General features: G+C 42.2%; 5 pseudogenes; 2 read left to right on the forward strand and 3 right to left on the reverse strand.

Annotated features, from left to right (window-relative positions):
• Positions 1 to 6897: 6897 nt before the first annotated feature.
• LOC133754374 (histone acetyltransferase KAT2B-like) lies at positions 6898 to 10805 on the reverse strand (annotated as a pseudogene).
• A 10811-nt stretch (positions 10806 to 21616) lies between these two features.
• Positions 21617 to 24514, forward strand: LOC133754381 (SERPINE1 mRNA-binding protein 1-like; annotated as a pseudogene).
• Positions 24515 to 26801: 2287 nt separating this feature from the next.
• Positions 26802 to 55674, reverse strand: LOC133754375 (serine/arginine-rich splicing factor 10-like; annotated as a pseudogene).
• A 1087-nt stretch (positions 55675 to 56761) lies between these two features.
• On the forward strand, positions 56762 to 58914 carry LOC133754376 (ubiquitin-conjugating enzyme E2 D3-like; annotated as a pseudogene).
• An 11380-nt stretch (positions 58915 to 70294) lies between these two features.
• Positions 70295 to 72089, reverse strand: part of LOC133754377 (remodeling and spacing factor 1-like) — a 10866-nt pseudogene continuing 9071 nt past the window's right edge.

Here is a 72089-nt window from a genome sequence, read left to right on the forward strand (position 1 = left end):
CGGATTCTGTCCCAGTTGCTCCTCTTCCAGTCCAGCTCTCTGCTGTGGCCTGGGAGTGCAGTGGAGGATGGCCCAAGTGCTTGGGCCCTGCACCCACATGAGAGACCAGGTGGAAGCACCTGGCTCCTGGCTTCAGATCGGCACAGTGCACCGGCTGTAGTGGCCATTTGAGGGGTGAACCAACGGAAGGAACACCTTTCTCTCTCTCTCTCAGTGTCTAACACTGCCTGTCCAAAACAAACAAACAAAAAACAACAGCATGGGTGCAGGTGCTGTGGTGTAGCAGGTTAATGCCCTGGCCTGAAGTGCCAGCATCCCATATGGGCAGTGGTTCCATTCCCAGCTGCTCCACTTCTGATCCGATCCAGCTCTCTGCTGTGGCCTGGGAAAGCAGTAAGAAGATGGCCCAAGTCCTTGGGCCCCTGCACCTGCGTGGGAGACCTGGATGAAGCTCCTGGCTCCTGGCTTTGCATAGGCTCAGCTCCAGCCATTGCAGCCAATTGGGGAGTGAACCATCAGATGGAAGACCTCTCTCTCTCCCTCTCTCTCTCTCTGCCTCTCTCTGTGTAGCTCTGACTTTCAAATAAATAAATAAATCTTTAAAAAAAAAACAGCATGGTACTGCCATAAAAACTGACACATAGATCACTGGAACAAAAGAGAATCCAGAAATTAATCCATCTACAGACAACTGATTTTTCACAAAAGTGCCCAGACTATACAGTGGAATAAGGATAATCTCTTCCATAAGTGGTGCTGACATAACTGGATGTATGCATGAGAAGCATGAAATTAGATACATACTTCTCACCATATACCAAAAAATCAACTCAGGATGTATTAGAGATCCAAGTTTAATGAAGTTGCTAGAAGAAAGAGAAGGGGAAACACTCCAAGATATTGGTATAGACCATGACTTCTTTTGTATAAGACCCCCAAAACAAGCAACAAAAAAATAAACTAAATAAATAGGATTATATTAAAAGCAGAAGTTTCCACAGAGCAAAGTAAATAATAGAGTGAAAAGACATACAACAGAGTGGGAAAATATTTGTGAACTACCTATTTGACAAAAGATATCCAGAATATACTAGCAACTCAATAAACCAAACAACAACAAAATCCAATCCAGCTAAGAAATGGACAACAGACCTCAAAAGTCCTCAAAAGCACAAATAAAAATGTCAACAAATACATGAAAAAATGCTCAGCATCACTAGCCTTCAAGGAAATGCAAATCAAAACCACAATGAAATATTCCCCCACCCCTGTCAGAATGGTTATTATCCAAAAGACAGAGTAACAAATGCTGCCCAGGATATGTTGTAAAGGGAGCACTTCTACACTGTTCATTGAATGCAAGCTATTGCAGCCACTATAAAAACAGTATTGAGATTTTTTTTTAAAAAACTAAAAATAGACTTGCAAAAATAATCTATCATTCCTATTACTGGATATATATAAAAAGACATGAAGATGTTGTATCAAAGAGTTACCTGAACCACCATGTTTATGACAGCACTGTCCATAATAACCAAAATATGGAATCAACAAGCATGTTCATTATCAGATGGATGAGATACTGCTGCTCTGGGGCACAACTATCTGGACAGGTTTTGTGTCTGCCTTAGCCCTCCAGTTACTGAGGCCAACTTGGTTCTGGGCAGAAATGGGAAAAATACTGCTCATGTCTTTGATGGGGATGTCACAGCAGGCCTAGAACCTGTCCTCACAGCTGCTGTGCACTTTGTGACTTGATTTGAATCAGACCATGACTGGCGAAAACTACCAACACAGGCACAACTCATGGCTTACCGTGGAAGCAACTTCTCTTCCAAAGCTGAGGCTGCCTTACTGGATAAGCATGGACAGATCCTCTTCCTCTAGAATGACTTCAATTCCAGGGCAGTCCTCATTTCATGCAAATAGACTCAGAACCAGGCTGTCCCCACAAGTCTCCAAACTCCCAGACTGCTTGAGGATGTCTCCAGGCTGAAATTAGGACCACATTTGGCACCGGAAAATTCCTTCCAAAACCTTAGATTAACATTACAAGCAGTAGCTCCACTTTGCAGAAGATTCCTAAGATTGCTCTAACAATGACCTCTGCTAGAGCATTTATGGTATGGGGCATCTCTGTATTCTGACCTTGTGCATAGAATTAGGACTCAACTGTTGGGGAAAGTGAGGCCATGCATTCTCTCACTGTTTCTCAAGCAGAAATTGAAGTCCTCTGGGGCACAGGGGGCTTTTAATTTGACATTGTAAATGGCAGTTGACTGATGGTTTTACTTTTATTGACCTTGGGTGTTGAGCAGCATAGATCCTCTAGGTGGAGCTCTCTGTCCTGAACTTAATGAACCCTCTCCCACACATCCCCGGGATAAGCCTCTGTAATGTGGGGTTGCTTTTGCTTTCTGGAAACTGGCTTCAAAAATTTTTAATACTTGAACTTGGTGACTCAATACATCATACAGCTTTATCTTTTCAGTGGAAAGTGTGTACCTGCTCCCCACTATTCTCAATGGCACCTTTGTTAGAGCCTAGGAGTTTTCTTGGCAACCCTGGTTCCCAGCTCTGTTGAGTGTATGTGCACAAACATTCACACACACACATCCACACACACTGTGGTTTGTGCCACCTCAGCAGTAGTCCACTGGAAGGCTTACAGGAGAACACAGGCTGTAATGGCTGGTGAACCTGCTACAAATGGGAGAGGCAGATGAATGGCAGTGTATGCAGAGGAGCAAGACAAACTGGCAGCTTTGCTTCTTGTCCTACCTGTGTAGGCCTGATTGTGTCCTCAGAGTAACTACTCTGCCCTGTCAGCATCCCCCAGAATTCATGCCTAGGCATGTCTTCCTACATGTCAGGGCAGTCAGTTTATTTTTTAAAAAAGGATTTATTTATTTGAAAGGCAGAGTTACAGAGTGGGAGAGGATTCTAGCATCACAAGTAGTGCCTTAACTTGCTGCAGCACCACACTGGTCCCCACCCAATTCTTTTTTTTTTTTAAGATTTATTTATTTATTTGAAAGTCAGAGTTACACAGAGAGAGGATATATATATGTGTGTGTGTGTGTGTGTGTATGTGAGAGAGAGAGAGAGAGATTTTCCATCTGATGGTTCACTCCCCAGTTGGCTGCAATGGCTGGAGCTGTGTTGATCCAAAGCCAGGAGTCAGGAGCTTCTTCCAGGTCTCCCTCATGGATGCAGGGGGCCAAGGACTTGGGACATCTTCTTACAGCTTTCCCAGGCCATAGCAGAGAGCTGGATCAGAAGTAGAGCATCCAGGTCTCTAACCAGTGCCTATATGGGATGCTGGCACTTCAGGCCAGGGCATTAACCCGCTGAGCCACAGCATTAGTCCCCCCCGTCTCCAATTCTTATCCAGCTCTCTGCACCTGGGAGAGCAGCAGAAGATGACCCAACTACTTGGGACCCTGTTACATATGTGTGAGGCTCAAATGGAGTTCCTTTCTACTGGCTTTGGCTTCATGCAGCCCCAATCATTGTGGTCATTTGAAAAGTGAATCAGTGGATGAAAGATCTCTGTATCTCTCTTTCTCTCCCTCTCCCTGTCATTCTGCTCTTCAAATAAAAAAAAATTAAACTGTAGGTTGATAATCTGTTCTCTGTCCTTGTTTTTCTACATGCTGCATTACTTCCCCCAACTGCAGTGGGCAACCTCAGACATTTTAGGAGGGGCAACAATGCCTTGGACAACTCTGTATCACTTCCTCCTGATCTCTAGGCCTAGAAGAGCGTGTTCTGATTGCAAATGTTGGGAAGTCAGCTGTTCAGAATCTGGGTGGATGATGAAAAATGGCTTTATTTATCTTGAAGGGGCCTCACTTTCCTTGCTCCCCAGGCCCGGGGAGGTCATTCAAGCTGAGTGTCAATGCAGTCTCTTCTCCATCTGTGGGAAGGCCTTCTAAACTTGAGCTGTAGGATTCTCATCACAATTTGGAGACAGTTAATTTATTGTAATCAGTTATTTAAGTCATCTTTAATTCCTCCAAATATCTCGCTTCTGAGTTCAGTGTCATGGGCAGGAGCTAAGCACACAAAGCACTCTCTGGTCCCCTCTGCTCTTCCCTCAAAATTAAGGTTCTAAGAACCCACTGGAGAACATCACATGTGACGGCAAGATATACTTGCTTGGTGATGATGTTTTTCATCTCCATTCCTTGTTTCTTATCAGATTATTTCCTAGAAATAGAATGTCTTAGTCTCTCTAAGCTAAGTCTCATGTTTAGTTTTAGCAATATGAATATATTTAGCACATTTAGTCTTCATAGTGACATAATTTTTATGAAACTCTTTTTTTAGCTTTTTAAAATATAATTTAAAACTATTTTGTACCAGTACAATATATTAATTCTACAAATGTAAAATTTTATCAGCTGTTAAAACATTTGTAAAACTATACATTCTACTTCAGCTTTATTGCACAATATCTATAAGAAAATATTAATTTTAAATTAGAAAAGATAAAAATGTTTTCAGTATAGAAAAGAATCTCATTTTAAAGACAATACTCTATAAGAATGTCTACCAAGAAAATAACAAACTTTCACAGGATACCAAGCTGGACAGATGCATTGGCAGATCTGATACAAAGCACTATTAAAACCAGTCCAAAATAACTTAATCCAAACTGTATCATCATTTTTCATAGAAATCTAGACACAACTGAAGGTAGTTTTTTATATTAAAAAAGATGAGGGGCCGGGGCTGTGGCACAGTGGGATTAACACCCTGGCCTGAAGCACCGGCATCCCATATGGGTGCCAGTTCTAGTCCCGACTGCTCCTCTTCCAAACCAGTTCTCTGCTATGGCCTGGGAAAGCAGTAGAAGATGGCCCAAGCCCTTGGGCCCCTGCACCCACATGGGAAACCCAGAAGAATCTCCTGGCTCCTGACTCCTGGCTTCAGATGGACACAGCTCCGGCCATTGCAGCCTTCTGGGGAGTGAACTAACAGACAGAAGACCTCTCTCTCTCTCTGCTTCTCCTCTCTGTGTAACTCTGACTTTCAAATAAATAAATAAATCTTTAAAAAAATTGAGGCATTTTTCCATGTGAGCATTCTGAATATCTCATTTGTATCAAAAACAACACTTTTTTTTTTTTTACGTCTAGACTTCATTTTTCTCTACATGGTATTTGATAGTACACGTGACTTTTATAATCAGAATTTTTTTAAAGCAAATATTATTTCATTTTGAAGGCATTTAGATTCCCATTTTTCAGTTAGATCTGTTTCCTGAATGTGTTCCTATTTGCTCATTAGCTATGAAGCAGGAAGTCTTTCAGCCTCTGTTTAATTTTCATCAAAGATGGCTTGTGAAAAGACGCATTGGTGATCTGGAAGGCATTCTTACACCGAAGCCTACATCAACAAAGACTCCTGTTTAAAAAAACAACACTTTTAATTTAACTTAATAGCCATTTGTAGGGTTTTTTTTCTTCACAGACTATCACTGGCAATGGTTTTTAATGACTATTGCTGATCATTTAAATTTATTTATGCTGATAGAAAAATTAAGATAAATACACTTTTTAAGCTCCATCCTTTACATAAACCAGTTAATAAATTTGCATCATAACAATTAGTGTAGAGACTATCAGGATGGCCTTTATTTCTATGATTGTATATTAGTTGATTTTCCCAGATTTGGGATAGCAGAAGTCCCACTTTTCTTTGTAGCATAATTAGAAAATAAATTGATGATAGGTTAATAAGATTGGCTGTATAGTGTAGTTTAGTGAGATGTTACCTTAGACCTATATAGCAATATAGGTATTAAAATACTGACAGAAAATCTTGGTTGGAATTTAGTTCACCACTGACAACAAACAAAATTGAGAGATAAAAAATAAAAAATCCTCATGTATACTTTATAAATGGTGTTCTGTATACCAAAGAAATAAATCTTTATTTTAGAAAAGGATTCACCATATTGATATATGTGTAAACTATAAATCTTTTCCTATTAAAATGCGTGGATTAAATCTTAAGTGTTTTCAAGTTTATGCCTTTGTGGCCTGGGAAATTACCTTTTGGTACTTATGGCTTGCATAAGCAAAGTCAAATATATATCAAACTTTTATGTAGAGAAAAGAATTATTAAAATAATGGTTATGAACTCACAAGTTTGTTGTAGGTAGACAGAATTATCAAAACTCCAGACATAGAACATTTGACATAGAACATTTTTATTTTATGGAATAGATTTTAATCCATTTAGTGCTATTAATGTAAATTTTCTATGGGATGTCCATTAGACAACCATAACAAGATGAATGGCCAAGGGTTTTCTCAAAACCTGTGTATGAGGAAATTGAACATATGAGGAAATTGCTTATAAAATGTTACATTATTTAAATTTTTTCTTAGAAATCAAAGCAGTTGCTTTTGCAAAGCTGCATTTTTCAGAACTGTTCAAAATATCTCATTTAAATGAGTGTTTTAAAAAATATATATAAGGTCTACAATGAGACTTCAAATGTATTTCACCTTTTATGGGTTTTTAAAAATCAGGTATCCTTTCTTTAAAGTTCTTCAGAATAAAAAATAAAAATAAATTCTCACATTCCATTAGAAAAATGTGGAAACATTCATGGTCTGAAATTTTCTAGACTCCCCAAATCTCCAGAAGATGTGCAATTTCCTCATATACAGGAATTATTTATATATATATATATATGTATATATATATGTTCTATGTCAATTTATATATATATATAAAGTTAAAATGAGGTTTTTTGTTTCTTTTTCAAAAGTGCTAATTATTACATGTCTCTTCAACACATTTTGTCCAATTCTTTGTCCAACTTAACCACCTTGCATTAGGCACACTGCTTGAATTTCTAAGAAGCAGAGGGGGAAACATCACTTGTCAATTAATCCAGCTTCCTTAATTTTACTGAAGAAGAATTTCTCTACAATATTGGCACATTTGCAGTGTTCACTCTCAGGGGGGTTGTACTCTTTAGAATTGGAAAAGACTCACTCTAAGTCTGCAATGAATAATTTCTTAGATATGTGGTACCAATTCTTGAGGCATTCACTCATGGTTTTCAGATCCATGGGAAACCTTATAACTTCATAATATCCCAGAGCTTCTGTTCTCTTCACCAGTTCCATGAAGGGCCAAGTGCTTTGATGGCTCTTCACCTGCTGAAGGATGTTCTTCAGCATGCTGTAAAGCTGGTCAGGGTTTTTGGGTTCCTTACTTTTATCCTTTCCACTTGGTTTCCAGCCTGTCTCTCTAATTCCAGGAATGCTTTCTATAGGAATTTGCCAAACTCTATCTTTAAAACATGAAAGTCCAGGGTAAACTTTCTGAACCTGGGCCTGCTTTCTATCAGCTTTTTTTAAAAAAATATTTTTATTTATTTATTTGAGAGGTAGAGTTACAGACAGTGAGAGGGAGAAACAGAGAGAAAGGTCTTCCGTCCATTGGTTCACTCTGCAATGGCTGCGACAGTCAGAGCTGTGCCAATCCAAAGCCAGGAGCCAGGTGTTTCTTCCCAGTGTCTCATGTGGGTGCAGGGGCCCAAGCACTTGGGCCATCTTTTACTGCTTTCCCAGGCCACAACAGAGAGCTGTATTGGAAGAGGACTAGAACCAGCACCCATATGGAATGCCGGTGCTGCAGGTAGAGAATTAACCTACTGCACCATAGTGCCAGCCCCATCTATCGGTTCTTAAATGATCTCTTTCTGCTTTTTAATTATGACAGAAAATTCTGCATATGGTATCTGAGAATTTAGCTCACATTCCATTAAAGTGGCTCCTTCCTAATCCTTAATATAGCCAACATGTTTGGCTTTAGGTATTTTAATTTCTTTGGAGAAACCGTATTTCTTAAAGTACCCAACTGCATATTCATTCGCATATGTGAAGAAGTTCAGGATGTAATGTTTTATATGATATTTTTTCAAATGATTCATCACATGTATTCCATAATCCTTGACTTGTTCATTTGAAGTTACAGCACAGAAAACAATCTCTGTGAATCCTTTGGGTTGGGAACATATGGAAACATATACCACCAATAACATGGCCATCTTTAATTCAAGTGAGGGTTTTGTGTTTCGGATCACAGACATGATATACTCTTTTGGCATTCGGGGCAGCTGATGGAAGAACACATTCTGCAGGCCTATCAGCCACATCAGGATCCTCTTGTTTGATTTTTGGTTCAGGGAATTGCCAACCAGGTGAAATTCAATCCTGTCCCTGTGCTCTTCCAGCCTTGCTGCCTCATCCCTGGCTGAATGGGCTGACAGAAAATTGGTCTCTGGTCCAAGCATTGCTACAGGGTCCATGATGGTGGACATCACCTCATGGATTAACTCCATCAGAATATCCCCCATTACTCAGGGTTTCTTGGCCTCCTCCAGAACATAAGAGTCATTCATTTTCCTCTTTTCTCCTGGGTTTGCCTCTAGCCCAGAAGAAGCTTTGCAGGCAGGACTGCTACTCCTGATCCCAGGGAAATGAGTGAGGATCAGAGTTTGTTTCGCAAGAAGCAGTTTGTCTTTTTCCTGTCTTGCTTGTTCCAGGAGTTGTTTCCTCATAACAGTGAAGACTGAGCAAAGCAATATTCTCCCAAACACGTGGGTGGTTTCATACTGAGGTAGACTGTCATAGAACTGTGGGACATTGTGGTAACACAGCCACCTTGTGTAGTTCTCTTCATATCCAGAAATATCAACATTGGGAAATCACAGTCTTCATTGAGATGGTGCCTCAAATGCCAATTGTTGATGTGGTTTAGGAACATTTTTGCCAACTCAACTATTGTTTGTCTTTCTTTTGATGGCAGGTGACTAACTTTATATTGTACAAAGGTATTCATAGCCTGTTCAATACTAGGCTTTTCAAATGAGGGTTTCTTCTCCAAGGAGCCTTCAACCACAGGCTTTCCTCTTTGTAAAATAAACTGTCTCAGGAGCTTAAATAGGTAGAAATAACCTTGCATGGTATCCGCATCTTTCTCCTTCTGGACACAAGTAAAGAGATGCTCCATATCCAACACTATTCTCAGGAATCTGTTCATTTCTTCCTCTGACACATTCTCCAGGTGAGAAAAATGAGCAGCTAGGGCATGGCTACCACCCTGACAGGATTCCATTAGACTGACGATTATTTGCTGCAGATGGGCTCTGAGGGGAGTGGGAGAGGGGTTGGGGTTTTTCCAGCCTGCTGTGGTCCAGCCTCGGAAGGTCCAGGAGATCCTGAAGGAGGGGAGGCATTAGCAAAGAAAGGAAATGAAGGGATGAGGTTTAGGTGGCAAGGGAAGGCATCATTTTGCCGTTCCTTCTTCTAGCTTTATCTTATACTCTTTTTACATGTACTTTTGATTAAGCCTTCTTTGTCCCAAGTCTCTCTTCTTTCTGGGAAAGAACACATCACAAGTGATCATCTATGCGTAACTTTCTCTATTAATCTTGTTTTGTTTCGTTTTCCTTTCATGGCCTCATCATAAGCTTTCCACTAATTTTTTCTCTATTCATAGTGGGTATGTTAGCTATATGAAACTTGCTTAACTTATCTAAAGGTGTTAGACAAAATGTCTAAGATTTTATATGTTAATAGATTTATTTTAAAGGGTTAAAACTGTATAGAGAAAGTTCTAATGATTATATCCTATTTTTCTAAAGGTAAACCACACCTCCAACAACTGTGTTTTTTATAAAACCTACTTCATTGCTTAATGTAAGTGTTCTTTGTTCCTTTGTTCTACATTTCCAAGCAGGGGCATAAGGTCTTAACCTTTGTAAGAATAAGGTCTTAACCTTTGTAAGAATAGTAGTGCTTGTTCATCCTTCCATTTGCTGTAATATTAACTACGTACCTCCCAATCTCATCATATACTCCTGTGTAAGGCAAAGGGGAGGTCTGTGGGAACAAGCACCTGCATGCTCTTTCTGTTCTATTTTCTCATAAAACTCATTACTCATGTTTCTAATAATATTTTACTCTATACAAATTTTAGGGGATTCTCCTCATTTCTCCAGTCACCTCCTGTAACTCATTTTTTTTTACAAGAAACAACAATTTTGCCTAGATTGATATCCATTATTCTCACACTCAAACCCAATGATTACATCATTATTAAGCCTAATAAAAACAACAGAGAAGATGGCTTCAATTCAGTCAGGGGCTTCCTGCTTTGCTGAGTTCTGCCTCCCGCAGCTGTGACTTGGTCATACAGCATGGGTGACATCGCCTCCGCCACCAGCCATTACATTTACAGGACTCCTCAGCCTTGCAGGAGGAGTACACTCCAAGCTTCTCCAGTTTCTTCGCCCGCGGAGCGGAATGCAGCTGTGCCTTTTTCTGGGCGATCTGAGCCGAGCCACGGCCTTCCGGTTCTTGGGCCGTGCCCGCCGCAGCCACAGCTGTAGCCGGACCTCAGGAGCCCGAGCCAGCGGCGGGGGCACCCGAGGAGCCCTACGGCGGCGCGGGCGGCGGCGCAGGGGCCTGCGGGAACAGCGGCCCGGGTCTGGCCCCGCCAGCCTCGGACAAGCCGCCCTCCTGCACGACAGAAGGTGCCGAGTGTCAGGCGCCGCCGCCAGGGTCTCCCGCTCGGGTTCTGGTCGTCAGGAGAGCGAGACCCTCCCCGCACGCCCGGCCGCCCCTTCGCCCACCCTTCTCCCTTCCTCCGTCCTCCGGAGCGCTGCCCGCCCGGCTCGCCCTGGCCTTGGCCCGCGCGCTGGTGGCGGTGCTGTTCCCCCAGGAGGGAGGGAACTAGCGGCTCCAATGCCAAGGCCGCTGTCGCCGCACATGCCCTCCCTCGGCTCTCCTTCCCCAGGCTCGAAATTCTTTTAACATGTTGAGCGCTCTATAATTCTGAGACATTGAGAGTTTTTATTCCTGAAGAAGACTCCACCTGGTCTGATATGAAATGCTATGAAAAAATCGAGATGGATGTAGGTTGTCAAAGAACAAAGGTTGTTTCTTCAAAATAGTGAAGCCATGTGTAACTATTTATGTGTGTGTTTGTGTGTGGCACATTACAGAGTCCTTGACTCATAGCCCTTTCATGAACAGTTCCCAAAAGGTGATTCTCTCTTAGTGTAAGGGTGACCTTAAGGGTCTTGATCGACCAGGAAGCCTGGACTGGCCATGTTGTCACTTTTCTGCCAAGCCTCTAGTTCCTCCTTCGCTGCTAGGTCTCCACAGTGCTCCATGTCTAAGCTGTAGTATTGTGATCCCAGGGACCATGGAATGAGGCCTCTGATCACTCACTAGGGTGTGATCACTCACTAGGATCATGATTCTTGAGTGCTACTTTCCTGTGGGCGAGATGGGGGAGCATGAAAGGTGGAGACAGGCGGGAAGACATGGCTAGCTTCACTAGTTGCAGCTTGGCAAGAGATCAAGATGAATGGAAATGGTTTCTTATCCCCAAAGGGTTTCTCAGAGACTTGGTGCCTGAACAGTTGCTGCAATCTGTCCCAGATTCTTCCAACAAAGAAGCCATCATAGAAATTCCTTCTCCATGTTAAGTTTCCTCATAGTGTGTCCAAGGAGACTAGTGAAAATGCCAGCTGTGTAGTCTGGGGCAGCTCAGTTGTCATGAAGACATTTGGATCCAGGGCTGTTTCTGTCTGGTATTGCATTACCACTCAGTCAGTCAATTTTCAGGTCCCACTGATCTTATTGAAAGGTTAAGAAAGGGCTTGAAGGACTGGTACTGTGGCACAGTGGGTTAAACTGATGCCTGCAATGTTGGCATCCCATATGGGTGCCAGTTTGAATGTTGGTTGCCCCACTGCTGGTCCAGCTCCCTGCTAACACACCTGGGAAAGCAGCAGAAGATGGCCCAAATCTTGGGCCCCTGCCACCCATGTGGAAGTTCTGGATGAAGCTGGTGCAGCCATTTGGGAAGTGAACCAGTAGAAGGAAGATCCCTTTCTGTCTCTCTGTCACCGCCTCCCCCCCCCATAATTCTGCCTTCCAAATAAATAATCTTTAAAAAAGAGGAAGAGGCTTGGGTTTTATGACATCTAACAAAATCATTGGCTGGATGTAGGGTTTCTCTGAATGTGGTGGAATGAGAAGGCCATGCCAAGATGGCCACTGGCAAGTGAGTGTCAGTTACTCAAGAATGATTTCAAAACCCACATGACAACAGAGCCTGCCTCACAACAGGCTGTGGTCGGTTAGGGCATAAACTGCCCCTTGACCAGATTGTCTGCCTTGGCTATATAAGCTACTTTACCAACTGAAATAAATGAGTCTGCAGGATGATCGCCTCTGGTCCACTTTCACCCAGCTCTCAGGGTCTGTGTGGTGACTCTGCCTCTTGCCCCCACTGTGCTTCTCCTCTCAGAACAAATCCACAGCAACATATGGCCCCCAATGTGACTGAGAGAGACAGCGTGTTGGACTTGGCGAGGTCCCCTCTTGATTTCGACAAGTAGGCCCTTCTGTGTTTTGTGTGCTGTTTGGTTCTGTGAGGGTGAGCACAGAACCCCCTCCTGTACCCCTTTCTTTGTCCTTGTCCTCGGTCTAAGTGACCCCAGGTTAGGCACACACTGCCCAGAAGCATAATGCCACTTCTCCGCTCCTCCTTTTACTTTTGGTTCATCTGGCAAATTTACATAATGGACTGATCATCCTAGAATTCAAAACCAAGTCATCTTCCCTCGCTTGAGAGAGGTGATGCTCTGGAGACACTGTGTGGGCATATGGCCTTGACCTAATGAATCAAGGAAGTCTCCCACTTAGCACAGGCCATACTTACGATCTGATACACCACTGTCTGTTCGTCTAACATAGGGAACCCCTTGCATAATGCCATCAGCAACTGAGGTGCTAGGATTTGTTTTGTTATGGCAGCAGTGTTGTGGGTGTCTTTCTTTTGGCTAGAATCAGTGTGGTGTGCCACTATTAAGCACTCAAACATGGGAAACATATCACCCTCTCAGAAACCCACACAGATTACCAAACATAATGAATCTGTGAGTGATAAGAGCCTGTCACTCCAGGCCTCATCCTCACAGGCAAGAGTTGACGACTTAAGGAGAGAACTCCCACAGTGAAAATGACATGACAGCAGACAATGCAATAATGCCTAGTCAGCAACCCCCCAAACATCCATGGGATGAACTTAGATGACCTCAAGGCAATAACCCATGCAAGGTCATCCCATCTGCACCTAGTGAGGATCCCCACATTTGTGGCAGTCCCCGGGCACCCCAGGCTCTCAGGGGAGCTGCTAGATCCCATCCCACCCACATGTTTTCCGTTAATGTAGGAGTGGACGCAGAATTCAGGCCTTGGATTGCAATACCCATAGATGACCTTATTATGCCAAAAAAGGCTTCTCAAGAGTAAGATTCTGACTCCCTGCTTTGAACAGGTGCTCATACAATGGGCAGCGAATCTTCAAACTCATTTTGACTGGGTTACACTGCTCAAAGCATATCTGTCAAGACCACAGTTCTTACAGTCAAAAGCCTCCTATGAGGAAGCGGCTGTAACCGTGGTGAGGAATAATGCTGCCTATGAAATAGCAGTAACCTTTGATATGCTTACAGGCAATGGTACCTACATATATTCTCATGAACAGGCCTGCATTGGAGTAGTTACCTATTTTGATCAGGTCAGAGATTTGGCACTTAGAGCCTTAAAAAATATAAATCCTCCTAATTATAGTCAGCTCTTTAGAAACCTAGTTCAAGGCCCAGGTGGATGGTTTCCCAATTTCCTTACCAGAGTCTTGGAAGCAGTAGAGAAAAGATTATTGCTTGGCCCCAATCAAGAAAATCTGGTCAAACAATTAGCTTGGGAAGGCGCTACCAGAGGCAAAAGCTGCAATTGCCCCAGTCCATAATGAAGACCTTTCTAAATGGATAGTAGCTATAAAGGAGGTAAACTCTGCTGATACACCCATACAAGCTATACAATCCCTAACTGCAGCCATTAACAGACTGAACACAAGGAAGTCTAATGACCCTCCAGTTTATTGGGGATGTCAGGAAACAGGACACCTACAGCAAAACTGCCCAAACACTGACAGACGGGGCAAGCCCAAAATGGTGTGGCCGAGATGTAAAAAAGGCTTTCATTGGACAAAAGATTGCAAGACCAAGCCTTTAAACACTCTCAGCGGGGCAGCCCTCAGCCCAGCAAATAAGAGGGAGTCCCACCATCATTAACTGGTTGATATCTTTAATCTGAGGCCAAAATGGACCCTATACTTAGATGACTTTGCCTTTGTGGGTTTAATTGATACAGGGGCAGATGCCACTGTCTTAAAAGCTAGGGACACAAGAAAAATGCAACTTTGGAAGATAGCGCCCAGGCCCGACCTCCAAGGTGTTGGAGGATTAAAATTGGCTGATCATGTCATCATGCCTATAATGTGGCAAGATAACAGCAGAGATACAGGAACCATCTTTGCACTAATTGCTGAGGTTACCATGACCTCATGGGGGAGAGATGTGCTGTCACAAATGCAAATGGTCCTTACTACAGATCACAAATCTCCACAAGCCAACCGCTTTAATGGAGAGCCTACAAGTAAGATTCACCCCCAATTCTAGCAGCCACTGCTCACCTCATACAAAAGCCAGGCCCAATCCCCATTAAATGGGAAAAAAACAGGAAACATCTGGGTAGAGAGAGCAGTGGCCAATATCACAACCCAAACTTGGCATCCTTACAGAATTGGTACAGGAACAATTGGAAAAGGGACACATAGTGCCTTCCACTAGCCCTCACAACACACCCATTTTTGTGATAGCAAAGAAACAGGGAAAATATAGGCTACTACAGGATTTGAGAGCCATCAACAAAATCATAAAAAAGATGGGAACATTCCAGGCTGGCATTCCCTATCCAGGGGCCATTCCTAACAGATTCCACATAGTTACCATTGATATCAAAGATTGCTTCTTTTCCATTCCCATCACAGAGCAGGATAAGCCCTACTTTGCCTTTACAGTATGGGAGCCCAATTTCTAGCTCCTCACAAAAAGATTTCAGTGGACAGTAATCCCACAAGGCATGAAAAGTTGCCCTGCCATTTGTCAAAGACACATTTCTCATGCAACCAGCACACCTAAAGATCAGTGGTTGGTCATACATTATGTGGATGATATGTTACTTGCTTATGAAAATGCAGCAACTCTGAAGGCCTGTCTAATTGAGACAATAAAAAATTTACAATTCCTGGGTTTGTCTATTGCCACAGAATAGGCACAACATTTTCCTCCTTTTCAATTCCTGGGTTATCAAATCTCCTCCCATATATCTCCAATGGGCCCAAATCTAAGTCAAGCATAAGTATTCTCTTAATGAACTTCAGCAACTATGTGGCCAACTCAATTGGTTGAAGCCCTTCCTTCCCTTAACACCTACAGAGCCTAGATCACTATTTGACTTACTAAGGGGGACAGCCCTTCCTCAAAAATCACATTGACATCAGCAGCCAAATCCACTATAGAAAAGATCAACACCCAGTTGTCAATTTAAAAACCCTTAGATATGACCCTTGGGTGTCTCTATTTGTCATAATCATATCTACCCTCAAGGCCCCCTTAGATACTGGGTTACCTGGCTTTATTTTCCAAGGCAATGAAAAGGTTGATCATCTTATCTCTGCAATATGGCTTCCATCAGACACCTACAACAAGCGCATATTCTACACCAAAAATTTCATATGTCAGCAAGCAACATAAAATTGCTTTGCCCAGAGCTAACAATGATTCAATGCAAACACCTAGTGTGCTCTTGCAAGAATGGTGTCCCACTCGCCCCATTAGGCCCATTGCAACAAGCAGGAGTGAAATCTCGAGGCCTTGCTCCTAATAAGCTCTGGCAAGTGGACGTCACCCACATTAACTCCTTTGTTAAACTTAAGTTTGCCCATGTGGTGGTAGATACTTATTCAGAGGCTGTATTTGCAACAGCCCCCAGGGAAAAGGCTAGTAATGTGATAAAGGTGGTTAAGTCAGCCATGCTGGTCCTCTTTATCCCCTGGACCATAAAGACATAATGGGTCACCATATACATCACAGGAAATTAATTCATTCCTGAGGTCCTGGAACATACAATCTGCTACAGGTATCCCATACAACCCACAGGGACAGGCAATCATTGAAACAGCTCATAGGACTATTAAATATCTCTTACAAAGACAGAAAAACAATCTCATGCCCCCAGATGCACTGTTTGCTTTGACTGAGGTTCTTTTCACTATCAATTTTCTTACTTTTGGTTCCCAAAGGGTCAGCCCAGCTTATAAACACTGGAGATCCTTTCCATCCCAGACCTCAACCCCTATGGTTAGGTGGAAAGACCCCCTGACAGGAGAATGGATGAGATCACACCCTCTGCTAACCAAGGGCCAAGGATATGCTTCTTTCCAGAGAAAGTGGGGCAGCCCATTTCGGTACCAGCCAGAAATATTGTGCCTACAACTGACAGTCAACTAGAACCAGCTGAATAAGATTGAGAGTCTGCCTTGTTAGTGGATGCACCTGCTATCAATTGTCAAGCTGCTGCTTTATCATCCTACCCTGAGGAATTGCCCACAGCCACATCTGTGATTGCTTTATACTCCACTAGCTCTGGTCAGCCACTCAAACGACCCACAGCCTGTATGCAGTCACTCTGTTCCTGACTACCATTGTTCCTCATTCCTACCTCCATCTGAGCAAGAACTCCTGTGTTCTCCCATTTTGAGGGCTGGTTAGTCAATTATGGGTAAGATCCCCTGGGGGACAACCTAAGACTGGCACAGCCATGTATAGAGACCACATGGAAACATGGTCAACAATGATATGACTAAGGATCATGCCTCTCATTGCTCAAATATAAATGAAAAGGGGCAAATGTGGTGGAATGATAAAGCCATGCTAAGATGGCCACAGGCAAGTGAGCGTCAGTTACTTAAGAATGATTTCAAAACCCACCTGGCAATGGAGCCTGCCTCTCAACAGGCTGTGATTGGTTAGGGCATAAACCACCCCTTGACTGGATTGTCTGACTCATCTATATAAGCTGCTGTACCAACTGAAATAAATGAGTCTGTGGGCTGCTCACCTCTGGCCAGCCTTCACCTGACTCCTGGTGTCTGTGTGGTGACTCCACCCCTCTTACCCCCACTGCACTCCTCCTCTCAGAAATAGTCCACAGCAACATCTGAAGTAGACTTTTAATTTTAGTAGCATCTTTGGTTTCTCATATTGTGTGAGTGTTGACAGATATGAGTTATGTGAAAAAGAAAAACTGGAAGATTTGGGGCAAGATAATCTCCCATCTCAGAATTCTATTACAGTGATGCTCTCCAAATTCCCTCCAAGCCTGACTGCTCAGTGGGTCTTGGACTTGCTACACACAATGATCCTGAGCTTATTCATTGTTTTAACTGAAAGGCAGAGTTACACACACACACACACACACACAGAGGGAGAAGAAATCTTTCCTGCTGGTTTACTCTCCATATGGTCTCAATGGCTGGAGCTGGGTCAGTCAAAAGCCAGAAGTCAGGAGCTTCTTCTGGGTCTCCCTCATGGGTGCAGTACTTGGGCCATCCTCCATTGCTTTCTCAGGTACACTAGCAGGGACCTGGATCAGAAGTGGAGCATCTGGGACTTGAACTGGCACCTATATGGGATGCTGGTGTCACTGGCAGAAGCTTTACTGACACAGCCTACCCTTTTTAAAAAATATTTTTTATTTTATTTTAAAGGCAGAGACAGAAATTTTTATCTGCTGGGATATCCACAAATACCCACAAAATCCAGGGCTGGACCAGGCTAAATCCAGAAGCATGGAACTCCATCTGGGTATGCTATGTGGGTGGTAGGAATGGAGTCATCATTTGCTGCTTCCCAACATGCACATTAGCAGGATGTTGAAGTGGAGTCAGATTAGCCAGGACTTGAACCATAAATGCAAGTGGAGATCATTATACTTAGTAAAGTAAGCAAGTCCTCAAAAGACAAATATCATAGATTTTTCCTGATTTCTGGTAATTAATATACAGAGTACAAAACAATATAATGTATATGAATAGTGTTGACATTTTAGGATTTGATTTTTAAAAAAGATTTATTTGAAAGGCAGAGATACAGAAAGAGGGGAGAGAGGGAGAGGGGGAGAGAAAGAGAGGGAGAGAGTGAGTGAGAGAGAGAAGGAGAGAGAACCTTCCATCCACTGGTTCACTCCCCAAATGGTTGCAATAGCAGGGGTTGGAACAGGCCGAAGCTAGGAGTCTGGAGCTTCTTCTGGGTCTCCCACATGGGTGGCAGGGGCCCAAGAACTTGGCCATCTACTGCCCTCCCAAGCACATCAGCAAGGAGCTGGATCAGTAGTAGAGCAGCCAGCATCCCATATGGGGTGCACTGTGAGCAGCAGCTTAGCCTTCTATGCCACAATCCTAGCCCTCATAGATTTGATTGTTTATAGTCCTATATTCCTTGTCTCTACTCCTGAGGAACAGTGGTTATTCTACTTACTACTTGTTGAGCCTTTTATTTAGTGGATGATTAAGCTTGTGATTATAAAGTAAATTAAAAGTTTGTCCATAGCAAACCTTAAAATATGAAAGGAATATGAAGGAGGAGTGTGGATGGAAGTATCATTATACTCTTAAAACTATATATATGGGTCGGTGCCGTGGCTCAACAGGCTAATCCTCTGCCTTGTGGTGCTGGCACACCGGGTTCTAGTCCCGGTCGGGGCACCGATCCTGTCCCGGTTGCCCCTCTTCCAGGCCAGCTCTCTGCTGTGGCCAGGGAGTGCAGTGGAGGATGGCCCAAGTGCTTGGGCCCTGCACCCCATGGGAGACCAGGATAAACACCTGGCTCCTGCCATCGGATTAGCGTGGTGCGCCAGCCACAGTGCGCCTACCGCGGCGGCCATTGGAGGGTGAACCAACAGCAAAGGAAGACCTTTCTCTCAGTCTCTCTCTCTCACTGTCCAATCTGCCTGTCAAAAAAAAAAAAAACTATATATATGAAAAACATGAAATTTGTTGCCTGTCCTTCAAGTTAATTTTTCAAAAGAGTTATCTATTCATACACCACTGATTCTCTTCAATTGCTGTTGCCATACATTTTCCATATGGCACCAGTTGTTTAACCATTCTTCCACTTGAGTTGCACCATCAATGTGGAGTTTTCTCTGTGTTTTCAGAATTTATGTTGCATTATGAGCTCTTTTGAAATTGTTGCCTTATATATCCTAGCACTTCAAACTACAACCTGTTCAGATATGTTATAATAAGTTAATATGAGTTTATTTTAAGGCAAAAATATCAAAATTTATGCACTGTTTTTGTAGTATGCATTTCCCACCAATGTTCTGAAGACCCCTTTTATTATCATGGTTTCTCTCTGCATAGTGGACTTAGAGTGTCTTGAGAACTTTGCCTTTTTCATGCCAAGATATAGCATATTTCAAGCACTTGGTTGGAACTCAGCATTGATGTATGAGTGACAGATGGGAACTCCTTGCAATTGATATCTCAGAAATAATCATCAAAGTTAAAAAAAAAAAGCTTAATTCATACAATTTGTGTGTGTGTGTGATTTTCAAAACTGTTTTTGAGAAACAGAGAGAGAGTGCTCCCATAAACCGGTTCATTCCTCAAATGTTTGCAGTGGCTGCAGCTGGGTCAAACATTTGAGAATTGCTTTTATTTCACTTTCCCGATATGAAGATATTCTTGATAGACTTGAAAATGCAAACTTATGTTTTTCACAGGAATTTCTAATCTACCATAGATTCTTTTTTTTCTTTTTGACAGGCAGAGTGAGAGAGAGAGACAGAGAGAAAGGTCTTCCTTTTTGCCATTGGTTCACCCTCCAATGGCCGCTGCAGCCAGCGCATCTCACTGATCCGAAGCCAGGAGCCAGGTGCTTCTCTTGGTCACCCCTGCGGGTGCAGGGCCCAAGCACTTGGGCCATCCTCCACTGCCTTCCTGGGCCATAGCAGAGAGCTGGCCTGGAAGAGGGGCAGCCGGGATAGAATCCAGCACCCCAACCAGGACTAGAACCCGGTGTGCCGGTGCTGCAAGGCAGAGGATTAGCCTGTTAAGCCACGGCACCGGCCGCCATAGATTCTTAATGTTTAGTTTATGGTGTTTTTGCCTTGAAGAAAGTTTTGATTTATGTGACTCAGATTTTATTTTATTTCTTTTGTGTCTTCTAGATTTTATGACTTTCTTTGTAAAGGTTTATTTAGGGGCCATATTGTGGCATAGCAGGCCAAGATGCTACCCACAAAGCCAGCATCTAGTATGTTCCCAGTTACAGAGGGGAGAGTAGTTACTGGATTGAATTCAGTGGTTTCCTTTCCTTAGCCCAGTAAAGAGAAAAAGCCTGGAAACAATGGCAAGTGAATAGAAACTTTATTGCTTCTTTGTTTTGCAAGTGAAAGTGAAGCAGCTCATCTGAGAGGTGAGATGGGGTGCCAGAGTGGGACACTGGTTTTCCAAAAGTGCACTGGGTTTTTAAGGATTTACTATTTTCTTATTGGGACATCTTACAGGCTTTCCCATTGGATGGGGGTTTCACATACTGTATGCTCATTGGCTTGGAGCCCATAATAATAGTGGTATTTTTGTTGGTGACAGCCTGAATGTGAATTTCTAAATACTAACTTCCTCTTTTGGTGGCCTCAGCCCTCTCTCTGCTAGTTCTGAGTGAAAAATTGTAACTAGCTTGAAGACGTGGTCCAAACCACAGGCTGTAGCACAGGATGCTACAATGGGGAGATGTATGAGCAAGTCTCAGAGCAAACCACACTGTCACAGCCTACAGCCTGCATGCTAAAGACATTCTGCTAAAGCCCGAGAGGCCCACAGATGCCCAGCCCAACTGAACAGGCTCACCATATGGGCACTGGTTCATGTCTGACTGCTTCAATTTTCTTTCCTTCATTTTGTTTTTATTAAAACATGTTTGCTTAACTTACAGCAAGTAGAAAATAGGCTGGGTCTTCTTTTGATCCCAACATTGATGTTTTAAAGGTTGTACACAATATTTTTTTTAAAAAGGACATATAAAAATACAATATTAGAAGATCCCATAAGAAAGAAAATACAACTTTTAACCCCACAACTTTTACTTTTTCTAGAACTGAAAAACTACTGCTAGTAGTTTTATTTTTAAAACTACAGTTTTAAGAAGTAGAGAGAGAGAGAGACAGAGAGACAGAGAGGTCTTCCATCTGATGGTTCACTCTCCAGTTGGCTGCACTGGCTGGAGCTGCACTGATTTGAAGCCAGGAGCTTCCTCCAGGTCTCCCACATGGGTGCAGGGGCCCAAGCATTTTGGGCCATCTTCTACTGCTTTCCCAGGCCATAGCAGAGAGCTGGATTGGAAGTGGATCAGCTGGGTCTCAAAGCAGCACCCATGTGGGATGCCAGTGCTTCAGGCCAGGGTGTTACCCCACTGTGCCACAGCGCCAGCCCCTAAAACTACAGTGTTAAGTAGACTCCTTCCCCCTGAGCTGAATCATCTTGTGGGAAGAACTGAAGCAGGAGCTCTTAACTCAAGGCGACCCATAGCAGTCTGTGGAGAAAAGCACCGCTGAGCCACAATCAGGGCTGGGCACCACAGGAAGGCTTCTCTGCATGGTTACCAACCAATTCAATCAGTTATTTGACATCGAATCTGATCCATTCCAGATGCTAAAGGAGCAGAGACCAAGAGAAAAAGAAGCCGGCCGAGGCCGGGCTGGGGGTGGGGAGTGTTGGAGTCCCTGGGGCAGATAACGCAGCTCAGGCAGAGGCCCAGACCAACTCCAAAGCAGCAGGCAAACAGCCATAGAAAGAGTCCCAGAAAGACCAATAAACTCACTGCCAGATTGGCCTGGTTGACAAGAAAGAGAAGGTGCAGCCACCTGTGGCGTTCAAGAAAGAAGGAATAAGACATGTTGGAAAAAGACTGATCAACAGCTTCAGGGTGAAGGAAAAATAATTGAGAGAGGACCAAAAGGTGACCACTTCTTGAATGAATATTTGCAAAACCGCTTGAAGAAAAGGGTGAAGAAGCAGGTTTTCTTTTCTTTCAACACTGAAAAACTGCTATTTATTTTAAAAGAAAACTTTCAATACAATAAAGAAATGTCAATAGCTGGTACATACATTAATCAAAATATTTTCTTTAAGCACCAAGTAGCATCGTTCTCATTCTTTTCATTAACAGCACCTTTATTATTAAAAGACTAATACTATTAAGTTTTTAATCAAGAAATTTAAAGCTGCCAATCAGAGCTTCTAATTAGTTTGAGATGACTGGGTAAACCTTCTTATAGTGTGAGCAAAAATGACTTATAAAAACTTTGTTTAACTATAACTGAAGGGATTCACTGGCTTCAGGCTGAGAATCAGTGCCAGGGGCTAAACACTACCCACAACAGAAAAATGAGTAATGAGTACCACGTGTCAATGATAAATGATACATGGTTTCTGCCTAGTGAAAGGACTAATACCTAACTCTAATAGGTCTTAAAGGATTGACCCATAGGGACTGATTCAAATTCTTAACCTTCCAGGGTGAACAAGTCAAGAACAAGGAAAGAGTTCTTGTTGAAAGTCCTACACCCTGGGTGGCAGGGGAAATTGCAGCAAAGACAGGTGGGGAACATCAAGGAGTGTTTAAAGGCCAGGGAGAACAAAACAGCCAAGACTCAAACCCACTAAAGCACCAACTGCTCAGAAGGCACGTTTTGGGAGGAAGGACGTAATCCACTAGGAGATTATATGCATCTTGGAAAGGAAAATGTCATTCAACAAGAGAGGGAAGATGTCTCTCCTAGCACAGAGGCTCCACAGCTGTTTGGGGGAGCTCTGAGGCTGAGGGTCACCCTGGGACCCAGTCTACATTCCAAAGCCATACCCCCTTGTAATTAAGTCCACAAACCAAAACCTTTATTAATGGAAACTGCTCCAAAAAAATGAAACACAAACACAAGCAAAGAAAACAAACTAAAGGGCCATTAGGGTAAGCTTTAATCCCTGCTACTATCTTTGCCCTGCAAGAACAGGATCTGCCCTGTTATTTCCATTGATTCATTCTGCACAGATTGTCAATCCAGCATCTTACTATTCCTGCTACATCCTCTCCTAATGAAAGCAAATACTATGCAAAACACAACACACCACAAATAGAAGCCAGTATCAACTTATGACCCCTTGAATATTTTAATCATCTCTGACTTATTCACAGAATATCTGCTTCTGTAATGTTTTGTGAGCATTGCAGACTTGGTTGCATTAGATTCTCTTCTTGAAGTAGTTCGAAGTTTGAATGCAATTTAGATATTTTTCTAAATTACCTGAGGGGAAATTATCCTAAAAGGCCAAGAAAAATCCCCTTTTCCTCTATTCTCAGACTCCAGTAATTCTTTTTTCTCAGATCATAAAACCTAACCTAACCAACTGGAAAGAGGACAAAAAGTCATACAAAAAATAAAAAAAAAAAAAGAAAAAAAAAAGAAAAGAAAAGGGAACCAACATCATCATAAGGGATAAGGGTTTGTCAGTGTCATCACACTATCTCAACATGCACAGGACAAAAAAAAATGGTACTTTGTTTAGCAAAGTTATAGTCATTTGTAAAGTATGCAAAGAATCAACAATTTATAAAAATAGGGGAAAGTTTTAATTGGGAACATAAAACTAAAATGTCATTCTCTGGCAAAGAGTGCTTCCCAACACCAGGTCTACCAGTGGAAGTTGAGGCAGAACTGTTGGCCCAAGGCTGCCTCAGGTCTGCTTCAGAGGGGCAGGGATATTAGCAGATGAGAGGTGAGTTTTCTGTTGATACATTTATAATTGACTGACCTGAGGTAGTGTTGGTCTTAGAAGAGGTCAGGAGGCCATGGATGTGGAATGGGGCCTAGGAGATGGATTTGGTTCTCATGGGCAAATGTGAATTTGATAGACACAGTAAAAGCAATAGATCTGTATCACATTACAGTGGTCTAAAGCAGGTAGACAAATGTGGAGGTTGTGGGTCTCACAAATGGGAAATTTTCAAAGATGAATTAACTGACTGATTCATCAAATGTGACTGAGGAAACACTTGAAGGTGAAGAACATCCAGTGGCCAACATGGAAAATAGGGAAATGTGAATGAAAAGGTAAAAGAAGAGAGTACAAATGAGATTACTTTGGATGAGTGGAAGACAATTCATAAAGACAGGACAAACTAGAATTTAATATTTGAAAATCAAATCAAGTGCTGACTGGCAATGAAAGGATTTGTTTTTCATAAACAAGGTGTGAAGAGGCTCATGCTGAAGATTCTATTTTGGCCTATCATTTCTGGAAACCAGCAAATGATATAACATCTTAGCTAGAGATCAACTTTGAGACCTAGGCCACCTAGGACATGGTGGCAGAAGAGGGCAGAGGTAGATGTGGACATGATGGATGTCATGATGGATGACTTAGTCCAGCAGGACCAAGTCAAGTGTTTCTGCATCTGATATGAATGATCCAGAGGCATTTCTAGCTATGGCTTAATGGGATGTCCTAACAACCTTAGTTCCTTTGTGGACTCTCCTGTGCAATGTTTTTGCATGCTTAATGATCCCAAAGGACTAAGAAATTGAAAAAAAAAAACAACAGCCTGACATTGATGCCACCCACACCTAAAGATTGAATTTTATCTGTTTTGAAAATGAGCTTCTCATTTGATTATGACAGAGTCATAGTCAAAGTGGAAGTTCTCTCCTCCCTTCAGAGAAAGGTACCTCCTACCTTGATGGCCCCGTTCTTTCCACTGGGATCACACTCACTGAAATCCTCATTTAGGTCTTCTTCTTCATACAAATATGGTAGTCACTTTTGTATTTAGGAATGTATTAGTAGCAAGGATGTTTTCATAATTTTCATAGATTGTGAATTATTCATGTACACTTTTGCATGGCTGCTTGCAAACTTGAAATACAGGTGTTAATAGTGTGTAACAGTTTAATAAAAAAATGACTTTGTTGTTTATACATCCAAAAAAATCTTAAAAAGTTAAAGAAATGTGCATAACATGATTGTATAGAAAAACATGAACATTAACTGCAAATAGTAAATAAATGAAAGCTAGAAATACTATCCAATAAATAACAGTCCTAGAATCAATCCCTCAAACACAATCCACAAGCAGTATCTAAAAGCCATTGTCTTGTTCTTCACAGGCAAAACCTAGGTTTCCAAAACAAAATTGGAAAGAGTACTCCTCTGAAAGAAATTTTTTCCCCACAATATTACCTAGATCTACAAGTAAACAATCTGAGATTTTAAAAAGATGTTAGCTTCTTACTCTGAAATGAGTTTGGATATGTCAAGTCACTTTTAGTTCTGCAAAGAAATCTTTCAGAGAAATTACAGAAATTATAAATGGTTAAGGATTTTATTTCCTCATTTTTAGCCAGCTACATTGATAACTAAAGCTGAGAGATGACTCTTGCTTAGAACGGATCCTTTTCCTGAAATATTTTAAACTTCACAACACAACCTCACCTAAAATGGGAGTGTTGTCTCTCAGCTTGCCACACATTAAATAAAACTGAAGTGTGAAAAGCAAGCCTCCCTCATAAATAGGTAGGCACATTTTGATACAAATACACACTCTAAGTGCTATAAACATCACAATTTAGTTTACACAATGCACACTCACACAAACAAAACTTACTTTGAAACAACTTACTTCTAATGGCACTAAGATAATTAGTCAGCAATGCTCATTAAACTTCAGAGTAATTATGTGAGAACATTCTTTCCCACTTCAAATTATTTCTGCCATCAATGATCTGCTCAACTTCTAAGGTGAGATTTTTGTATATTCCAAATCTGTACAGAAGCCAGAATAAAAGCAGTGAAGGCTCTGTGTTTCAGCTAAAATCTCAATCACCCTGAAAATGCTGTTTAATCCAGCCAGGGTTGGGGAGCATTCCCCCAAGTACTGGGGTTAACAAAAACTATTCTAAACTGTGTCATAAATAAACTTTTTTAAAGATTTATTTATTTATTTGAAAGTCAGAGTTACACAGAGAGAGAAGGAGAGGCAGAGAGAGAGATGTCTTCCATCCAATGGTTCACTACCCAGTTGGCTGCTATGGCTGGAGCTGCACCCATCTGAAGCCAGGAGCTTCTTCTGGGTCTCCCAAGCAGGTGCAGGGGCCCAAGGACTTGGGCTATCTTCTACTGCTTTCCCAGGCCATAGCAGAGAGCTGGCTTGGAAGTGGAGCAGCCGGGTCTGGAACTGACACTCATAATGGGATGCCAGCACTACAGGCAGTAGCTTAACCCATTACACCACAGTGCCAGCCCCATAAATAAAATATTAACATGGGACTAGACATCTTAACAAGACATAAAAGTTCACCATGAACCTACTGTGTTTGAGCAGTCAGTGTTATACTGTGGCTACTTCATTTTGTATTAATCTATCTTATTAGCAAGCTACAGCTCTAGGTTTCCAGTTCTACCAAATATGGATATGAAATTTCATTTTTAGTAAGACAATGTTGCAAATTCAAGCCAATCAACATCTTTTCAATGAATACTTCAAGCATAATGAGAATCTTTGAGAAAATTGCAGACCCCACAAATTTGTACCTGTCCATGACATTAAGTAAATTGGACTCCTCAGAGTGGCTTCTTAATAACATGTCATTTTAATTATAACCTGATACATGGAAAGCTAACAAGTATTTCTAAAGCATCATTACAACATTGTACTTCTGATAATTTAAGTAAACCAAACTATGATAAATTAATGATATATGCCTAAAGATTATCATGGTTTATGTTATCAGTGGCCACTGGACTTAGGACTAGTCTAAGATCTTGATCTAAATTTTGACCTAGACCTAGACTGTGATCTTGACTGAGCTTTGGATTTAGGTAGTCCTTTTCTCCCTGATTCCTTTTCATTACTTGAGCCAGACTTATAATGTGTTTTGGAACCTGTTTTAGAGGTACCTCTAATTTTTTTGTGAGTTGCAGACCTAGAATGTGATTTAGTCTCCAATTATTTATTGGGCTGGGATATCACAATCTTTGGTGTTTGAATCTAACAATGTTAGAACGGCTTCTGCTACCATGAAGTCTTCTAATTAGTCTGCTCTTTCTAGGGCTATAAGACTTAGACATGTAATTAAAAGACTGACTTCTTGCTCTCCCTTCATAACACTAGATTCTAGAACATCTATATTTGTCAAATCATGATGACATGAAGAACTCTACACATTCCTCCCTCCCTTGGCTTTCTTCTGATTTGGTGTCTTCTGATTGCCCTGTGCAAATTGTATTTTTGATGCCCACAAATCTATTTTCTGTCCAAGTTATGTAAAGCATTTTTGGAATCATGAGCATCCTCAAATTGAATGTAAGCAAATCCTCTTGGATGGAGAATGTAGAAATCAAGTGGAACATACACATGAACTTTAGGATCATAACAACAAAATTTTCACCATAAGTCTTCAGACCTGGTGTTGCCCACTACGTTCCTGACAGAGATGTGTTTGCAGGGCACAGGTAGTGGCGTGAATCTTGCTCAGGGTACTAATAGGCTCAGCAAACCACTTGCAGCCAAGTCTGACACAGACACACAACTTCTTTTTTTAAGATTTATTCATTTATTTGAGCCGGTGCCATGGCTCACTTGGCTAATCCTCCACCTGTGGTGCTGGCACCCCGGGTTCTAGTCTCAGATGGGATGCCAGATTCTGTCCCGATTGCTCCTCTTCCAGTCCAGCTCTCTGCTTTTGCCTGGGAAGGCAGTAGAGGGTGGCCCAAGTGCTTGGGTCCTGCACCCACATGGGAGACCAGGAGGAAGCATCTGGCTCCCGGCTTTGGATCAGTGCAGCACACAGGCCGTAGTGGCTATTTGCAGGGTGAACCAATGGAAGGAAGACCTTTCTCTCTGTCTCTCTTTGTCTCACTGTCTAACTCTGCCTGTAAAAAAAGTGATAATCAGGTGGATATACCTTCTTCAAAAAAAAAGGGAATTATTTATTTATTTGAAACTCAAAGTTACAGAGAGGGAGAAATGGGGAGACAGAGTGAGAGCAAAGGAGAGGGAGAGGGAGAGAGAGAGGGAGAGAAAAAGCAAGAGATAGATAGAGGGAGATGGAGGGTGGGAGGGAGGGAGAGAGAGAGAGAGATCTTTCATCCACTGGTTCACTCTCCAGATTTCTTCAAAGGCCAGTGCTGGGCCATGCCAAAACCAAAGCCAGGAGCTTCATCCAAGTGAAGCAGCCAGAACAAGAGGTAATGTCCATGTGGGGTGCTGCCAATAACAGTGGGTGACTTTACCCACTATGCCACAATATTGGCCCTGAGTCTGCTCTATTTCTGATCCAGCTCCCTGCTAATGCACCTGGAATAGAAGCAGAAGGTTGTCAAAGTACTTGGGCCCCACCACCCATGCAAATGATCTAGATGACACTCATGTCTCCTGACTTCTGCTGGGCCTAGTTCTGGTCATTATAGCCATTTGGAGTGTGAATCAGCATATGGAAGACTTCTCCTCTATGTCTTTTCCTCTCACTCTGTACTCTTTCAAATAAACAAAAATAAATCTTAAAAAAGTGAAAGGGGCTTATTTAGCCTACACATACATGTTAAGGATTTTTTGAGTAGGAAACAATAGGTTTTAAAATATTGGCAAACACAGACTATGATTCATGTGACACAATGAATTACTTTTGCCCTACCCTGATATAAACACACATACTGGCTCCTGGTTTTGGCCTGGCCAAGTCCCAGCTGTTACAGCCATTTGGTGAGTGAACCAGTGGGTGAGACAAATATCTCCCTCTCATTCTGCCACTGTGTCTTTCAAATAAACTTTTTAAAAAAGATTTGAACTCAGGGACTTTGAGATATTAATCAAAATGCTGAATCAGATACTCCTCTCAATATGTCTTCTGTGGGCCATCTCCCCATGTGTGACTTTTTTAACTCTCTAAGATGACTTACAAATTTATGTCTGTAGCCTCTGAATTAGAAACAATCTAGTGGACATTTCCACTTGGATGGAATTTAGCATGCTTATATCATATACTGGAAAGATCAGACTGCTGTTTCTCATAATGCTTGGTAGGAAAGGTTGGAAATTGAAAGCATGGGACACTTAAATTCAGATACTCTATACCTAAGGTTGATGCCTTTCTTCAGTGACTCAGGTTTAATTCACCAGCACCTACTACAGACCCTGGTACCTGACCTGAAAGAATTTTCATTGATTCAGCTTTATTTGCATGTCATTTTTGGAAGGTGATTACCTTTATCCCACAAGTTCAAAGTACTATAATTTATATTCATGATGAGAATATTTTCTAAGAGTGAGCAGGGATTCTACTCAGAGACTAATCATCTCTGAAAGCCTGAACCTATGTAAATTCCCTTAGAGTCTTGCTTTAATCCATTGGAATTAATAATCACAAAGAACTCAAGGTAGCACATTAAATTTAAAGCAGTTCAATTCAAGCAAGTAAAGGAAACTTGGACTGAAAAGAGAAATCTTTACACCAACAGATTGGGTTTTAAGATTGAAATTGACAACAGTCTCTATAGGACGTGCATTGCCATTTTCAGTTCTTTAGAATGATAATTTTCTTTTAAGGTTTCCATTAAATAAAATATATAAAAGTAACATATGCTTATTGGAACTATGACAATACTACAAACCCCTAGAGGTGACTGCTATTAATAACCCACAGTGCATTTCTTATGCTGCTACAGGCTCAAAAACTGGATACCAATAGGTTTCATACATGAATAGTGTTGAATTATCTATTTTCTTTTTTTTGATTTTATATCATGTTTATTCAGAAATGTACAGTGTTTGAAATGCTATTTTTTATCTTTTATTTAATAAATATAAATTTCCAAAGTGCAACTTATGGATTACAATGGCTTCCCCCCCACCCATAACTTCCCTCCCACCCACAACCCTCCCCTTTCCCGCTCTCTCTCCCCTTCCTTTCACATCAAGATTCATTTTCAATTCTCTTTATATACAGAAAATCAGTTTATTATATATGAAGATTTCAACAGTTTGCCCTCACATAGCTACTCAAAGTGAGTAAGTACTTTTGGAGTACTAGTTATAGCATTAAATAAGTGTACAGCACATTAATAACAGAGATCCTGCATGATATTTTTTTTTAAAAAAATTGATTAATTTTCTATGTAATTTCCAATTTAACACCAAGGGCTTTTTTTTTCATTTTCAATTATCTTTATATACAGGAGATCGATTCAGTATATACTAAGTAAAGATTTCATCAGCTTGCACCCACACAGAAACACAAAATGTAAAAATACTGTTTCAGTACTAGCTATATCATTAATTCACATTGGACAACCCATTAAGGACAGATCCCACATGAGACGTAGGTACACAGTGACTCTTGATGTTGATTTAACAATTTAACACTCTTGTTTATGGCATCAGTAATCTCCCTAGGCTCTAGTCATGAGTTGCCGAGGCTATGGAAGCCTTTAGGGTTTGCCAACTTCGATCTTATTCCAACAGGGTCATAGTCAAAGTGGAAGTTCTCTCCTCCCTTCAGAGAAAGGTACCTCCTACCTTGATGGCCCCATTCTTTCCACTGGGATCACACTCGCTGAGATCCTCATTTAGGTCTTCTTCTTCTTCTTTTTTTTTTCCCAGAGTGTCTTGGCTTTCCATGCTTAAAATACTCTCATAGGCTCTTCAGCCTGATCCGAATGCCTTAAGGGCTGATTCTGAGGCCAGAGTGCTATTTAGGACATCTGCCATTCTATGAGTCTGCTGTGTCTCCCCCTTCCCATGTTGGATCCTTCTCACCCTTTTTGGTTTTATCAGTTAGGATTAGCAGACATTAGTCTTGTTTGTGTGATCCCTTTGACTCTTAGAACTGTCAGTGTGATCAATTGTAAACTGAAATTGATCACCTGGACTAGTGAGATGGCATTGGTACATGCCACCTTGATGTGATTGTATTGGAATCCCCTGGCACCTTTCTAACTCCATCATTTGGGGCCAGTCCGATTGAGCATGTCCCCAATTGTACATCTCCTCCCTCTCTTTTTCTCATTCTTATATTTAACCGGGATCACTTTTCAGTTAAAATTTAAACACCTAAGAATAATTGTGTGTTAATTACAGAGTTCAACAACTAGTACTAGAACAAAAAATATACTAAAATTGATAAAGTATTACATTGTACATCAACAGTCAGCACAAGAGCTGATCAAGTCACTGTTTCTCATAGTGTCCATTTCACTTCCACGGGTTTCCCCTTTGGTGCTCAGTTAGTTGTCACTGATCAGGGAAAACAAATGATATTTGTCTTTTTGGGACTGGCTTAATTCACTCAGCATGATGTTTTCCAGATTCCTCCATCTTGTTGCAAATGACCGGGTTTCATTGTTTTTGACTGCTGTATAGTATTCTATAGAGTACATGTCCCATAATTTCTTTATACAGTCTACTGTTGATGGGCATTTGGGTTGGTTCCAGGTCTTAGCTATTGTGAATTGAGGTGAAATAAACATTAATGTGCAGATGGCTTTTTTATTAGCCAAATTAAGTTCCTTTGGGTAAATTCCAAGGAGTGGAATGGCTGGGTTGAATGGTAGGGTTATGTTCAGGTTTCTGAGGAATCTCCAGACTGACTTCCATGGTGGCTTAACCAGTTTGCATTCCCACCAACAGTGGGTTAGTGTCCCTTTTTTCCCCACATCCTCTCCAGCATCTATTGTTGGTAGATTTCTGAATGTGAGCCATTCTCACCGAGGTGAGGTGAAACCTCATAGTGGTTTTGATTTGCATTTCTCTGATTGCTAGTGATCTTGAACATTTTTTCATGTGTCTGTTGGCCATTTGGATTTCCTCTTTGGAAAGATGTCTGTTGAGGTCTTTGGCCCATCACTTAAGTGGGTTGTTTGTTTTGATGTTGCGGAGTTTCTTGATTTCTTTGTAGATTCTGGTTATCAACCCTTTCTCTGTAATATAGTTTTCAAATATTTTTCCCATTCTGTCGGTTTCCTATTCACTTTCCTGTTTCTTTTGCAGTACAGAAACTTCTCAATTTGATGCAATCCCAATAGTTAATTTTAGTTTTGACTGCCTGTGCTCCTGGGTTATTTTCCAAGAAGTCTTTGCCTATTCCTATATCTTGCAGGGTTTCTCCAATGCTCTCTAATAATTTGATGGTTTTGGGTCATAGATTTAAGTCTTTAATCCATGTTCAGTGAATTTTTGTGTCAGGTGAAAGGTAGGGATCTTACTTCATGATTCTGCACGTGGAAATCCAATTTTCCCAGCACCATTTATTGAATAGACTGTCTTTACTCCAGGGATTGGTTTTGGATCCTTGATCAAATATGAGTTGGCTGTAGATGTTTGGGTTGATTTCTGGTGTTTCTATTCTGTTCCATTCATCTATCCATCTGTTTCTGTACCAGTGCCATGCTGTTTTGATAACTACTGCCCTGTAGTATGTCCTGAAATCTGGTATTGTGATGCCTCCAGCTTTGTTTTTGTTGTACAAGATTGCTTTATCTATTTGAGGTCTCCTGTGTCTCCATATGAATTTCAGATCATTTTTTCCAGATCTCAGAAGAATGCCTTTGGTATTTTGATTGGTATTGTATTAAATCTGTAAATTGCTTTTGGGAGAATGGACATTTTGATGATGTTGATTCTTCCAATCCATGAGCATGGAAGATTTTTCCATTTTTTGGTATCCTATTCTATTTCTTCCTTTAAGGTTTTGTAATTTTCATCGTAGAGATCTTTAATGTCCTTGGTTAAGTTTATTCCAAGGTATTTGATTGTTTTTGTAGCTATTGAGAATGGGATTGAACTTAGAAGTTCTTCCTCAGCCACGGCATTGTCTGTGTATACAAAGGCTGTTGATTTTTGTGCATTGATTTTATATCCTGCTACTTTGCCAAACTCTTCTATGAGTTCCAATAGTCTCTTAGTAGAGTTCTTTGGGTCCCCTAAATAAAGAATCATCATCTGCAAAGAGGGATAGTTTGAGTTCTTCCTTCCAAATTTGTATCCCTTTAATTTCTTTTTCTGGCCTAATAGCTCTGGCTAAGACTCCCAGAACGATATTGAAGAGCAGTGGTGAGAGTGGGCATCCCTGTCTGGTACCAGATCTCAGTGGAAATGCTTCCAACTTTTCCCCATTCAATAGGATACTGGCCATGGGTTTTTCATGAATTGCTTTGATTGTATTGAGGAATGTTCCTTCTATACCCAGTTTGTTTAGGGTTTTCATCATGAAAGGGTGTTGTATTTTATCAAATGCTTTCTCTGTGTCTATTGAGAGAATCATATAGTTTTTCTTCTGCAGTCTGTTGATGTGGTGTATCACGTTGATTGTTTTGTGAACATTGAACCATCCCTGCATACCAGGGATAAATCCCACTTGGTCTGGGTGGATGATTTTTCTAATGTGATGTTGCATTCTATTGGCCAGAATTTTATTTAGGATTTTTGCATCTATGTTCATCAGGGATATTGGTCTGTAGTTCTGTTTCAATGCTGCATCTTTTTCTGGCTTAGGAATTAAGGTGATGCTGGCTTCATAGAAAGAATTTGGGAGGATTCCCTCTTTTTTGATTGTTCTGAATAGTTTTAGGAGAATTGGAGTTAATTATTCTTTAAATGTCTGGTAGAATTCAGCAGTGAATCCATCTGGTCCTGGGCTTTTCTTTGTTGGGAGGGCCTTTATTACTGTTTCAATTTCTGTGTCAGTTATGGGTCTGTTTAGGTTTTCTATGTCTTCCTGGTTTAATTTAGGTAGGTTGTATGTGTCCAGGAATCTATCCATTTCTGATAGATTTCCCTGTTTGCTGCCATATAAGTCCTTGTAGTAATTTCTGATGATTCTTTTTATTTCTGTGGTGTCTGTTGTTACGTTTCCTTTTTCATCTCTGATTGTATTGATTTGGGTCTTTTCTCTTCTTTTTTTAGTTAGTTGGGCCAATAGGGTGTCAATTTTGTTTATTTTTTCAAAAAACCAGCTCCTCGTTTGGCTGATTTTTTGTAATGTTTTTTAGGATTCAATCCTGTTGATTTCTTCTCTGATTTTAATTATTTCTCTTCTCCTACTAGCTTTGGGTTTGGTTTGCTGCAGATTTTCTAGATCCTTGAGATGACTTGAAAGCCCATCTATTTGGTGCCTTTCCAATTTCTTGATGTAAGCACCTATTGATATAAACTTTCCTCTTAACACTGATTTTGCTGTATCCCATAGGTTTTGGAATGATGTGCTGTTATCCTCATTTACTTCCAGAAAATTTTTGATTTCTCTTTTGATTTCTTCTATGACCCATTGTTCATTCAGGAGCATGTTGTTCAATCTCCATGTGTTTGCACGTGCTCTAGGGATTCCCGAGTTGCTAATTTCCAACTTCATTCCTGTATGGTCTGCGAAGCTGCATGGTATGATTTTAATTCTTTTGAATTTGCTGAGACTTGCTTTATGGCTAGTATGTGGTCAGTCCTACAGAAGGTTCCATGTACTGCTGAGAAGAATGTAAAATCTTTAGATGTAGGATGAAATGTTCTGTAGATATCTGTTAGGTCCATTTGAGCTATAGTGTCGTTTAAATCTACTGTCTCCTTGTTGACCTTCTGTCCTGTTGATCTGTCTATCTCTGAGAGTGGAGTATTGAAGTCCCCCAGTACTATTTTATTGGGGTCTAAGTCTCCCTTTAAGTTCCTTAACAAGTCTTTTAAATAAACCGGTGCCCTGTAATTAGGCACATATACATTGATAATCGTTGTATCTTCCTGTGGAATGTATCCCTTAATCATTATATAGTGCCCCTCTTTGTCTCTCCTAATAGTTTTTGTGGTAAAATTTATGTTATCTGATATTAAGATGGCTACGCCAGCTCTTTTTTCATTTCTGTTGGCATGGTATATCTTTTTCCAACCTTTCACTTTCAGTCTGTGTGCATCTTTGTTAGAAAGATGTGTTTCTTGTAAGCAGTGAATAGATGGGTTTTGTTCCTTAACCCAATGAGCCACTCGGTGTCTTTTAACTGGATTGTTCAGGCCTTTAACGTTTAATGTGACTATCGATAAGTAGCAATTTTGCCCTACCATTTTTGGGTTTCCTGTGATCTTTTGCTGTGAGGTTTCCTTCCTTTACCTTCTTTCATATTGATGACCGTGTTTCTGTGTTTCTACGTGTATCACATCTTTAAGCATCTTTTGCAGGGCTGGACAAGTGGCGATGAATTCTTTCAATTTCTGTTAGCTGTGAAAGGTCTTTATTTCACCTTCATTCACAAATGAGAGCTTTGCAGGATATAATATTCTGGGCTGGCAGTTTTTCTCTCTTAGTACCTGGGCTATATCTTGCCATTCCCTCCTCCCTTGTAGGGTTTCTGATGAGAAGTCAGCTGTGAGTCTAATTGGGGATCATCTGAGGGTGGTCTGATGTTTCTCTCTTGTACATTTTAAGATCTTTTCTTTATGTTTCACTGTGGTGAGTTTAATTACAATGTGTCGTGGTGAAGATCTCTTTTGATCATGTTTATTAGGGGTTCTATGAGCTCCCTGTACTAAGATGTCTCTGTCCTTCTCCAAACCTGGGAAATTTTCTGCTAGTATCTCACTAAAAAGGCCTTCTAATTCTTTCTCCCTTTCCATGCCTTCAGGAACTCCTAGGACCCGAATGTTGGGTTTTTTTTTAATACTATATTGTAGATTCCCGACAATATTTTTTAGATTTCTAATTTCCTCTTCTTTTCTTTGATTTGCCTGTTTCCTCTCCTGTTCTCTGTCTTCTAAGTCCGATATTCTCTCTTCTGCTTCACCCATTCTGTTTTTAAGGCTCTCTAATGTGTTTGTCATTTGATCTATTGAATTCTTCATTTCATTATGGTTTCTCGTCACTATCACAGTTTCTTGTTCTACTAGTTGTTTCATTTCATTTTGATTCCTCCTTAATATTTCATTTTCACGAGAAAGATTTTCTATCTTGTCCATTAAGGATTTCTGTAATTCAAGAATTTGTTTTTGAGAGCTTCTTAATGATCTTACCAATTTTTTGAGATCCGCTTCTTGCATTTCTTCTATCTCATCATCTTCATAATCTTGAATTGGGGTGTCTTTTTCATTTGGGGGCATCATAGTGTCTTCCTTGCTCTTGTTACCTTGGTTTTTATGTTTGTTTGGCATCTTGGAGGTGTGGCCAAAGAGGTCTGTTTGGTTCTTCAGGGTTAAGGGTGTGCCCAAGGTGACTCACACAGATTGTTATCTGGCTTGCTCTCTTGCTCTCTCTCTCTCTCACTTTTTTTTAGACTCAGTTGGGAAGAAATTCCACACAGCTCACCGTGTTGCCTAGGTTATGGAGTTTGTTTTACATATGTAAAATGGTGCCTGCTCTTTGTCTTGCTCATCTTTGTAAGCTGAGTGGAGAGAGAGGCTAGTGACCCTGTCGGTTTCCCTTATTTATTCACTTTTTTTTCTCTCCTCCAGTCAGCCTGGTGCAGTTTCCCCCCGTGGGGTCTCAGACCACGCTCTAACCTTCCCATCCAATGTCTCAGGTTACCTTTCCTTCCAGCGCTGGGGCTCAAATTCTGTGGCTGGGCTTCTGTCGCTGGGCTCGCTGGGTTCCCCGCTCTTGTGGCTCCGATCTCGCGGCTCCGATCTCGTGGCTTTGCTCCCGCGGTACGGCTTGGCGGGGCAGTGGGACACCTTGCTCTCCCTGTAGGTCTTCTGTGTCACATCTACTAGATCCAGAAGAGTTTCCTCTGCAGTTTTTTTTCTGAGTCTCTTCCTGATGGTACAGTAACTCCACTTTTGTTAAACTATCTTTTCCCGGACTGTTGGTGCACGCCCTCACTCTTCCGCCATCTTGGCTCTGCCCTGAATTATCTATTTTCTTATTTATTTTATGTCTTCAGTAATAGAACTATAACAGCTTGAACTATATGTTTGCTTATTTATTTATGTCTTCAGTAATGGAACTATGCAATGTATATTACTCTGCAACTTGCGTTTCTCACTTAATGCTATAATACGGACAGCTCCTCAGTCAGTTAACATAGCCTTCCATTTTGTAAATAACTTATAATATGGGCTGCTCCTCAGGAAGTTCATTTAAATGCTCACTATAAAAAAAGTATGTGTGGATTTAAAAAATCTGCATCAAAATAAACTCATAGTAATTTGTAACAATCTGTTTGCCCAAGATCTAGTTTGGGGCACTAAGAAGGTAAAGACATCAATTTGAAAAAGCCCTTATCAGAGCAATATAAATTCTGCAGGAAAAGAAGAATGAACACTATCTTGATGGTGCAGCATGGATGGGAAAATTGTAACCCCATGGATGCTTTGTGGCAATTTTATGCGGACAAGGCCTCAAGGAAATCAGCAATTTATGAGTGGTAAATTTATTTAAGAAGGGATGAGGTGATGTTAAAGATAATTTCCACAGTGGCAGACCATCCACATCAATCTGCAAGGATAACATTAGGCTTGTTCATACCCTAATTGAAGAGGACTGATGAATAGCAACAGAAACAATAGCCAACAGTACAGACATCTCCACTGTTCAGCTCACATAATTCTGACTAGAAAAACTAAAGACTAACATTTTTGCTCAGTGGGTGTGCAAAAACTGTTGTTCCCAGAACAGCTATAGAAATATTCAGTTTTCAATAGAAAGATTTTTAACTAAAAGCACTTCTTGCAAACACTGCAATAATATGAGGAGTTACACTAGGTAACTCATTAGGTCATATCCCTATCAGAGTGAGAAAGAGACAAAAGCCCTTGAAGAGTGGACAAAGTGCGTGCTTCTCCCTGGAAGCTGTCTTAACCACACTTAGTTTTATGCCAAGAGAAGACTATACAGCATTGTAAGCCTTGCTCCTGATTGGTTGGTTATTCTAGTCTTCTAATTGTTACCCTCCCCCTCTGGTTGCTATTCTACCCTTCCGATTGCTTTTTATCCCTGCTTTGTGATTGGCTGTTAGTCTACTCCTCCCTGATTTGCTAAATCTAGGAATGGTTTTCAGAAAGGAACCAGAGAGAGCAACTATATGTATAAAATGGCTAGCCCTCACAGGCTTAACTGGGAGATGCTCTCTTGGAACCACACTCCTCACTGCTGCAACAAGGGGTTTCTCACTTGCAATAAATTTTGCTTTGCTCACTGTCCCTGTCTGCATGGAAATTCTTCTTTAATGTGAGATAAGAACTGAGATGGCTTTCATCATCCTGCAACAATGCGAGATGAAACATGAATTTACCAGTATGATTCCTAAGTCAAAGCACATCAAGACAATGGCTACCAAGAGATGGAAGTGGTCCAGTCAAAGCAGAAACAGAGAATGATCACATCTGAAAGCTCCAGCAGAAAAACCCCTGAAAAAGCTTCACCAAGGAGTATTTCTGCACTACAACAATGCATTGGTCATTTAGCTCATCAAAAAGGGGTAAGTTTGTGAGAATTTCCATGGGATATAGCTAGGCATCTATACCATAATTCTGTTTGGGCTCCCTATGACTTCATGTTTTATAATCTTAAAACTTTTTTTAAAGACATGCAGTTTTCTTTAGTTACTAATGTAAAAATCCAGCAATACCATGTTTAAATTCCCAGAAACCTCAGTTCTTAGGGATGAATTAAATGGCAAAGTATCGTGATTCACAAAAGTGTCTTGATCTTCATTGAAATGTGAAGAAGTAAACTTTTTAAATTTAAATTTAATTTTTCAATTCCATTTTTAATGAACATTTTGTGTATATCTTTTTATATAATAAAGCATTTATTTTTGAAGAAGCATTTCTTTCCATCACTAAGATTTCTGAGTTACAGAGAGGACAAGTTTTTCCAATTACCTTAATAAATGAGCAGAAGAAGGGAAAAGGGAAGCCACATATTTCTGTCTGCCAGATACTATAGGAGGTACTTTCCATAAGTGGTATACTTTGATCTTGTTTGCTTATTTCTAGCCCATCCTCAATCCATTCTCTAAACACAGAGGAGCATGTCAGCCTTTGCTCAAAGTCTCCTCCTCCCCAGCCCCATTGTTCCCATGTTCTCCATGATACAGTACTAACTGATTAGTAATACAAGCTACTAACCTGGCCCACAGGCCTTCCAGTTTGCTCTGACTTCCCTCTTCTGTCTTCCCATGTCCCCACCCTTTCTCTTTGTATCCTAGCTCACCTGAACGACCTACAGTTTCCCCAATTTCCAGGCCCTCTCAATCCTCAGGGCCCTTGTACTGCCTCCTTCTGTTCTCATGGTCATTCTTCACCTCTTCTCCTGGCTGTCATTCCACTCACCAGTGAGTACTCACTGCTCTTTGGCTTTTTCAGAATGTCTTTTGCAGGGCGTTTGTGAATTAGTGAAGCAAGAGCATGCTGTAGTCATTTACAACCAATAACTCTTGGTAAATTAACAGAAGTTTGTCACTTAGCCAGTCAAATTTGGCTGCAGGTCTGGGTTATTCTCTTGGGCAGCTCCTCTAAAAGCTCTGCAGAAGCAATGGGTGGCAGGCCTATTAATGGCTGATCTGTACAGTGATCTGCCCTCAAGGAGACCCAACAGGCCAGTCCACTGCAGTGGCTTTCAATGTGGTAAGCCTGGGCTTCAGCAGAAGTCAGCTTGTGAAGAGCCCTGGCAGCTCTGCCAAGAGTTGGATCACTGGAAATGGACCTGCCCTGGAGTCGAAGGATGCCCAGGTCAGAGCCACAGATCTTCTTGGCTCTAAGCTGAAAAGCCCTTCACTCAGCCCAACTTCCAAAGTGACCACTGCAGCTGAGGGGATGGTCAAGTAGGGTCAGCAACATTGCAGGCAGAACTGTAAATTTCTTGTTAGAGATGCCCCCTGCCTTTACCTGGCCAGCTCTCCTCCCAGGCCAGCCAAGTAATGAAAGTCAACAGAGTGCCTTCCCCTAGGAGGTTCACACCTCCCTTAGGATATACCCCATGTGAAGAGATAGATAGGTCTGGGCCTCTGAATTTACAAGGCCTAAAGCCCACCAGATTATTATCAAGCCCCTTCTATCAGGTTCTATTTGCCTCTCAATCAGAAAACTTAATTGTAGCTTAGACAGCACCTTTCTTAGCTCCTCTAATAATGACTCTGTCCTTTGTTCTAGGCCCTGTCTAGTGCACTTGGGCCTCATTCCTTTGTAATCATAACCTCTACTCTACCACCAATGGCTCTACTCCCAACATGTGTGTACTGATGGTCCTCTTCCCCACTTAATGCTGTATAATTGTTCAAACCTGGTAAATGCCACTCTTAGGATCATTGGTTACTATCCTCACTCTGTCTTTTATGACCTTGTCTAAATATGATCAGAGTCGGCAAACTTGGAAGGCTTCCATAGCCTTGGCAACTCATGACGACAGCCTAGGATGGTTACTGGCGCCATAAACTAGAGTGTCAATTTGTTGGGTCAACAACAGGAGCCACTGTGCACTTGCTCCTCATGTGGGATCTCTGTCCTTAATGTGCTGTACATTGTGATTTAATGCTATAACTAGTACTCCAACAGTATGTTTCACTTTGTGTTTCTATGTGGGTGCAAACTGTTGAAACCTTTATACTAAATTGATATTCTGTATATAAAGAGAATTGAAAATGAATCTTGATGCAAATGGAAGGGGAGAGGGAGCGGGAGAGGGGAGGGTTGTGGGTGGGAGGGAAGTTATGGGGGGGGAAGCCATTGTAATCCATAAGCTGTACACTGGAAATTTATATTCATTAAATAAAAGTTAAAAAAAAAAGCTCTGCTGATGGAGTTCGTGGAGTCTCTTCCATCCTGTAATTGCACTATCCACAGCATTTGACTTCCTTGGCTATTGTGGCAGTAGAAGAGAATATAAATGGTGACATTCTGGCCATGAGATGTATTGGTTTCAAAGTGCCCCTGATCCCCCTACTCTCAAACTTCTACTAGCACTGCTACATGGCTCTGATTTCAGAGGCCTAAGGTCTGATGCAAGTACAAAGCCAGAAGGAAAGGAGAAGTGGACATAAAAGAGCCTGCAATCTCTGCCACAGGTGTGATGACAGCAACCACTTCTGTCCAGAGGGATTACTGTGCAGTATTAGAAGGATGGTGTAGATGGCTCTCACCCACTAGAGTGTGCATTTTGTGAGGGTGAAGGCTTTTATATTATTCATTTTTATGTCTCTGGAATCTGGCAGTGTCACCCACACAAATCTATTCATCCATATTTCTAAGTGATCCAAGTTTCTTTTTTCTTATTTGACAGATAGAGTTAGACAGTGTGAGAGAGAAAGAGACAGAAAGAAAGGTCTTCCTTCTGTTGGTTCATCCCCCAAATGGCCACTACAGCCAGAGCTATACTGATCTGAAGCCAGGAGCCAAGTGCCTCCCTCTGGTCTCCCATGTGGGTGCAGGGGCCCAAGCACTTGGGCCATCTTCCACTGCCTTCTCGGGCCACAGCAGAGAGCTGGACTGGAAGAGGAGCAACTGGGACTAGAACCTGGTGCCCATATGGGATGCTGGTGCCACAGCAGAGGATTAACCAAGTGAGCCATGGCACCGGCCCTGATCCAAGTTTCTAAAAGGTTTATTATTTATCAAAAGGCAGAGTTACAAAGAGAGAGAGAGAGAGATCTTTCATCCACTGATTCACTCCCCCATATGGCGGCAAATGCTAGGTCAAAGCCAGGTTCCTGAAATTTCACCCTGATCTCCAATGTGAGTAGCAGGGACTCAGTGCTTGAGCCATTTTCCACTGCCTTCTCAGGTGTATGTAGGAAGTTGGATCAGAAGCAGAGCACCTGGACTTGAACCAGCACTCTGATATGGGATGCCAGCATAGCAAGTGACAACTTAACCTGATCTGCCACAATGCTGGCCCCTAATCTATGTTTTATGTATGGGGAAACTAAAGGCTAGAGGGGTCAATTAATTCACATGGCTAGAAGGTAAGCAAAGCACGATTCAGATCCACATTTTTCAGATATCCTAATCCACAATTTTAGGAGGGGTTTTATAAGTTATGATTCTTAGATCTTGGGGCCAATACTGTAGCAAAGCTGGTAAACCTACAGTTTACCTGCCACCTACAGTGCCAGCAACCCTTTATGGCACTGGCTTGAGTCCTGGCTGCTCCATTTCCAATGCAGCTCTCTGCTATGGCTTGGGAAAGCAGTGGAAGGTGGCCCAAGTCCTTAGGCCCCTGTACCTGCATGGGAGACCCTGAAGAATCTCCTGGCTCTTGGCTTTGGATCAGCACAGCTCTGGCCATTGTGATCATATGGGGAGTGAACCAGTGGATGGAAGACTTCTCTCTTTCTGGTAAGGATGGGAGCTCTTTCTTTCTCTTTATTCCTCTCTGTGTGTCTCTGCTCTCAGATAAGTAAATAAAAAGTTAAAATAGATAAATACATAAAACCTCTACTTTCACACATATGCATGCTAATTTCATGCCCTATAATGTTCCAAATGCAAGAAACTTCAGATAAATGCTCTACCTTCCTCATACTCCCATAATTTGTGCTATCTTATCATGTTTTGTGTCAGACTTGCAGTAGCATTCCTTCTATAGTGCTGTTTTATGTTGTTAAAATGTTATTAAAAGGGGCTGGCATTGTGTCACAACAGGTTAAGCCACAGCCTGAAATGCCAGCAACCCATATGATACCAGTTTGAGTCCTGGCTGCTCTGCTACTGATCCAGCTCCCTGTTAATGTGCCCAGGAATGCAGTGGATGATGACCCAAATGCTAGGGCCTCTGCCACCTGTATGGAGTCCTTGGCTCCTTGGCTTCAGCAAGGACCAGCCCTGGCAGCTGTAGTCATTTTGGGAGTGAACCAGTAGCTAAAAGCATTTCTCCCTCTCCCTCTTCCTCTCTCTCTCCCTTTCTCACTCTTCCCCATCTCCACTGTAAGTTTTCCTTTTAAATAAATAAGTCTTTAAAGAATCAAAGACCGACATTGGAGTTATTTTTCCTTCAAAGTATGTTATTAAAGGACAACTACTTCCTTGAAGTCCAGTAAGAATACTATTCAATATAATCCCTGCACCTACTAACTTTCTTTACTTTACTGATTGATTTTTTGACAGGCAGAGTTAGACAGTGAGAGAGAGAGACAGAGATAAAGGTCTTCCTTCCATTGGTTCACCCCCAAAATGGCTGCCAAGGGCCGGCGTGCTGTGCTGATCCAAAGCTAGGAACCAGGTGCTTCCTCCTGGTCTCCCATGTGGGTGCAGGGCCCAAACACCTGGGCAATCCTCCACTGCCCTCCTGGGCCACAGCAGAGAGCTGGACAGGAAGAGGAGCAACCAGGACAGAATCTGGCACCCCAACCAGGACTAGAACCTGGGGTGCCAGTGCCACAGGTAGAGGATCAGCCAAGTGAGCCATGGTGCCAGCCTACTGATTGATTTTTTAAAGATTTATTTATTTATTTGAAAGTCAGAGTTACACAGAGAGAGGAGAGGCGGAGGGGGGGGTCTTCCATCCAATGGTTCACCCCTAGATGGCCACACCAGCTGGAAACTGCACTGATCTAAAGCCAGGAGCCAGGAGCTTCTTCTGGATCTCCCACGCAGGTGCAGGGGCTCAAGGACTTGGGCCATTTTCTACTGCTATCCCAGGCCATAGCAGAGAGCTATGTTGGAAGTGGAGCAGCTGGATCTCGAACCAGTGCCCATATGGGATGCTGGCACTTCCAGCCAGGACATTAACCCACTGTGCCACAGTGCCAGCCCCTAATGATTGATTTTTTTAAGGGAAAGAGTTTATTGGGGGAATCCCAACATACCAGTGGGAAGGAGCAAAGAAGGAAAGGAGGGAGAAGAAGAGTATAAGAGAGAGACAGAGATCAGGACACGGAGAGAAAGAGAGAGGTCCTTTTAAAACTTTGCCAGGGGGCAGGCAGGGAAGTAGGAGCAGCAAATCCCATTAGGATGGGGGTGGAGCTTGACACCAGTGGTTGAGCCATGTGGCTACCTGGCTTCCAGCAATGGCAGTGGGGGCTAGAGCCTAGGATGGTGTCAGGGTGTAGTTCACACCATAGATAAGATTGCACCATTTTACTAACATCCTCCACTTTTAGTTTTTTATGAAGCAGGAGTTGTATGGGATTACATTAGTCCCAAAAGTCCAGGAGGGTTAGAGGGACAATGATCTGTCTTTAGAGCTACTTCCTGCTGGAATGGGGCAAGGAGATACTCTTCACTGTCATGGGGCATTGTCTCAAGCCACTATCTCCTGGGTGGGGAGTCAAGTATATCCCTGTAGCAGCAACAGCATTTGGTTGACTGCCTGGTTGCTGAATGCCTTGGTTCATTCCATTATTAACTCCTGTAAACACTTAAACAGACACTGTAGTATAAAAGACAGGGTAAGAATAGAAACCAATGATCCTAAGAGTGGCATTAACCAGGTAATGAGAAGATTTTATAGAGGAGAGGAAATGATGGTGGTGGTGTCTCTGGACCCTTGTGAGGACTGTTTGATAAATGTGGTTTAAAGCTGATCCCAACCAAGATCAGGAGAAAGGCCACTCAACTTTTTCAGGTAGAGGTGTTTGTCTGTAGAGAAATTCTGGACAACCATACAACATTAAGTAGGGGAAAGGACCATCAATACACAGAGGTGGGGAGTAGAACCCTTGATGTTAGAGTAGAGGCTATGATTACAAAGGAATGAGGCCCTAAGTGGGCTAGATACAAAGGACAGAGTCATCATTAGAGGACCTAAGAAAGGTGCTGTGTAAGCCAAATAGAAATTGACAGTCTGGCTGTTGTGGCCAACTGGGGAGTGAACCATCATATGGGGGACCTCTCTATCTCTCTCCCTCTGCCTCTTGTCTCTCTGTGTAACTCTGACTTTCAAGTAAATAAAATAAATATTTTAAAAAAAGGAAAGAACTGACAGAAGGGGCCTGATAATAATCTGGTGAGCTTTAAGGCCTTGTAAGTTATGAGGCCCAGACCTATCTATCTCTTCACATGGGGTACAGCCTAAGGGAGGTGTGAACCTCCTTGGGGAAGGCACCCTGTTGACTTCCATTACCTAGCTGGCCTGGCAGGAGAGGTGGTAAGGTTAAGGCTAGTGGCATCTTCTGCCTGCAATGTTACTGACCCTGCTTGGCTGTACCCTCAGCAGTGGTGGTCACTTTGGAAACTTGGCCAAGTGAAGGGCTTTTCAGCTTGTAGCCTGCAAGATCTGTGGCTCTGACCTGGGCATCCTTCGACTCCAGGGCAGGTCCATTTCCAGTGATCCAACTCTTGCCTGGCAGAGCTGCCAGGGCTCTTCATAAGCTGATTTCTGCTGAATCCCAGGCTTCCCACATTAAAAGCCACTGTAGTGGACTGGCCTGCTGGGTCTCTTTGAGGGCAGATCACTGTACAGAGCAACCTTTAATAGGCCTGCCACCTATCTTTACATTGCTTCTGATGCCTAGCTTTCTTTTCTCCTGATTTTTCTTAAAGCAGACCACAGGATGCAAGTCAAGGAGGTGCTCAAGTCCCACCTCTAATTTACTGATTGATTTTTATCATCACATGTTCCACTCTCTGAGATTACGGTAGTTCCAATTTGCCTGTGTGTTCATTTTCTCTCCCACTAGGATGGAAATTCCTGGGAATGTGGATTTTGTTTATTCAGCACTATATATCAGTTTCTATAAAAGTGCCCACTACATAATAAATTTCAAAAATACTTATGGAATAAATGAAGACATGGATATTTAATAAGGCTAATCAATTCACATTGGGAATTCTTTCTGAGATGTGCAATGCAAGAGTTAATCTGACACTACTGATTCAGTGAGCTGTAAATGAGATGAACTCACAAATTTGAATCCCTTTTCATTTGAAAATGACTCTGAAGTTCATCAATGATCAAGCAAATATAAGAAGTCACTGGTTTATAGCAAAGATCTATTTTAATTTTTTATGCAGAAATAGAGCATAAAGTGGAAGTGGAACTTGCCACATTTTCTGGTGTTTGTTTATCTTCTTTTCTTTTTTTAAATTTATTTTTTAAGGAATACAGTTTCATGAGTACAACTTTAGGGATGTTTTATTATTTAAAATGCTTTAAAAATTCTCTGCTGGAGCCAGCATTGTAAAGTAATGGGTAGAACGGTCACCTGTGATGCTGGTATTCTGTATGGGAGCTGGTTCCAGTACTGGCTATTCTACTTCCTATCAAGGCCCCTGCTAATGCACCTGAGAAACCAGCAGATGTTCCAAGTACTTGGGCCCCTACATGCATGTGGGAAACCTGGCTCCTGGCTTTGGACAGGCCCAGCTGCAGCCATTATGACTATTTGGAGTGTGAACCCTGGCTGGTAGATATATCTCCCTCTCTGTAACTTTGCTTTTCAAATAAATAAACAAATTTCTTTTTAAAAAATTCTCTGCTAATGTACTAAAATTTCCCTCCTTTCATATCCTTTGACCTCCAGTTCCACTTCCTAGAAGTGACCTAAGTATTCTTGAAATTTTGTTCAAGGTACTTGTGGGTAGTGGGCCACAGACTGACTCATTCCCTACATATGGATATACAAACTGCAGCTTCTCCATTTACTCTGATAGGCTATCTTTTTTCTTGTTAGTGCTCCCTCACTATGCACTTTGACTTAATGCCTTTCCAGAGACTGCTCCATCCTTTAGCACTCCTTCTCAATACAGCCCCATGAGGCACTTAACCTGGCTCTTACTTGTGCCTGTGGGATGGGTATGGCCATATTTTGTGCCCTTGGTCATCCTGCTGGTGTCTGCTTTTAAAGCCTGATGCCAGTATACCTGAGGCTGTACTCCCCTGGCTGGGTCTAGCCTGGCTCAGCTGCAGTTCCCTGTGACAGGGCTGGATAATCCTTTGCCTCATCTTTCCCCACACCCCATCTTTGGAAGATGCCCTGGGAAACTAAGCACTCAAGAGACATAGGGACCTAAACACCCCCTTACCATCCTGCGGCTAGGGAGAACTTGCCCACCAATCTGGGCTGTTTGTCTCAGCACACCTCATGTGCAGTGTACCACAGGCCATGAGAGACAGTGTCTTCAAGTCAGTCAGAAAAGGAGCAAGAGCCTCCAGGGAGGCAGAGTTTTCATCATATACATCCAACCCTCTGCCAACTCAACAGCTCTCTCTTCCTCCCACAGTCCCTCAACCCTGAGGTGAGGCTTTCATTTCCTTCCTGTCTGCTAAGGACTTCTACTATGGCTAATCTTTCCCCTGTCTCAACTTTGCTGTTAGCTCTTAATCTAAGTGCTGAGTACAAGTTCAGAGACAGAAGCATTTTTATTGGTAAAGGAAGATAAATTGGGAAATACATTCAAAATGACTTACTGTTACAGATTTTATGTATAAAATTTACTGTATAGATTTTATGTAGCTTAACTAATCAATAGTGATGTTGTGTTCCATATAACATTCTTTTCTTTTTGATGCAATATTTGTTATAGTTGTTACCACAGCCATACACACATCTCTATCTTATTACTTTCTAGGACCACATAGTTTTGCATTGAAAAAATATTTTGCCAGTCTCTTAGTCATGGGCATTTAGGTAATTTCCAGTCATTTTCTTTGCAAGCAATGCTATAGTAGGCATTACTAAACACAGTTTGAGCATTATTTTTTATTTTTGTGTGAATATATACTTTAGCTACATCTCTAGAAGTGGGGCTGCTGGAAAACTGGTATGAAAACAAGATTGACTATAAAAGTGTTTATCTATTTCATATTGACATGAAGTCACAGGATGCCCTTTCAGCATTAGTTTGGATAAATATGTCAGTGATGACCAGAACACAAGAATCCATTTTGAAGATAGAGAGGAGGAAATTGGAAGGAGGTGAGTCACTTACTGGACACCAGTGCAATATGGGCATGGGCTCAAGGGCTTGGGAATCACATAAACTGTGTGGGAATTCTAGCTCTGCCATTTTCTGGCTGTATGACCGGTTTCCTCATTCATGTGAACAGCTGTGAAGGTAAATAAAACACTTGCACAGTATTTAGTAATGAAAAATGTACATTTTAGCACCATTATTATGTATCTAGTACTGTGCTAGATGCTTAACAAATAGTGGAACTGGTGAGCACATAAGAGGGGGTATTAAACTTTATTTCTGTCTAGTTGGGAAAATACAACATGCCCATCAGAAATCATCAAGTAACATCCATCATTCACAAACTGTAAATGTTCTGTAAGTCCAGACACACTATACATGTGAATTTAGATGTTTGATGCTTTGAAGAGCTCTCTTTAATTTCACATGGCTTTATTGAAAGCAACAATATGTTCTATGATGGGTTGAGATGTCAACCTTATGTTTTAAAAGTTTAATTGCATGTCTTAAGGTTTCTCGAGTCAACATACTAAAATATTTTAAGTAAAGGTTACTGCTATTTACGTTAAAATAGTGTCATTGTAGAGTTGAGGGAGATTTGATTCTTCTGATGGATTTCAAAAATAAATTTTAGACTTGGTTTTAGAACTTTTCTATTTCATAAACTGTCAGGGTCCTGTGAGTGCCTCTGTTTGAAGATGTTTTGGTGTCCACCCTACCTTGTTATGATATGTCTTAAAAGTATATAGTTTGAAGCACTAACAAGAATAGACATCAATTTGGAAAAAGCCCCTATCAGAGCAACACAAATTCTGCTAAGCTTGAGCAAAAATAAATATCAAATTGGTGGTAAATCTTGGATTTAAGAATGGTGAAATCACTGATCATTTGTTAAAAAAAAGTGTATGGGGACAATACCTCAAAGGAATCAACAATTTACAAAAGAATAACTTGTTTTAAGAAGGAAAAAGACAATGTTGAATGTGAACCCTACAATGTCAGATCACCTATATCAATTTATGGAAAAACCTCACCTTGATCATGACTTAAAAGGGACTGATGATCAACATTAGAAACAATGACCAGCCAGGGCCATGGCTCTCTTGGCTAATCCTCCATCTGTGGTGCCAGCACCCTAGGTTTTAGTCCCAGTTGGGGCACCAGGTACTAGTCTCAGTTGCTCCTCTTCCAGTCCAGCTCTCAGCTATGGCCAAGGAGGGCAGTGAAGGATGGTCCAAGTGCTTGGGTCCCTGCACCCACATGGGAGACCAGGAGGAAGTACCCAGCTCCTGGCTTCAGATTGGTGCAGCTCCAGCCATAGTGGCCATTAGGGGAGTGAACCAATGGAAGGAAGACCTCTCTCACTGTCTAACTCTGCCTGGCAAAAAGTTAAAAAAAAAATTAAAAAAAGAAACAATGGCCAACACTGCAGATATCTCATCTGATTCATGTTTCACAATTCTGGCTCAAAAGCTCAAATAGAAGATTCCTCAGAAACCTGAATATAGCCTTACCACATGACCCAGCCATCCCACTCCTTGGAATTTACCCAAAGGAAATTAAATTGGCAAATAAAAGAGCTGTCTGCACCTCAATGTTTATTGCAGCTCAATTCACAATAGACATGGAATCAATCTAAATGCTCATCAACAGAAGACTGGATAAAGAAATTATGGGATATGTACTCTATAGAATAATATACAACAGTAAAAAAAAAAGAAATCTGGTCATTTGCAACAAAATGGAGGAATCTGAAAAATATCATGCTGAGTGAAATAAACCAGTCCTAAAGGGACAAATATGTGTTCTCCCTGATCGGTGACAACTGAGCACCTAAAAGGAAACCTGTTGAAGTGAAATGGACACTATGAGAAACAATGACTTGATCAGTCCTTGTCCTGTCAAGGAACAACTTACTATTTTTATTTCTTTTAGTATTTTTTTGTTCTACTTAATATCATTGGTTGAACTCCTTAATTAATACACAATTATTCTTAGGTATTTAAATTTAACTGAAAAGTGATCCCTGTTAAATATAAGAGTGGAAATAAGAGAGGGAAGAGTGTACAGTTCAGCACATGCTCACTCGGACTTGACCCTAATGATAGAGCTAGAAATGTGCCAGGAGATTCCAAATCAATCTCATCAAGGTGGCATGTACCAATGCCATCATACTTGTCAAAGTGATCAGCTTAAGTTCATAATTGATCATAAAGATAGGATTAAGTGTCAAAGGGATCATGTAAACAAGACTAGTGTCTACTAATAATAACTGATAGAATTAAAAAGCAGAAAATGATCCAACATGGGAAATGAGATACACAGCAGACTCATAGAATTGCAGATGCCCTAAACAACACTCTGGCCTCTGAATCAGCCCTTAAGGCATTCGAATCTGGCTGAAGAGCCCATGAGAGTTTCTCAGGCCAAGACAATGGAAAGCCAAGACACTGTGGGAAAAAATGACCTAAATGAAAGATCTCTGTGAGTGAGATTCCTGTGGAAAGAACAGACCATCAAAGAAAGAGGTGCCTTTCTCTGAAGGGAGGAGGGAACTTCCACTTTGATTATGGCCTTGTCTACATAAAGTTGGAGTTTGTGAACTCAAGAGGCTTCCATAGCCTTGGCAGCTCGTGACAAGAGCTTCAAGTAATTACTGATGTCATAAATAATAGTGTCAATTGTTAAACCAACAACAGGAGTCACTGTACACTTACCTTGTAGGATCTCTGTCCTTAATGTATTGTACTATATGAGTTAATGGTAAAACTAGTACTCAAACAGTACTTTATACTTTATGTATCTATGTGGATGCAAACTGTTGAAATCTTTACCTAGTATATACTAAGTTGATCTTCTGTATATAAAGATAATTGAAAATTAATCTTGATGAAGGATGGGATGGCAGAGGGAGTGGGAGATGGGATGGTTGTGGGTGAGAGGGAGGTTATGGTGGGGGGGAAAGCCACTATAATCCAAAAGTTGTACTTTGGAAATTTATATTTATTAAAAGTTGAAAAAAACCAAAAAGACAAAAGTTGTACTTTTGAAATTTATACTTATTAAATAAAAGTTAAAAAAAAAGCTCAAATGGAGCAAACACTCTTTGATGTGTTCTAAACTTGATGCACTTAGATCAACTTCAGATAACAGTAGAATTTTCTACAGAAATTTTCAGTAGTCCCTGAAGTATTTCTTGGAAGAATTTTTAAGAAGAGATGAAATATAGACTTAGCAAAATGATCCTGAAGACAAAACCCAATGAAGAAATGGCTAACCAGAGTGGGAGATGGTCGAGACAAAACAGATTTATCAAGAGTAAATGTTATGCAAATGGTTTTTCAGATGCTCAAGGAGTCTTGCTTGTTGTATTTCTGGAGTATGATCATTGAGCATGATAACATCACTTACTTGGAAAGAGCTTCAAGAAAGTCAGCCAAAGCTTTAGCAGGAAAACATGTGGGCAATCTTCACTAGGCAGTCCTTCATCATGACAATGTTTCTTCATTTCTTTCATCAAACAAGAACAATTTTTTGACTATTTCTACAGGAAGTAGTTATGAATCTATATCACACACCTCATTTGGCCTATTCTGAGTTATTTTTGTTCTATAATCTTTTTTGTGAAGATTCACTTTATTTATTTGAATGATTTACAGAGAAAGGCAGACACATACACACACACACATAGAGAAACAGAGAGAGAGAGAGAGGGAGGTCTTCCATCCATTGGTTCACTCCTCAAATAATTGCAATGACAAGGGATGAGTAGGTCAAAGCCAGGAGCCAGGAGCTTCTTCTGTGTCTCCAAATTGGGGTCAAAGTCTTTTTTTTAATTTTTTTTTGACAGTGGACAGTGAGAGAGAGAGACAGAGAGAAAGGTCTTCCTTTTTGCCATTGGTTCACCCTCCAATGGCCGCTGCAGACAGCACATCGCGCTGGTCCGAAGCCAGGAGCCAGGTGCTTCTCCTGCTCTCCCTTGCGGGTGCAGGGCCCAAGCACTTGGGCCATCCTCCACTGCCTTCCCGGGCCATAGCAGAGAGCTGGCCTGGAAGAGGGGCAACTGGGATAGAATCCGGCGCCCCAACCGGGACTAGAACCCGGTGTGCCGGCACCGCAAGGCGGAGGATTAGCCTATTAAGCCACGGTGCCGGCCGGGTCAAAGTCTTAATCACTCTGGTACTTTCTGAGGCACATTAGCAGGGAGCTGGATCAGAAGCAGAGCAAGCAGCTAGGACTTGAAATGGCACCCATATGGGATACTGGCACTGCAGGCCAGGGCTTTAACCCACTACACCACAGCACCAGCCCCTGTTCTAGAATCTTAAAAATCTTTAAAGAACATTCAGTTTTCTTTAGTTAATAATGTAAAACCCTGCATTGACATGGTCAAATTACTAGGAGCCACAATTGTTTGCAAATGAACTAAATGCCAAGTATCACTGTTTTAAAAATGTCTGGAACTTCATGGAGCTTATGTAAACAAATAACATTTATATTTGTACTTGATTTTTGAAGTTGCCTCATATGTTTTCTTACTTTTTTATCATAAGGTATCTTCTCTATTACATCTTGGCCACCTTCCTTTGATATTTTCTTTTTTTCAAAATTTATTTGACAGAGTTATAGACAGTGAGACAGAGACAGAGAGAGACAAAGAGAAAGGTCTTCCTTCCATTGGTTCACTCCCCAAATGGCTGCCATGGCTGGCAGTGTGCCAATCTGTAGCCAGGAGCCAGGTGCTTCTTCCTGTTCTCCCATGTGGTTGCAGGGGCCCAAGGACTTGGGCCATCCTCCATGGTCCTCCTGGGCAACAACAGAGAGCTGGACTGGAAGATGAGCAACCAGGACTGGAACCCGGTGCCCATATGGGATGCTGGCACTGCAGGTGGAGGATTAACCAAGTGAGCCATGGCGCCAACCCCCCTTGATATTTTCTAATGTGACTGCATCATATAGCAAATAGCAAGGGCATTATGACTTTAAGAATGAGAAGTGGCCAGTGCCATGGCTCACTAGCCTAATCCTTCACCTGTGGTGCTGGCACTCTGGGTTCTAGTCCCAGTTGGGGCACCGGTTCTGTCCCAGTTGCTCCTCTTCTGGTCCAGCTCTCTGCTGTGGCCTGGGAAGGCAGTGGAGGATGGCCCAAGTGCTTGGGTCCTGCACCCGCATGGGAGACCAGGAGGAAGCACCTGGCTCCTGGCTTCAGATCAGCACAGCGCATCAACCATAGCGACCATCTGGGGGGTGAACCAACAGAAGGAAGACCTTTCTCTCTGTCTCTCTCTCACTGTCTAACTGCCTGTAAAAATAAAAAAAAAGAAAAAAAGAATGAGAAGTGCTTAATAAATTAACCATCTTTTCTCCTTTGCAGAACTTCTGGGGAACTCCCTCTGATCAAGAATGCCAGAGAGATAGATTTAGACTAGAAGTATAGACTGTTTCATGGTTTTCACAGAGGGTTGACTCTGAATAACTTAGAAAAATAAAATTATAATCTACAGTTATTTATAGTCCATTGAATTCTTTTATTTACCCACAATAATTTTAGCATCAAGGTGTTCCCCAAGATGTTTGGGCTGATCATTTCACAGATTTCATAAATCATAACAGTAAATTGCTTCAAACTATAACCTATAATTAGTAAAAGTCTAAAATTGGTAGATTTTAAAGAAGATTTGTTTCATTTGTTTGAAAGGCAGAGATAATGGCCAGGGCTGGTCATGCTGAAGCCAGGAGACAGGAGCTACTTCTGGGTCTCCCACATGGGTCCAAGTACTTGGGTCATCTTCCATTGCTTTCCTGGGAGCATTAGCAAGGAGCTGGGTCAGAAATGGCACAGTCAAGACTTGAACCAGCACCCATATGGGATGCTAGTGTCACTGGCAGTGACTTTACCTGATACAGCACAATGTCATCCCCTAATCAGTAGATGTTGAATTCCATGGTATAGGGCATTTAATATGTTCATGTTGAATAGGCCGAGAAAGATATTGGCCTGAGATAAAAGTGAGTGGGAAGGTTTTGAGATCTTTCTAGGGATAGCTGGGAGCATCCACAAGAACCAGAAAGTTTTAACTGGGGACTAGTCAAGATATGGCATGCAGTGAGTGAATATTTAATGCTTAGTAAATATAAGACATCCTTACTGTGGAGATGATATACATATTTGTGGTTTAATAAGGGGAAAGAAGCAATCTGCCAAGTTCTCTTTTTCTCTGATTAATGTACACATTGGATTCTGTCTACCTATTAATTAGGATAATCCAATGGTCTGTCACACCTTTGAAAAAAGAAGCATTCAGGGCTGGAATTGTGGTATAATGGATTAGGATGCCACCTGAAATACCAGCATCCCAAATGGATACCTATGTGGGTCCCAGCAGCTCCATTTCTGATCCAACTCCTTGTTAATATGCCTGGGAAGCAGCAGGAGATGGCCTAAGTCCTTAGGCCTCTACACTTATGTGGGAGATCAAGAAGTTCCTTGCATCTAGCCCAGCCCTGGCCATTAAAGCTATTCAGGGAGTGAGCCAGTGGATGAAAGATCTCTGTCTCTTCCTCTCCTGCGTAACTCTGACTTTCCAATAAATAAATAAATAAATCTTTAAAAAGAAGTTCATCTACATATTATAGTAATTGAGTCTCTGTGGAAGGTTGGAACTCCTCCAGAACTTTCCTATCACCTGGCCAAATAGATTTGAGGCTTCAGTAATGCTTCATGGTAAATATTGGAATCTGGAATCCCTCCCTCTGTTACTCCTGGTTCTGTAACATCCATTTACAGTTTTAGGAATTCCCTTCTGTATTTCACTCCTAGTTATTTGTTGAAATTTGGGATTTCCCCACCTTTTGCAAGAAATATTCTGATCTAATCTCTCTTTTTAACTGTCTCTTCTACAGTGCAAATCATAAATTTTACTTTTTGTTTTTACTCTTTTGAAAAATTTCTGTGCTTCTCTTTATCTTTTGCATTTCTTTGGTCTATCAAGCCAGCTCTTAATTACAAAATTAAGAAAACTAGAGCTTGGTATATTTAATCTTCTTTTTAGAAGATTTATTTTATTTATTTGAAAGACAGAGTTACAGAGAGAGGTAGAGACAGAGAGAGAGGTCTTCCATCTGCTGGTTCACTCCCCATATGGCTGCAATGGCTGGAGTTGTGCCAATCTGAAGCCAGTAGCCAGGAGCTAGGAGCTTCTTCCGGGTGTCCCACGTGGGTGCAGGGGCCCAAGGACCTGGGCCATCTTCCACTGCTTTCCTAGGCCATAGCAGAGAGCTGGATCAGAAGTGAAACAGCCGGGACTAGAACCGGCGCCCATATGGGATGCTGGCACTTTGGGCCAGAGCTTTAACCCACTGCACTACAATGCCAGCCCCAAGGTATATTTAATCTTCATCTGAGCCAAACTTGGACCAAAAGACTGAGGGTTCATAAATTGGATCTTTAAGTCAAATAAAACATCAACACTTAATCATTGTTTTGCTTTTCTTTGTTCCTGGTTTGAGAGGTGTTCCCCCAGGACTCCAAAATTCTCCCCAGTGGACTATCCAGGGAAATGTCAGAGGGAGCCTCCTCAGTTCTCCTTTCCCTAGACCTAGAATTTTTATTTCCCAGTTTGACCGATCTCTGTGTATGAGTTTTCCTGTGTGCTCAATGTCCCATAATGGAGATTTCTTGGACATGTGTATTCAGTCTCCCATAGGGGAGCTTTCTTGCACACCACCTCAAATTTTTCTTGAGCTCAAACCTCTGTAGTGGAGGTTTCCTTCACATCTTGGGATCCAACTGCTCCATGTCCAGTTGTTTCCCTTGAAGGAGAATGGAACTAAAATGGGACTCCATACTTGCCTCATACTTGGGATATGTGTCAGTGACAAATGCTTGACCTCCAAAAATACCCAAATACCAATGCAATACTTATACTCTAATTTTTCCTACTTGGCTCACATGTGAGGTTGTTTGGTTGCTGCAGTACCTGCTTTTTCTTTTCTGTGGCACCTCTGCTGTCCTCCAAATAACAAGTCTCAGGCTTCTGGAGTGAGATAGGGCACCCAGATAGAGCAGGCCACATGCAATTGGATGGGATGTGTCTCCCCCTCTATTAGAGCCCCCACTCCATGCAGGTACAGAGATCCCCGATGAGCCCCCAAGTTGTGAGAAACAGCCTCACCTTTCCACTCAATGGATGTACTCAAGACACAGGAAGTGCATTGAGAAGGGAAACTATGAATGGTCTTGCAAGATGGGGTGCCTGGTGGGACTGCACACTCAGCGTGTTTTACAGCAAGCTATTTGTTTCCTAGCATGCAGGTCCTTACTCTGGTTCCTCCTTGGCTGAGTAACTACAAGATTGCAATCTTCCCAGCATTTGCTTCAGCTGTTTTGGCTACTGACTTCCTGTTTGCCTAAGAACGTTCAGGTGCATACCTTAGTTTGAAAATGAACCAAATATTTGCTTGTCACACTGAACCAAGTGTGCAATTATTTGTTATTTCTTACCCTTTGTTGGTTGACATTTCTTTTCAGAAAACTGAATTGTGTCTTTCTCACTAAACCTCAAACTCCATGTCAGAAGGCATCCTGACTTTGATGACTTTCTGTTTCTATCAGACCTACAATCGCGATATAGCATAGATGCTCAGCAGACACTTACATATATCACTTCCCCAGTCCTCTCGGAATGCTAGAAAGAATTTACCATTCTCAACCCACTTTGTAAATCAGGAAACTGAGGTACATCATTCAAGTAATTTCCTAGTCATTAGTGGGTCAGAATTGGAGCCTAATTACTTGAATGATTGGATTCTTCTGCCACATACAAATGTTTGGTCAAGGAAATGATGCTCCCCAGGACCAGGATCAGAGCAGTTTTGGTTATATGACACATGAGTCAGCCAAACAGACATGTTCAAGGCTTCAGTGAGCCAGAATGTCTCATAATGGTGTGTCTAAACTAGGAGAAATGAGGAGAGGTGAGAAGGCAGACAGGGGAGGCTATGCTAAGTGGAAGGAGGTTGTCTGGTCAGTGGCAATTTAAGAACAAATGAGGCTTTATTAGGCTGTCCAGTGGGGCTGGGGGTCTGTGAGTCTCTCAGATGTGGGTAGAATTCCTTCACAAGCAGACTGCCATCTGTCAGTGGAAAGCTTGTTTCCAGACCAGCTGGCATCTCCCCCACTAATAGCTTCTCAAGATGCATGTGTGATCTTGCAGCTTTAAATCACACTTTCAGTGTGGTTGCAATCTTTCACCCTGAGCTAGCAGAAGAGGGGTTTGAGCTTCTAAGGAGGACACAGACTGTCTCCAGGAGACCCACACAATCTCTGTGAGCCCCAAGCTAATAAACATTCATATGTGAAACCCCTGCCCAATGGACACCCCCCCCCAGAATGATCCAATTGGAAAAAAAAGTAATGCCTTAAAAACCCTGGGCACTTCCTGAAAGCCGGTGTCCTGCTCTGGCACTCTGCCTCATCTCCTCTTGGACCAGATGCTTTTGTCAAATAAGTGTTTCTGCCTCTTAGCAAATTGTTGCCTAGCTTTTTATTTCAATACTAAGCTTTGGAAAACAATTCTCAAAATTCGCTCCTGCAACCACCATCCCCTCTGTGACTGCTACCACTTATCTGCTTCTTTTTCTCTGGATGAGCAATTAAGATCTAGGTGGGATCTCTCCGCAGCAGTAGACGGCCTATGGCCTAGGTGTGTGGAGGACTTCTAAGGGCTCTGAAGCCACATATGCAGCTGTGAACTTGCAAATTGTAGTAGTGGGGCCTCTGGTGCCATTGAGAGGAACTAGAGAGGGTAACAGATTCCAAGAGGTTCATTTCAGCTGTACCATGCTCTTTTCAAGTATTTTTAAACTGGATATTTTAAAAGATATATGTGTATATATTTGAAAGGTAGATTTGCAGAGAGACAGAGTTTTTCCATCTGCTGGTTCACTTCTCAAGTGACTACAATGACTGAATCTGGACCAGGAAAAAGCCAGGAGCATGGAATTTCATCTGTATCTCCCCTATAAGTCACAAGGGCCTAATCACTTGGGCCATCCTTTGCTGCTTTTCCATGTGCATTAGTAGGGGACTGGGTTGGAAGTGGAGCATCTGGGACTTGAACTGGTGCTCATATGAAGTGTCAGCATCACAGGCAAAGGCTTAACCTGCTACACTACAATGCTAATCTCTAAACTGGATCTTTAAAAGATTTCATTTAAGACAAGGTCTTTACAAATTATTCACAGCTATGACTTTTAAATTAAAAACCAATTAGTATGAAAGTATAAAAAATGAAAAGTAAAAGCAGCCTTGTTTCTATGTCTCCATCTCTGTATGGATTCATCTTTTTCTCACATAAATGGAAACAGACATATATCCTGAATATTTATTTTTTTAAAAGATGCATTGAGGTTGGCTCAGATTTGCTAAGCCCTGCATGTGGGCAATAAAGTGTTCCCTGCTATCCTTAGCTTCGTCCCATGCTTGCAACGGCCTTGTTGGCGGACTGATACAAAGCGGTGAAGAGGCACCTGTGTTTGGCAGAGCCGATGTGAGACCAAGAGACAATCCTTCCCTGCCCCCTGGATAATCAAAAGTTTTGGCCAGACTTCTGAGCACACACTGAGAGAGGAACCAGACTGAAAGCACAGACTATAGTGCTGAAATGGATTAATAAGGAATTTAGTGATTTGGCCCGTGACCTTCTGGCATGATATTCTGCAGGTCCAGTTTGGGATGATATGCTTCACTAGCAAGTCACAATTACGGGACAGCTCATATCATGGAAGTGTATTCTTTTTGGCAATTCATTTTCCTACAGACTACCCCCTTCAAATCACTTAATGTTGCATTTACAACAAGAATTTATTATCCAAATGTCAACAGTAATGACAGCATTTGTCTCGATATTCTAAGATCACAGTGGTCTAATGCTTTAACCATTTCTAAAGTTCTTTTATCCATTTGTTCACTGCAATGTGATCCAAATCCAGATGAACCCCTAGTGCTAGAGATTGCACAAATCTATAAAAAAGAGATAAATACAATAGAATACCTTGGGAATGGACTCAGAAGTATGCCATGTGATGCTACCTTAAATTCAGAATAATCTGCATATAGCTGAAATAAACTTTAAATTACTGTTTCTTTTTTGATTTTCTTATCTGGTGGCTTCCCTATTAGATCTAATCTTCTAAAATTTTTTTAACTCCCTTCATTCATTCACATATTCATCTGAAAATACTTAAGTTCTTACAGCTTTGGACAATAACTGCTTTTGAAACTGTAAGGTAGGGGCTGGCACTGTGGCATAGTGGGTAAAGCCATCGCCTGCAGTGCCGGCATCCCATTTAAGTGCTGGTTCAACTCCTGGCCTCTCCACTTCTGATCCAGCTCTCTAGTATAGCCTGGGAAAGCAGTAGAAGATGGCCCAAGTCCTTGGACTTCTGCACCCATGTGGGAGACCCAGAAGAAGCTTTTGGCTCCTGACTTCAGATCAGCACAGCTCCAGCCATTGCAGCCAATTGGGGAGTGAACCAGTGGATGGAAGACCTCTCTCTCTCTGTCTCTCTTTATCTTTGTGTAACTCTGACTTTCAAATAAATAGATAAATCTTAAAAAAAAAAACATGCAAGGTAGTTGCAACTGAACAGTTTCCCAAGATTCAGAATTTATTTTAAAAAGTGAAGCATGTGTATTATGTGGCAAATGTCTTCACTCTAACTTGGTTATGAGTCTAAAAATCATTCTTCACTACTCTAACACGCTGAAGAAATCTGAAAGGGTGGGAGATGGATGCTCAGTTGTCACATCAAAGGAAGCACCATTATTATAACAGCATCCATTCTTGTTTAAGCCTTCCACTGTTAGAAATTTGAGGTTAAATGATGTACTTTATGCTCATCACTGATGCAGTTAGAGAATTGATATTGAATTTATAGCATCAGCAGAACAAAAAAATGTGGTGTATTTTATGCATACAAGTAAAGGAATGACCTGTTTTTGCCCTACAGGGAATAGAAATTAGAAGTCAAACACCCATTGTATTCCAAAATAGGGTCTCCAACAATTTGTGATTTTCATTTAAATTGTTAGGAGGCTTGGAACTATTAGTTAATCTATCTTCCAATACATTGTTTAAGATAGCACTGAATGAATGATGCAAGTTGCCAATGGATGAGTGATCAGCTAACAAGTCTGCTAGTAATTAATTTATTTTCTTCAATAATGTTACATAGACCAAAACAAAAACCATGTGTCTATTTGGGGAGAGTGATTTTGGGGATAACATGATAGCTTGATCACATAATTTTGCTGTATGCCACAAACTTCATGAAAAATATGCAAGAATTTTTAAAAGATTAAATTTGAAAAATAGAGTAAGACAGAGGAAGCAAAAGTGTAGAAAACTGTGGAAGCAGAAGGTGAATGTATAGTCAGTAGACCCAGAAAAGTTGGACCTACACTGGCCAAGGAGATAACTGAAAATAACATGCTCTGCCTCAAGATGTTCAGAAGCTCAACAGTTCTTCATTGGAGCTATGTGCCTTGGGGAAGGGATACAGGGGAATGGGAGATGAAGGCAACCAAGTCTCCAGCTTAACAATGCAAGGGTTTGTTCTGAGAAGACGTGGATTGATGAACACACACACATGTTGAAGATTTCCCCAAGGAACTCCTGCATTCAGCACTCAGGACTTCACCCTCCATGTAGAGGCTAGAAAAACACACCCTGGGGAATCTGATCTGTATAAGCACAGAGCATAAAGATATAAACACTGTACAGTGGTCTTCACTGTATAGTGAAAGCCAAGTCAGTGAGCCCCATCCTCAATTTTCACTTTCAATCTAGTATATACACTTTAATCATGAGCAACAAGCCAGCTATGATAGGATAGTTTCTACATGAGAAAGATAAAATCAAACAGAAAAGAAACTTGTGGGAAGCATGCAGGTGGAACAAAATCTGACATTTATAGCCTCAGTGAAAATGTTTGCACTATGAAAGAACAACAGTATGCCATAAAAATCTCTGGGAACAAAAAATAGTCCTTGGGTATTAGAAATGTAGAAGAAATGAAAAATTCAAAAGAAGAATTGAATGAAAAAATTTCCCAAAAGTAAAGCAAAACAAGAATAGAAAGTAGGAAGGAAAACAGAGGAAAATTAGAATTTGGGTCCAGGAGGTTTAACAACCCAGCAATTAAATCTTAAAAAGAAAAAGAGAACATGGATGACGGAACACTTTTTAGAACCAAAGGATATGTATTTTGGGATGAAAGGGACTCAATCACAGTCCAATGAAAAGGACAAAACAAAAACTTCCAGCATAATTGTGAAGTTGCATTATATTTGGAATTAGGAAGAGTCCATAAACTCCCAGAAAATAAAACAGTTCACACAGAAAGGATCAGCAACTTCCTAATGGCAGTACTAAAAGCTAGAAGACAATGGAAAAGCCTCTAAAAGTAAAAGAACATTGATTTCTATAGCAACCCAAGCTATGAATCAAGTTTGATGAAAAATAGACAGTCTCAGGCAGGCAAATCTAAATAATATTTCAGAAATTTGCCTTCTTAGACAGTTCCTGGAGGATATACTCCATACAGATGAGTGGAGAAGCCAATGCAGAGGAAGACTGGGATAGAGGACCCTGTAGGAAGGGAGGGGATTTCCTGGAGAGTGATACAAAGAGACCCAAGGATAACAATTTTACCTCCAAAGCAGAAGTCAATCAGTACAGGTGGGAAGTGTGCGATTCAGCACATTGTGATCATATGGGGAGTGTACCAGTGGATGGAAGATCTTTCTCTTTTTTTTTTCCTCTCTGTCTCTCCCTCTCTGTCTGTAACTCTGCCTCTCAAAAACAAAACAAAAAAAGTTATAGCATCAATCTTTTGCATGTGAGTATATTGTTTTCCCACCATCATTTGTTGAAGAGATTATTTTTCTGCACTGAATGGTCTTGGAAATCTCACCAATACAATTTTTTAAATTCTATTTTATTGTTCTGTATATTTGCTTTGATGCCAGGGCCCTAGTGGTTTGAGAATTGTACATGTGTAATTTTCAAAATTATTTTTTAATTTTTTTTTATTTGAGAGGTAAAGTTACAGATAGAGGAAGAGACAAAGAGAAAGGTCACCCATCTGCTGGTCAATTCCACAAATGGCAGCAATGGCCAGAGATGAGCCAATTCAAAGCCAGGAGCCAGGATCTTCTTCAGGGTCTCCCACAGGAGTGCAGGGGCCCAAGCACTTGGGCCATCTTCAATTAATTTCCCAGGCCATTAGCAGAGAACTGGGTCAGAATAGGAGCAGTTGGAACCCAAACTAATGCCCACATGGGATGCTAGTGCTGCAGTCAGAGGTTTAGCCTACCATGCCACAGCATCAGCTCAATAATGTTTCTAAATCAAGAAATGTGAGACTTACAAATCTATTTTTTCAAAATTGTATTGGACATTTGGAGTCCCTTGAGGTTCTGTATGAATTTTGGAAAGGTTTTTCTGTTTCTGCCAAAAAAAAAAAAAAACACTCATAGAGATTTTGATAGGATATATTGAGTCTGTAATTCATTTTGATAATGTGAACATTATACCAGGCTTTTTTTCCTTACGAGTATAAAATTACCAAATTGTGAATCTGACCAAAATGAACAAATGAAACAGGCAAATGACATATGGGAGACCAATGCAAACTGAAGATTCTATGATGGAGCTGACCAGCAGAGCACTATACTGGAAGGCCATTGGAAGACAAGGAAGAGTTAGATTAAAAGACACCAAGACTCTGAAATTAATAAAAAGAAGACAATTATAACATTCAGGATATATATAAGAAAAATAAGAAAGGAAGCACTGCCATAACAAAATGCATACTTAGCTACATTTTTATGGACACATGCATATAATATAAATGTTGAATATTGAATCACAAGTATGTAAATCTTGTAAAAAATGCAAGAAAGTTCAGTGTTAGGAAAGCTAGATGTTTATTTACCTGTAAGAGTTGTTGTGTCTGAACACATGTTGACAGAGGAGCACCACACACTGATAAACTTTGGAGTCCTTTATTGCCAGTGGCTGAGAATAGGCTCTGCACTAAAAAACTTTGGACCACTAATCTCAAAGCAACAGGGTTTATAAAGGCAAAAACCACAAGGAAGGGAGAGGGAATACATGGTTGTTAGGGTTGGGGAGAATACATAGTTGCTAGGGTCAAGCTGACCTAAGGCCTATGCAAAACTAATATCAATTACAATCATGAGAATACCAATTACAATCTTAACAATACTAAATACAATCTTGATATTAGTCCAGGTATTGACCTAAATCATATTTGGGATATGGACAAATTACAATCCTAACATTAATCCAGGGGCCAGAGCTGTGGCACAGCAAGTTAATGTCCTGGCCTGAAGCCCCAGCATCCCATATGGGTGCCAGTTTGAGATCCAGCAGCTCCATTTCTGATCCAGCTCTCTGCTATGGCCTGGGAAAGCAGTAGAAGATGGCCCAAGTCCTTGGGCCCCTGCACACACATGGGAGACCTAGAAGAAGCTCCTGACTCCTGGCTTCAGATCAGTGCAGCTCCAGCCATTGTGGCCAATTGGGAAGTGGACCATCAGATAAAAGACCTCTCTCAGGCCGGCACTGAAGATGTTTTGATGGTTTTTATTTTCTGCCCCCCTCCTTCTCTTTCACTGCCATGTGCCATGTTCTGCCATGTTATGAGACAGCAAGAAAACCATTGCCAGATGCAGTTCTTACAACTTGGACTTTGTAGCATCAAGAACAATAAGTTAAATAAACTTATATTGTTCATAACTTACTCAGTATGTGATATCCTATAGTAGCAGCAGAAAATAATTGAAAACAGACATTTCACAGTTTTTACTACACCTTCAAAATCCATGGTGTAGTTTACACTAATAATGCATCTCAATTTGAACCAGTTACATTTCAATTTCTCAATAGTCATATGGGACTAGTCACTACCATATTAGATATAATAGCTCTAATTGAAGTATTCTTCTATTTTTTGATTGGTGATTGACTTACTCTGAAGTGATACCTTGACAGCAGGGACTCCATTTTAGAGCAACTGAGACTCTATCTTGAGAAAGCACCCCCCCACACCATGAGACTATGGTCTGAAACTAACTATGGTCTACAACTTAGAGTACAGGCCGGCGCCATGACTCACTAGGCTAATCCTCCGCCTTGCAGCGCCGGCACACCAGATTCTATTCCCGGTTGGGGCGCTGGATTCTATCCCGGTTGCCCCTCTTCCAGGCCAGCTCTCTGCTATGACCTGGGAAGGCAGTGGAGGATGGCCCAAGTCCTTGGGCCCTGCACCCGCATGGGAGATCAGGAGAAGCACCTGGCTCCTGGCTTTGGATCAGCGAGATGCGCCAAGCACTTGGGCCATCCTCCATTGCCTTCCAGGGCCACTATGAGGTGCCACTATGGTGAGAGGTTGGCCTAGAGTCAATTTATCCGAGTCTTTCACCAGAACTGCCATGGCCGCTATCATGCGGAGGCACGGAGGCCAGCCGGCCGCTACATTGTCTAGCTTTTTTGAAAAGTATGCCACCGGCTTTTTCCAGGGTCCAAGCATTTGTGTTAGCACTCCCTTCGCCACTCCCTTGTTCTCATCCACGTATAATGTGAAGGGCTTGGTCATATCAGGGAGGCTCAGGGCTGGGGCTGACAATAGGGCCTTTTTTATGTTGTCAAACGCCCGCTGTTGCTCTTCTCTCCATTGAAAGGGAGCATTGGACTTCGTGAGGGGGTACAATGGGGCTGCCAGCTCCGCAAACCCAGGAATCCAAAGGCGGCAGAATCCCGCACTCCCGAGGAATTCCCGCATCTTTCTGGCATCGGTGGGGGGTGGAATTAGAGCAACCACCCTTTTTCGGCTCTCTGTCAGCCACCGTTGCCCTCCTTCTAGGAGGTAGCCTAGGTAGGCCACCTGTTTCTGACATATTTGGGCCTTTTTCGCGGAGGCTCGATAGCCCAATTCCCCCAGTCTCTGTAGCAGGGCCCCGGTACCTTTTAGGCAGTCCTGCTCAGTTTCAGCGGCAAGGAGGAGGTCGTCCACATATTGCAGGAGGACCAGGTCCGGATGATTGACTCGGAAGTCGGCCAAATCTAGGTGCAGAGCTTCGTCAAACAAGGTAGGCGAGTTTTTAAATCCTTGGGGCAACCTTGTCCAGGTGAGTTGTCCTGAAAACCCGGTCTCTGGGTCTTTCCACTCAAAAGCAAAGATGGATTGGCTCTGAGGGCTCAGTCTTAAACAAAAGAATGCATCTTTTAGATCTAACACAGTGTACCATACGTGGGTCGGAGGCAAGGTACTTAGCAGATTGTAGGGGTTGGGCACTGTGGGATGCATATCCTCCGTTCTCCTGTTAACCTCCCGCAAGTCCTGTACCGGGCGGTAGTCACCCGTACCAGGCTTCTTTACTGGTAGTAGGGGGGTGTTCCAAGGTGAACGACAAGGTTTTAAAATGCCTAGGTGTAACAGTCTCTGGATATGTGGCCGGATACCTTCCTTAGCTTCCTTGCCCATCGGATATTGACGAACTGACATGGGAATGGCCGTGGGCTTCAGATCTATGATCAAGGGAGGCCGGTTGACGGCCAGCCCTATTCCCGCAGTCTCTGCCCAGGCCTGAGGAAAATCTGTGAGCCACTTGGGGTCCAGGGGAGCCATGGTGGACGAGGGCCTCTCGAATAATCGGTGTTCGTCCTCCAAGCGTAGTGTTAATACCTGGAGGGGCCGCCCTCCTGAGTCTGTGATGGTAGCTCCTTTCTCATGGAAGTGAATTTGGGCTCCTACCTTCGAGAGTAGGTCCCTGCCCAGGAGGGGGTAGGGGCAGTCTGGCACTAGTAAGAACGAGTGTGTCACAAGTCCTGTACTTAACTGGACCTCTCGATTGGTTGTCCAGCGATATAACTTCCCTCCAGTTGCCCCCTGAACCCAGGAAGTCTTGGAGCTTAAAGGCCCTTTTTCTGAAGTCAGTACCGAGTGCTGGGCTCCCGTGTCAATCAGGAAGGTTACCGGTCTGCCCCCCACTTCAAGGGTTATCCTGGGCTCAGGGGGGGGCTCCTGGCCCTGACTCACCTAGTCGTCTTCTTCCAGGGACAGGATTGGAACTGGTCTCCTCTTTGGTCCCTGTGTTTTCTTCGGGCAGTCTTTGACCCAGTGTCCTCTTTCTTTACAATAGGCACATTGATCTCTTTCCACCCGAGGCTTTCGTTTGTCTCCCAAGTCCCTATTCTGTCCTGGTCTACTCCTTTCTGTATCCTGCACTACGGTGGCCAAAATTCTACTAAGCTCTCGATTACGTCTTTTGTCTCTTTTGTCTTCCCTTTCCTCCTGCTCCTTGCGGATCCTTTCCTCCTTCTCCTCTCGGGTCTCCCTTTTGTTATAAATCTTTTCTGCCTCCTTCATTAAATCTTGTATAGTATACCCCTGAAGCCCCTCTAGCCGCTGCAATTTATTGCGGATGTCCGGCGCTGACTGTCCTATAAAGGACATGATTACATCTCCCTGCCGGTCCTCTGCCAGGGGGTCAAACGGGGTGTACGTACGGTAGGCTTCCATTAATCTTTCTAGGAAGCCTGCCGGCATTTCCTCAGCCCCCTGTACTACTGCACGTACCTTGGCCAAATTGGTGGGGCGCTTTCCAGCCCCTCTGAGACCCGCAAGGAGAATCTGGCGATAAAGACGAAGTCGCTCCCTACCAGCAACGGTGGTGTAGTCCCAATCAGGACGGGTTGAGGGAAACGCCTCCTCGATTTCGTTTAGCAGTAGGGTCGGTCGGCCATCTGCTCCAGGGACGTTTTTCCGTGCCTCAAGGTAGACACGCTGCTTTTCCTCAGTAGTGAGGAGGGTCTGCAGAAGCTGCTGACAATCATCCCAGGTGCCTGGGGGTCCTGAGAGAAAGAGGGGTTATGGGTTTTCCAATTGTAAAGATCGGAAGCAGAAAATGGCCAGTACTGCATCTGGCCAGTCACCGAGCGAAGAGGAAAAGCCTGCGAATTCCAGACGCTTCCCGGGCCCCCTGCCTGCCCCCGACGGAGGCGCAGGCGGCTGGAGGGCGGGGAAGGCGCTGAGACTTCTTCCCCTGCCCTCGTGGAATCAGGGGATGGTGCAGAAGGTTGCACATCCCGCTCTGGTTGTTGTGGGAGTTCCTGCGGGGGAGCAGGCTGGCCGGGAAGATAGGGTGGGGGAGAGTCAAAGAGCAGAAAGTCCTGATCAGCCGGAAGAACCGGTGGCTTGTCAGGTTTTGGATCTCGAATCTCCTTCAGAGGGTATAGGGAGGAGGTTGGCACAACCGGGATAGGAGGAGGGGGTATCGGGGAGGAAGGTATTAAAGGAGTTGGGGATGGCCGAGGAAGGGGTAACGGGGTCCGTATGGGCTCCGTCGGGAAGGAGAAGGGTTCTATCCAGGGAGGGGGGTTGCGTGAAAGATCCTCCCACGTGGTAATGTAGGGCACCTGATCAGGGTGTCCATTGGATCCTGGCTGAAAGACTCGCGCCTTAATCTGTAAAATAATATCGAGGTTAAAAGTGCCGTTCCTTGGCCAGCCGACCTCGAAGGCCGGCCACTCTGAGGAACAGAATTTTGCCCATTGTTTCCTTTTAACCTCCAATGAGAGGTGGCGCGCGCGTTCTCGAACGTCCTTCCAGTGATCTAGAGTGAGACTTAAAGGGGTGGTTATTTGTTGACCCATGTGTGCAAGGATTTTAGCCCAAACAAAAAGAACAGCCAATGCACAGACATATACAGTAAGCAAGACATACCACATGGCTAAGACAAATCGAACGCTATTGCGCTATTTTTGGGAGCGGCTGCCTGACCAGCCCTCCCCGGGAAGGAGGGAGACTTGGTCTCCGACCCACCTCCAGACCACCCCGGGAGCGTCTTCCGGGGGAACGGACCGAGGGTTTCCCCTACTGGTCTCACAGACCGGAGTGTCCTCCGGGGAACGGACCAGGGGTTGCTGGGCACGCCTGCCTCCCCCACTGGTCTCACAGACCGGAGCGTCCTCCGGGGAACGGACCAGGGGTTGCTGGGCACGCCTGCCTCCCCCACTGGTCTCACAGAGTCAGGTACTGGCCAGTCAGAACACTCAAGACGAAGAACAACAAACAGAAAACACTTAATTATACCTCCAACTGGTCCGCAGAGAATGGGTCTGAGGGCGACCTAAAATCCCCGTACGGGCCACCAAAATGTTGGACCTCTCAGTTGCAGAGATGCCCACTTACTCGGGAGGACGCCCAAAGATCCAGACCAGTTGATGCAAAAAGCACGAGGTTTTTATTGAACGTTTGCGCAAACGGGCCCCCACCTCAGGCAGTGAGGAGCCCTGAGCGGCAGTTTCACACAGGTTATATAGGCAACGAATTAGCATATGGAATGCAGAGGTGGCACGGGATTGGCTGGTTCAGAGGGACAATTAGCATACCGGAGAGTGCTGAGGAGAGTGCTGAGGGAACCAGCTGAGGAGAGTGCTGAGGAGAGTGCTGAGGGAACCAGCTGAGGAGAGTGCTGAGGGAACCAGCTGAGGAGAGTACTGAGGAGAGTGCTGAGATTCTCCGAAGGGGAGTGGCAGCTCTGCTCTGGGCATGCCTAGAGGTTCTCTGAAGGGGATTGACTTTTCCTTCCCAGAGAACGTCCTGCCCGCTGGACTCTGGGGAACATCTAACTTCTTAAGAAGCCCCTGATATCTGCCCAGGCCTAGTTTCTTGTCCCTCTCCCCCATAAGGGTCCTTCAAAATGACTGCAGAACCTGGAAAAGCTGTTGCTGCTATTGATACATAACATACTGCTATTACTGGTCTTTTTATATAAATATATATATATATACATATATATAATTGAATTTTTGGAAACTTTAGCTGTGCTGTCAACTTTGAGAAAAGTATCCCAGTTTACCGTGTTGAGTTGGCATTGTACAGAAATTAACAGCCATATTGGTCTAGAAACGTTAAACTTAATTTTTTTTCCATTTGTACAGGGGTAACGCACTGTATTAAATATGTAAGGTCTTATCTACGTGGGTTTGATTACAGAACTAATAAAGTATTCTCTAAATAATGAAAAAAAATAAGAAAACAAAAATAAACAAATAAAGCTGCTGGGGATATGTGGTATCACTCTAATTTTTCAATTAAAAATTCAAGATACAGGCTGGCGCCGTGGCTTAACAGGCTAATCCTCTGCCTTGTGGTGCCGGCACACCGGGTTCTAGTCCCGGTCGGGGCACCGATTCTGTCCCAGTTGCCCCTCTTCCAGGCCAGCTCTCTGCTGTGGCCAGGAGTGCAGTGTAGGATGGCCCAAGTGCTTGGGTCCTGCACCCCATGGGAGACCAAGATAAGCACCTGGCTCCTGCCATCGGAACAGCGTGGTGCGCCGGCCGCAGCGCACCTACCGCGGCGGCCATTGGAGGGTGAACCAACGGAAAAAGGAAGACCTTTCTCTCTGTCTCCCTCTACTGTCCACTCTGCCTGTCCAAAAAAAAAAAATTCAAGATACAGAGAAGGAGGTGATTAAAGCAGGATCTGGGTGGCAGCATCCCATATGGGTGCCGGTCTGAGTCCAGCTGTTCCATTTCTGATCCAGCTCCCCATTAATGTTCCTGGGAAAGAAGCAGAGGATGGCCCAAGTCCTGGGCCCCTGCACTCACGTGGGAGATCCAGAATAAGCTCCTGGCTCCTGGCTTGGGATCGGCTAGCTCTGGCTGTTGAAGCCATTTGGGGAGTGAACCAGCAGCTGGAAGACCTCTCTGTCTTTACCTCTCTCTATAACTCTTTCAAATAAATAAAATAAATCTTTAAAAAATTTAAGATCTTAATTTATGTCTCTATCCCACACTTTTCCCAACATATCCCATAACTTTCTAGGAAAAAAGTAGAGAACCACATTTAATGAATTTTTCAAAACTATATGATCTCACAGCATTTTTCGGTATATTCTACTCACATAGAAGGAACTTTCTTTACATTTCTACTCAACTAAAAAGAATTTGCCTTCATATGCAGTTTTATTGAAAGAGCACAGTTGTTCAGAATTGGGTGTAACAACAGTGTTTCTTCAATAGCCTCACTTATGAACTGTGTGTAATATGGATTAAAAATTGGTTCTTCTTATGCAGGCCACTTTTGAAGAGTTTACTTCCTAAGTACCAAAGCTCCATAGAAATCCAGTACTATTCTTCTGAAAGTATTCTTTTAAAAAATTTGTAAGAACTGCTCATTTTAGAAAATTGTAAAACCCTACTTGATTACTTCTTGACTGAGAGTGGTGTATCATTGCTAGCAGAGAAGACATCCATAGCTAAATCAGGTAGAATGAAAGCAGAACCCTGATCCTCGGTCTCCCTAAAACTGGGTTATTACTTTACAAGCATAAATAAAGGTGATTTTGTAGCATACACGCGCTGCAGCATTCAAAAATTCAAGTCCTGATCCAATGGCAAAGGGGTGGGCTGCTCCGGGCAATCCCTACACACGTAATCTGGACACTGCTGATTCACACTGGCATACACGAGTTCAACACAGTTGGGAAGGCCACATTTTTTTTTTTCATGGTTTGTCATCATCTGCCAGGACAGCTTCTTCACTTTCCTTTTCTGCTTCCTCTTCTGAAGCCGTGATGATTTTTCACTATCAGACCCTTCACTTTCATCACTGCTGCCGCATGTTCAAGAACCAATCCATCTAACTTTGTCTTTGGGTTTTACCTTGCTTATTTTAGAATTTGTATCTTTCTCCAGTTTTTTCAAATTTTCTTTTTTGTCTGTATTTTGTGAACTGCTGAATCCTTTTCTACTTTATCTTCTCCCCTCCCCCCTTTTTTATCAGCTTTCTGGTCTCTGATCTCAGCCACTTTTGCTGTGGGCCTAGATATTCTTGGAGACCTCCTTAATATACAACCCATATTTGCTTTCTCTTCTTCTTTTTCTGTCTTCTCTTGTGTCCTAGTTCTAGAATTTTGGGAGGAGAATCTGTCTTCTTCTGACTTGATATCCTAATTGTTAACTTGATGCCCTCGTTTTGCCTTTCAGAGATTATCTCTGTATTTTCAGTGGTGGCAGTTTCTTCTTCAGGAATCAACTTATATTTAAATTTGCTTTTTCACATAGAACGCTTTGTTTCAGAAGGCTCCTCTATGCCAGAGGTCTGAGTATTGTTGGGATTATCCATTTCTACCTTCATGGACTCAGAGTCCTCTTTCAGGATATCTGGATCTGTTTTTTCCAGAGAGTGACCAACGTGAATTTTACTCTTATTTTCAACCACTTCATTTTCTGAGTTCAGTTTTTCACAGTGGGAAGTCAATGTAGGTGATTGAGAAATTTCAGGTGTCCCAAGAAAACCTCTCTTTTCTGATTTGCGAGAACTCCTTGGAACTTCTTCTGCTATTAGACTCGACCTTTGCAGATCCTTATCATAAAGAATCTTTTTGGACTTCTATGACTTTTCAAGACATTCTAGGACTGGTAGACGTTTATCCTTCTTACCTTTGGGAGATCGGTCTTCAACTTTCATGGTGTAGGAGTCAGTGGTAAAAAAAGCAACTTTTAAAGGGAGATCCTTTGCCATCTCAGAAGACTCAGTTTCCATTTCTGCAAGATCAGGTTCTCCTATCTGCCCTTTTTGAGTCTGGGTCTCTGGGGCTGACACTGACCTACCAGTCTCTTTCCCTGCAGGGACCACTTCTTTCTCATGCTCACCTGTTTTCATACTTGTTATGACAGAGTTCAAGGCTTCTGCTCCATTTTCCTCCATGATGACATTTCTTTCCTTACAGGGGCTACCATATGTATCTTCTTTTGCTTCATAAAACTTTGTCTCGATTGGCTCAGTCTTAAAATTTGGAGTTACCTTGTCATCACTAACTTCTCCACTTGCCATTTGCTTCCCTTCATGGATCAGAGTGGTGATTGTACAAACACTTTTAGAAATCTCCTCCTCCTATTTGATTTCATCTTTCAAAAACTCCTTTGTTGGAGTAACAGATTTACACAAAGGTCCTTTCACTGGACTGTTGAAATAATCACTCAGTTTAATTTCTCTCTCTCTCTCTCTTTTTTTTTTTTTAGTGGTATCTTGGCCAGTTGGTCATTTTTAAGTTTTTCTTTTTCTTCAGTAGATTTCTCCATGATGTCTTGAGAAGACTTAATGCTACCAATGAAGTCCAATCTCTCTGGCCCTTACACCACAAGCCTCTCCACATTACCT

The sequence above is a fragment of the Lepus europaeus genome, unplaced genomic scaffold (genome assembly GCF_033115175.1).
Source record: "Lepus europaeus isolate LE1 unplaced genomic scaffold, mLepTim1.pri SCAFFOLD_104, whole genome shotgun sequence".
In the NCBI taxonomy this organism is placed as follows: domain Eukaryota; kingdom Metazoa; phylum Chordata; class Mammalia; order Lagomorpha; family Leporidae; genus Lepus; species Lepus europaeus.